At 35.8% G+C, this 72,089-nt stretch overlaps 1 pseudogene; it reads left to right on the top strand.

Moving 5' to 3' along the window:
- The first annotated feature begins 45,465 nt into the window (after positions 1-45,465).
- On the top strand, positions 45,466-46,304 carry LOC122470046 (annotated as a pseudogene).
- Positions 46,305-72,089: the final 25,785 nt, after the last annotated feature.

Consider the following 72,089-nt stretch of genomic DNA (forward strand, 5'->3'; position numbering starts at 1 on the left):
TTTCAAACTGTTATGTATGACTATGACAAATTAAAATAAATAATTACAATATGAAAAGTACTTGAATTTTACATATATACAAGGGTGTATATGAGCACATGAAAAGGGTGATAGTTAATTCCAATTATTCTCTATTTCCATTTTAATAAACCATTTAAAATGCGAGGTCATGGATTTGGGTTTTTAGGTTTGGGAAGATCTTGCTAATGCACTTGCTAAAATGCATTACATCTAGGTATGCATTTACACCTTGATCAATGAAAGTTAACAAGGCTCAATGTTCATTTACTTCTCTTGTGGGAATATCTCTATTTATCCTACTATTGATTAACTATTATCAATTATCATTGACCAACGCTTGGGCAATTTTAATTTCTGACTGGCTTTAATTTCCCTCCTAGTAACAATTTTCTTCCATTTGATTACTCTCAACAATGTACACAGAAAGATAACATTATTTTCCTAGATAAATTAAGCAAAGCTTCAGATTTTAATGCACCGTTCTCATCCTGCATGCCATTTTAAATGTGCTGGTCATGCCCTGTTCCTAGGATAATGTTCTATTATTTTATTGCTAAAGGTACTAATGCACTGAAGTTGAGTAAATAAAGAGCCACTGCAGGAGCACTGTATATAGAAGAAACACACATCTGGAGTTTGTAGACAAGATTTCCAAATGTTGTTTCCCTGATCACTGAATGTAGCAATGCTTAGTCATACCTCAGCAATCCACCTTTCAAGCACGTTGTCTGTAAGTGTAATATCTACCTTCTATTCATGTTATAAGCACTAATAAAAACTTTTAGGAGTCATATATTTTGTAACTGGTTGAGAATCATACATGTGAGCATTATTTCTTGGTAAGCTGGAGATTAACGATAAAGGAGAGGTCCCTATAGAATAATTGCATGTAATAGCTTCTTCTAGTGCTTGGCCTGAGTCTGGTGTCTAGAGAAATTACTTTGCAGTGTCTTTCCTTAAATGATCATCAATTATACTATTTAATTCCATGTGTTTTAAATTTAGGGAACTTGTTTTTTAAGATTCATTATAAGCTGGTAAAACCCTGCAAAAGAGATCTAATTTGAACTAGAACCTATTTTTAGATTCGAGTGCATGAGAATAAAGATGTTTTAAGATAGTTGGCAGATTTGGCATCCTCACTGGTAAAAATGTGTTTTTATTTCTATATAATTACAAAAATATGTAATTTATCCTTTCAAGCAGAGACTAGAGCTGGAGATTGGAGTGTAGCCAAAGTGTTGAGCATCTTGCAGAAGGGAGTGAAGGGTAATCCAAAAATTATACACTGGCAACTCTCACCTCTGCACCTGGAAAACTAGTTTAAAAGATCTTGGAAGGTGGAACACAAATCATCTGGGTGAGCAAAATTTGTTAGGAATAAATCAGCCTGGGCTTTGCAAATGTAAATCATTCCCTCTCTGCCTTGAAAGGATACTTTATGATGCTTAACAAAGAGTAAATAAAGGAGGGTTGCCAGATGTACTCAATTTAGATTTTCAATGCCTCTTAAAAGAGATATTTTTATCCTGAGTATCACCTGACAGTGGAAATCTGTGCCTGCTTTAAAAGAACACACAAGAAGCTTTCTTGCCATCTGGCCTTCAAAGGTCCAGCTTTGCCAGAGCTCCCAGGGTAAGCTGTCACCCCTGGACAAAGCCCTATCTTGTTGCAAATCGATTCCCTAGAACATATAAGTTCTTGGCAACAGAGGGAGAAAAGGGAAAGTTCTGTCAGTAATGAAAAACTGGACAGATGACAAAAAGCAGGATTCTGAATGTCTTGCTGCTATAAGGAAAGAGCTGTCTGCTTGTTGGAAGAGGGTCAGATATTTAATTCATTATTTGGAGTAAGAGGAGGCAAACTGATTGTGTCGAACTGCTGAGGACAAACACTTAGAGGAAATGAGAATCCTGAGAAAGTAATGAACAAAAAGTAGACACATATATACATGCACACACACACATTCTCGTCTGTCAGAAATACTAAAAAAATGAGAATTATGTTCTGTCTTTAACCAATTTATGATCTAATTAAGATGACTCCACATAAAATGGTAATTAGCCTTAAATTCAAAGATGGAAGGCAAATGATTGACACAGAGGAAGTGTGAACAGATTTCAAAGCAAAGAGCCAACACTCTCCATTAAGGTGGTTGGTGAAGGTGTCATGGAGCAGGTGAGATTTGGCCCTAAAAAGGGGTGCAAGTTAATGATAAGGAAAGATATTTGGCCAAGATGGAAAATGAGCAAAAATAACATCTTGAAATGTTTTGTGCAGCATTTAAAAGCACATTTTTCTGGTGAGAAGTACTGCAAAAGGCAAATGTCTCCACTGCTGACTGCTGACCAGGGGAATAACCATGATCAAACCAATCTTTTGAATACATTTGCTATGCATACTATAGTATATGAAGAATGGGTCACATCTGTGGGTGAGAGGCCAGAGATGCGATGGATTTGGAATTGGCTGGGTTTCAACAGTGACTCTATTGCATAAAGTCACTTATTTTCTTAATTAACTTATATGAATATTAAATATGAATCAAATGAAAATACGATTAGCATTCTCCTTTTTTGAGAAGAAGAGGGCACTGGACAAACTAAATTAGTCTACACTCTTATGGAAAAATAAACAAGAAAGAACAGCAAGAAAACTTTAGAAGAAAAGCTCAGAAGAAAAACTTGCAGTTCAAGATGTTAAAATCTGTCAATAATTTAAACAGTGTGCTACTAGCACATGAAGAGGAAGGTAGTCCAGTGGGACATAATAGAACATCCAGGACTGGACATAATTTAGAAATGACAGGAGGTGGATTAGGCAATAAATGATGGGGGGACAAATTAATAATGATCTGATAAGAATATTAAGTAAAATTCATAGGTCATACCACATACCAAGATACATTGCAATTAGCTACAACATTCAAATCTATAAAAGCATAAATGCATCTGAAGAAAATACAGAATTCTTTTATCATGGACTCAAAAAGACTTTGCTTACTCTATTTCAAATTCCAACATGTATAATAATTTTCTTTTTAATGTTGAATCAAGGGGCACCTGGGTGGCTCAGTCAGTTGAGCAACTGACTCTTGATTTCGATTCAGGTTATGATCTCTCTGTTCATGGGATTGAGCCCCACATCAGGCTCTGTGCTGTGAGTGTGGAGTCTACTTGGGATTCTCTATTTCTCCCTCTCTCTCTCTGTTCCTCCCCCCACTTGTGCTCTCACTCTCTCTCAAAATAAAGAAATTAACATTAAAAATGTTAATTCAATTCCACAAAATAACAACAAAAAAACATTCTATACAGCAAAGTCACAAAATAATAATCCAGGAAAAAAGCTATTACCCATATCATAGACACATAGCTAATATTCCTAATACATATGAGTTCCTACAAATAGATAAGGAAAAGACCAACACATTAATAGAGAAATGGGCAAAACAAAGGAAAGAGGAAGAAAGGCGGGGAGGGGATGGGAGGGAGATGGAGAATGAAAGAGAAAAGAGAAGAGAAGAGGAGAAGAGAAGAGAAGAGAAGAGAAGAGAAGAGAAGAGAAGAGAAAAAAGAGAAGAGAAGAGAAGAGGCGAGGAGAGGCGAGGCGAGGCGAGGCGAGGAGAGGAGAGAAGAGAAGAGAAGAGAAGAGAAGAGAAGAGAAGAGAGGAGAAAAAGAGAAGAGAAGACAAGAGAAGGGAAGAGAAGACAAGAGAAGGGAAGAGAAGAGAAAATGGCCCTTTAACATTAACAAAATATTTAATTTCACTCATAATTAGAAAAATGGAAACAAAGACTTCACTGATGTACCATTCTTTCAACTTCCTATCTGACAAAAATTTAAGTTTCCTAACTTGCTGAATTGCAAAAGTGTGGGTGGGGGTATAATAAGATCCCATCCTATGGATAGGATTTGGCAACATATTAAAATTTTAAATGCATATTGTCTTCAATCCAATGATTCTACTTATGGGGTTTTACCAGGTTTTCACCCTGTTGAAAGTCTGTAAGAGTCTTCAGGTAGCATTTCTGATAGAAAATAAAGGTAACTTTTATGTTATTCTCATTGATAATTGACAAAGTTCAAAATATATTCTATTTAAAAAAAAAAACTTTTCTAGCATATGAAGGGCCAACTGATTTCTTCTATGAGCCACAAAGAGTTTTATCAAATATTTTAACCAACTCATTCACCAAATAAAATTCAACATCGTTATTTTCCCATGAACTGAAAATAAGAAAAGGAGAAAAAACATAAGTGGATATGCAAAATTGTTCAGGGAATCAAGATCCCTTCAAGATTAATATGTGTTGTTAACCATTTTATAATTTTAGTAAATACTACAATAATAATTATTATTATAACAACGACTAATGACCTGTCATGGTACAAAATGTATTGTTCCTTTAGTGAACACCTATTTCAGTGTTGTTAGGCCCAGAATGTGTAGCTGTCAGGCAAACAACAGCAACAAAAGAAACACTCTTCACTGTGAATCAAATAAAATACTTTCTGCTACCGAAAGAAAGTAGTTTTCCCACTTTTGAGAATGATTTTCAGTTTTAAATATGTGTGACTTCTCTTTTAAAAATAGAATTTGACTCTACATTTCAAATTAATTGAAGGGATATCCATGCAGCAATTATTCTCAGTGACTTGATCTTCATTAATAAGCAGCACTCAAAAAAAAAATACAGACAGAAGTTAGAACTGTTATAGGATAAGGGCAAGAAACCACAATGTTATAAATACTCAGTGCCCACACAGGGATCCTCAGCTCAATCTCCTTTCAGAAACAGTGTATGCAGTGGTGAATAGAAGAGAAAGTAAAAAGCAGTGACCTTCAAAGCTGGAGTCATTGGTGACTGATACAAAACTTAACATTTTGTCTGCCTTCCACCCTGGGAATCAGAAACCCAGCAGCCATTATTGAAGGCTGGTAAATGCCCAACTTGTGATATATCTTTCCCATTAGGTGACCTTTCCTACTTCTGAATAGTCATCAACCCTTCTATCATCATACATCTTTCAATCCATCTTTCAACCCATCTTTCAACATCCAGGTTTTTGTTTTTATGCTCTTTCCTAGATAATAATAATGTGCCATTGAATGGTGCCAAAGAACCATTGAATGGTCTCCCATAACCTCCAGAAAAATAAGTTGTTTACTGTGAGTTTAAGAAATGTATGCCAGTCGGGGTGCCTGGGTAGCTCAGTTGGTTAAATGTCCAACTCTTGATTTCGGTTCAGGTCATGATCTTGTAGTTTGTGGGATCGAGACCCATGTCGGGCTCTGCGTGTTGACAGCATGGAGCCTGCTTAGAATTTTCTCTCTCTCTGCCTCTTTCCAACTTACACTTCCTCTGTCTCTCTCTCTCTCTCTCAAAATAAATAACTAAACATTAAGAGAATGTATGCCAATCATTCAGGTGACATATTACCCTTTCCCTCTTCGTTTTCAGAGGTAATTGAGAAATAAGAACAGGAGTCAGAAGGAGAATCAAAAAATCAACTTTTGTAGACTGTTAACAACTGGATTGGAAAATGAAGCTTCACCCTGAACTGGAACCATGCTTCTACTCCTTCCTCATCACTCATTCTCAATATCCTTATGCAGACAGGATTTCAGGTCTGAGTTCTGTAGGAGAGAGGGTGCCTACTGGGTGACCTTATAATGGAATGGTAAATGTAGATTATGGGCCCAGAAAGAGAAGAGGCACCAGAGCATACAATTTCATTCATCAGAAAAGCTTATATCCTTTTGGGAAGGAATGAGTCAGAGAAGCCAGAGGAAAGGATCCAGCATCCTGAGTCACTCTTTCAAGTGCCTCAAGACATCAGCAGAACACTATCAAAATGCAAATATGATCCTTCTGAAGTGTGAGACAGAAACCACTTTTTATTCATCAGCACCTTCTCTTAGGTAACATCAGATAACCTAGCTGATATGAACTCCTGTCAAAACTATAACACCCAGAATTGAAGTTCTCAGATGGAAGGAGTGAATTATACAGAGTATGGTAAGGCAACAGGAGAAACAGATCCAGTTGAGGGTCATGGTTCAGGGTTCTGAGTGGCCAGTCTGCGACATGATGATTCTGGATTGAGCACAAATTTCAGTTATGATTTTGCTTTTAGCTGGCCAATTTTCTAAGAGAGGTAGCAACATCTAACATCTACATTATGCTATTACCTAGAATTAGCAAGGATATATGATCTCTCTTCCATTTCTATTTTCTTTTGGGCTCACTTTAACTAGTGAGGTGCTACTGAGTAGCAAACTGAACAGAATATCTTGATTTTTACCTTCAGTAGCATTATGAGCGACCTCACCTGCAATGAATATTAATAATAATGAAAATGAACATTTACTGAACATTTCCAATTGTACTAGAAATCATGCCTTCGCTACTTGTAGGCATTATTCCATTTAATATTCAAATGTTAACAGGTATTATTAAACAATTTTATAATTAGATTGTATTTCTATCTGAGAGCAAAGTACTTTCTCTAGGGTGTAATCCTTTAAACAGCCAAAGAAACACCTAGGAAACTAGACAAATAAATTTATTCAAAGATTCTTATTAGTGAATACTGTATTTATTAAAAAGGTACCCTACCCTTTTCCCCAAGTGGTATCTTTTTGTTAATTCAGCCATCACTTATGTTCCCAGGGCTGGTAGTCACTTCAGGGGAATGACAATGAGCAAGACAGGCACTTAACTTCTGGTCAAGCCATCATCTGGGTGGTATTGGGTTGATTAGACACAGCTGATGCTCTCCTATTTTTTCCCAGAAGGCTGATAGGCCTATCAAGAAATCATGGAATTTGGGGAATCTAAGAAGCTGTGGTTTAATAGAGCAAATCATTTCCTCTAGGGAAGTATTATTTACTCACATTGATATTACCCTGAAATAATAGATAAGAACCCTAGGGAAGATTGCTATGGATTACTACGTAATCTGCTCAACAGTCTCTGCGAATGAATTTCATTCTTATTGGGCCTTATTAAATAGTCTGAATTCCAAGGCTCTGAGCTACATTTTATATATTCCAAACACAGTGGGATACTGGTAGATTAATAAATCATTAGAACAGGAGAAGCCAAAATGAACAAAAATAAAGGTCTGTAAATTTTGTGTAAAGGCCCCAACATTGCTGAATTGGCTTCTATTTTTGAATATATATATATATATATATATATATATATATATATATATATATGTCACTACAGGTGAAAGTGCTATGGCCCTTTCAAGTTATTTATTACCTTGACCTCATCCAGTTAATTTAGTGGATAATGTGGACAGAACTGTACAATGAGACAATTCAAAATTAAAAGAATAAGAGTACCAGACTTGATTACAATTGATGATATTTGGGAAAATGTTTTACACTGACCTGGAAAGTGTTTTTATTGAAATAACACATATTGACTAAGGCAAAAGTGTTTCACCTGCCTTAGTTCAGCTCTTTGTCGAGCTTAAGATGGTGAAAATGGAAGAACTTGCCTTGTTTCACTTTGGTCAGTTGAACTCTCGTTAATGTGTTTGCCTGATCAGTTTGTTGACAGGGCATAGAAAGTTAGGGAACCAAGAAGAGCAGCATTAGCTTCCTTTATCCTTGACATTGAGGCTATTCGTGCCTCTTAAATATCAGTGTTTTCAAAGAAAATTGTGTACCTCTTACATTGGGTGTCTTAGAAGAAGTCACTGCTGTGTCGTCTCTGCCTCTTTACTGCCAATGAACCAAAGGGCGCCAACTAAATACATAATATTGGAAAATCAGGTCAAAATTGAAGAACAAACCTTCAATTAGGCATTGTAGAAATAAATATGAAAGTCATACTCAATGTGATAATTTAAGATATTCCTAGGCTACCATATATCCTAGTGGATATTTTGATTTACTACATTGTATTCAGACAAATGCCAAGTTATAAATTTTAAAACAATGGGCCTTTCACAGTGTGGGGATGAGATAGTGAATGGACGTTACAGTCAGCAGAGCTCTTTACTGGGTACCATGTGTGGGGAGGAGAAGTAGTGAAAGGAAGTGGTTGATAGAAGATGCTGGGATGTCATAAGTTTAACATGTTTTCTTTAGTGAATATTACATGTCAGTCCTTGTGTTAAATGCTGGGATGTTTATATTGTAATTTTCTCTCATATTTAGTAGTACTTTTTGGTTATAATTTTCATAGTGACAGAAAATTCAAATCCTATAGTTAATCATTTATCACTGTATAGTGAACTTAAATATTAGCGTCTTATTATTAAGCTTAAACAAATGATAATGTAGGCCATTACTTTTTGATAAAGTCATTTAATTAATGGTCTAACATACCATATTCACATGTAAGTGGTTTTAAATACTTCAATCATATAAGAAAATAATGCAATACCGTCTGCAAAATATTTTTAAATAAATTTCCATTTTGTCAACATTCTGAGACACACTAGAACTGAAGTAAAATCTCTATCTCAAAGAAAGGATTACATAAGATTTCTACTGTTATGGGCCCAAACCTTTTGTCAGAATGCTTTCAATATGCTTTATGATACTACCATATTTTTTTACGTTACAGAAGAAAATGCCTTTTGTATTAGTAGGAGAAGCAATGTTTCTTGACTGATGTGATGTAAAAATTCTAATATATCAGACCTTTCTAAATTAGAATAGCTAAACAAAATGTTTTCAGTTATAAGCAAGAGTGTCGCAGGCAAAAATTTGGTATTTAGAGTGCATCAGGATTTATATTTCTATGTTAGATACCATAAGTGACTCATTCTCATATGAAAGGTTATTATCTGCAAACAGAATATAGTTATCCCCAGACTTTCATTGTTTTCCCATTTATGATTAAATATTTGTATTCCATCTTTATCTCCAAGTTTTCATTTTTACTGCTCCATCTGGTGATCAATCATGTCTTGTGTTTTTAAATAGTAGTTTATAGAGGGTTTAAAACATGTCCATTTTTTACAGTGTCAGTAATAAAAAAAATATTGCTTATAATGTCTCCTGGGGTACATATTCATGTCATGCACAGAGGAGTCATTGAAAGATTTCTGAAAAGGGAAAGGTTAAAGGGCAGACATTTTTAATGCCAAAAGTCTGATCAATATAATAAGGAATTGCATTGCTAGGCCTATTTATTTTTCCTTGCTTCACAGAAAAAGAAAAAAAGAGGAATGCAATTTCACAGGATGGAAATAACTTGTGGTGAATTGCTGCCTTCCAGATCAACCTTAAGTCCAAATGGTTCATTCATCTTAGACTAGACCCTGGTGCAGCCCAGTGAACTGATGTTCTAGAAATCATGCACAGAGATTCTGAAGCAATGCATCACATTTGCATCTATGATTTGCTTAAAATATTCCATTTTGCCTTTCCTCCCAGGAAACAAAGCCAGTAGTACTTGATTACTGAATAGTCCTTCTTGGATGCTTAGTTTGAGGCGATTTTATTAAGATTATGGGAAACTTGGATTTTACAGAATGAATCATGGGTTTTATTTCAGTTTTGATTTGTCTCCAAGGGATGAAAGAGATAGGAGGCTAGGATACATTATATATTAGCTCTATTTTAGCATGCTCTTGCTGCAATCTCAGGCAGAGTCAAATGCTTTGGAGAAAAAAGATTAAATTGTTAGAGTAAGAGTTACGAGAAAGGACAAGTCCATATATGCAAAAGTGGAGTAATGACCTGCAGTATTTTCTATGTAGGTATGTATATTTGGATTGCATATTTCTATGGCAACATTCACATAATCAGTTTAAATGATGGCTTGAGGGAAATATCTGACCATTATCTTCAGGAAGAGAACTCTAGCTAACTCCTTTATGTGGAAAATAAAGTTTGGGGTATGCACATACACACAAACACACACATCCCATATAAACTGACATTTAAGGAAGGCCTATGTATGCAGAAAAGCATTGCTACAAAGCATACAAAGAGATAAGAATACATTCTCTCCCCAAACCGCCCCCCCTCCAAAAAAAAGGAATAGGAAGCAATGGAATAAACCTTTTCTTGGATTCTAAGAGGTCTGGATTGCTTTGGTATAACCTTCAGAACAACCCCAGCATTTCTACATTTCCTCTGTCTCTGTCTTGTTTTTAGGATGCTGAAGATGCGTTACCTCCCACTCAGCCTTACACAGTCTAACCCCAATCTTAGCCCCATGTCCTCTGTTCTTCTGGAGACTTCAGGCTTCCCGCAGCCAACCACAGTGCCCAGTACATGATAATTTCTTACAAAGGCTTAAGCTGACCTGATTCTCAATATTGAAATATAAGAACAAATAATGCTTTGGAAGAGGACAGTTTTTGTTCTTATTCATTTCTCAGAGAGGCTTTATCTGACCTATTTATCTCAAATAGTAATTTCCATCTTTTTCTATCCTCTTTCTAAATTACACTGGTTCCTTTTTGTCATAGCATTTTTACCCTGATTTTAACACAAATCATATTATAGACCCATTCATTCATTTATTTTCTCACTTTTCTCAATAAAACAGAAGATGCATAGAAAGGGATTTTGTTTTGTTTCTCTTTCTAATGAATGAGAACCATGCTGGCAGTTAGGAGATGTTCAATAAACATTTGTTGAATTAATGAAAAAAGAATTTGATGGGTTTCTTAGGTTGGCTTCTTCCAGAAGCAGACCATAAGTCAAGGACTGAGATGTAGTGATTTATTAAGGACATGCTCCTGGGAGAAATCAGTAAGGGGTAGGAGGTGTGAAATAGGACAGAAAGGGGAAGGAGCCAAATGAGGGTGTGATTTCAGGGGAAGTCCAGGCACAGATAGTTTCCACAAAGAGCTCAACTCCACACTTCCTGACCTGGAAGCAAAGGAGCTGGTCTTCCCACCAGTCAGTCCATTGGCTACTGACAGCCACCCCAGTGGGCATAGGGACACTCTGCTCCTAGCTTGTTGTCACAGACCCTAATTACCTGTCTTAAGTCACCTCCTCTTTTAGATGGTCACAATTAACAAAACTGAACAACTAATTGTGTGGCAAAAGAAGGCTAGAGGGCCTTCTGCTTTCCAATTAGGTAACATATATATTTTAAAGTGGTTTGATTTTTGTGCGATGTCATTAAGTTTGTAAAGTCTATCAATATGTAGTGTTGATATCATTTGACCCTCAAAGCAACCCTTTAAGCTAGAAGATTCCTCTCTCTCTCTTTCTCTCTCTCTCTCAATCTCTCTCTCTCGTCACATTTTGAAAAATAATGAGGTACAGATAAGTTAACTTTTAGGAGTTGAATCAAGATCCAAAAAGGGACTGACTGCAGAAATTATTTATGTTCTTACTGTTGTACCAAGCTGTCACATAAAGAGATTAATCTGCCTTTATTTTCCTAATCACTAAGAATCTAAAAATAAAAATTTCAAGCCAAGTAAGTGGGAAAGAAGGAATCAAAAAAGATTAAGGAGGGAAATGTTAAAGACAGAAAGAGCTTAGAGGCTGTGGAATCACACAGTCAGTAGGGCTTCCTATCCCACCTGTGCTAGAGGATATGTGACTCTGAATCACCCTATACCACCCTTCCTTCTGTTGAACCCCTTCTATTTGCCATCACAGTTGTCTTTGTTCAACAGAAGCCCACGCTAAACTCTACATTGTAAGATGCCCAAGATTTCACTGATGGAAAACAATTTAAGAAATAACATTTGAAGAAACGTAATGGGATTTAATGGTCAGTGATGAGTGAAAAGAAGTATTTTTTGGGGAAAGAAACAACAACAATCCAGAACCAGAAAACTGCTGACCTATATACCAGCTAGAATGACTTTTCCTTCAGGTTATAAAAGCACTTTGTGTCTATTTATTTGTTTGGCTACTGTGGAAATAAAACACTTCTATGCAATCAAAACCCGAACGTCTGGGGAAAAAAGTCTTTTAACACCTAATTGTGTTGGCACTTTACAACTATGATATTGGTGTTGTTCTGAACTCTTCTTCCATATTCAAATATTAGAGGTCAGTGCAAAATTTTAATCTATTCCTTACAAGTAAACCAAGCATAAAGATGTTGATATTTAACTTAGTCATACATTTAAATGGTTTTGTACTAAAGTTCACAAAATATAAAAAATACCTATTTGATTGGATAGTTAGAAAAGGAATAAGGTTTTAGATTATTCTTGCAACATTGTACTACTATATTTTTTGTAAAGTAACATATTTTTTGAATCTGTTTTTGTATGCCTGATCTCTTTTTATCCTAATGAACAGTTTTTAACTTCAATTTTTATTAAAAATTTGCCATTTATTAGAATTATAGAATCGTAGGAATTTAGAGCTGGCAGGGAAAGAACTTAATCTTATTTTAAACAAAGATGTGGCGCAGAGAGGCTTCTCATGTTACCGGACTGTTAAGTAACCAGATAGATGCAAGAACCACATCACAGAGCTGGGATACGGAGCTGAGGCCCCTCCAGGCTGTTTCTCATTCCTACCATAACATTTGAGGCAACATTTAATCCTTGATTAAAATGTCCTTGATTATTTACTTTGGCCCCTGCATAGAGCTCTTTGAGAACATGGATCCAGATTTCCTGGCTCCATGCTGGACTGTCCCAAGTCTCCTCCTCATCTTCTATTTTCTTTCCTTATTGACTGAGTTTTGGCCTAGCTGAAGCTCTGGACCTTGTTTCTGTCAAGTTCCATTTGTTAAGACATCCACGGCAGCCCAGGGCTTGGGAACAGGAGTGGGTGAGAAATAGGACAAAAGGTCTCTGCAGCACCCACCACAGAGTGTTCAAAAAAAGTTAAAAGCCATCTCCTGGACTAAATTTTAACGTGCACATTTTTCCATATCATCAAGGATACCTTGAAAAGATCATTGTAATGGCTAAAATCATCCATTATTTGAATATGCTCTCAGTGAACCACTTTTCTATTTATGGGCATGTATTCCATTTAAAAAATAATTTTACATTGTCTATAATGAATGAAGATCAAATGAAAATTTGTATACATGTATCTTTCTGCAAATAAGGCTATTTATTAGGCTAAATTTGCAGGTGTTTAATTACTGGATCAAAAGGTGTACTTAGGCCTCTTTAGACATATTACCCACTGCTTTCCAGAAAGTCTCAGTCATTTACACTTCCACTAACAAGTAAAACTAAGTCATAATATCTTTGATGAATTTGAACGTTTTGAAAACTCTTTGACTAATCAACACGTCGAAAGTTATATCTTTTTGTTTTAATTTGCATTATTGAGTGTGTTACTTATTCACCATGTACATTTCTATTATGAAAGGATTTTATTTTTATTCCAAAAATATAACATCTCTTGCTTTTTTTGGTGTTGCATAGTAAATTTATCCAGGTGGAAATGTTATTTCTTGGAGTTTCATTAGGCAGATAATCACACATAGAAGTTATATTCAAGGTAATAGCCTCAGATAAAAATTGTTAATATAAAAATAATACAAGAGCTGCATAATGTCATTATGCACCATTTATACATTATGCATTGTTGTACATTTTTCACTGTAGTTCATTAATCTACTTAGAAATGAGTTAAAATATAACTATAAATTTCCAAGGTGGAATCCAAAGTGATCTTGCTGCCCTCTGATTTCACAGGCATTGATTATGTACTTCTTTGTGACACTTGAAGTATAGTGTTGATTTTCTTTTTCCCCATTTGCTATTTAACCTGGTTGTATTTTTCTTCTGCACTGGATTCTAAGCAACTCAGGCTAGAGGCATTGATACAAGCCTCTATTAATTCTGTTAGTTTCAATTGTAGCAGGTGGCCTGTCTGTGTTGCAGAATCCTCAACATACATTTGCTGACAGATTTGGTGAAGGGACAGATACAATCTCTGTATGTTGGAAAGTGTAATCCTCTTCATCATCTGTGGGTCATGAGAACAGAGCTGGGTTCACAAAGATTTGAATATCATCTATTGTCAGAGGTCACAAAGATTTTCCCTGGAAACAGAGCAGAACACAGAGCATAAGGAGCAAATGCGCGTAAAGGCACGCACAGGAGACCATCTTGACTGGTATTATCCTGTTTGCTTTCTGGAAGACTGCACTTCCATCTCTTTAATCTTGATCTTTCTCTGACCCAAACCCATCAAGCCTACCCAATTTCAGTTTGTATAACCACTCTTCCTCTTTCCTTCATCTGGACTCCTTCAGCTTTTTAACCCTGGTTAGTGCCCTACACTCTTTTTCAGAGTTAAAATGTACATCTCCTTCCATACGAATGCTGGCTAGCACTGACCCATTCTCACCCATTCATTTTTATTATGAGACCTCATCCTTAGAAGTGTTTTCTCCCTACTGCTGAAACTGCCCAAGAATGGAGTGAGTGTCTCACTTTACTTTCTTTAGCTTTTTCAGCATGGTTCAGGTGTTGATAACAATGTTCCTAAAATAAGCATCTACACTTCAGCATAGAGCTACTCCAGCTAGTACTAACCGTGACCCTAGTCTGCCTTCAGATGGCACTAGGCATATTTTATATAATATGTGACAACAGAAGTAACTTGACACCATCTCTAAGATGAAAAGAGAATCTTGTAGAGTGAGAAACTGCATGTTTATTTGTGTTTGTTACCATGTGTTGACCCGTGAATATTCTCCCCTCTCCTGCTCCCTGCATATTCCTTAGACAGCATAAAAAAGTAGCTGGCCACCAGAAGTGCACCTCTCTATAAGGAGAGCTCCAAAATGAGGAAAGTCCGGGCTGGGTTAATGCATCAAATTATAATTCCAGTTCTCCATTAAGCTAAATCATGCATGGACTTCATTGCTTCTAAATCACAGTGATTAAATTTTCCTCTCCAAAAAGCTTTCTGGAAAAGGCAAGCATTGGAATAATAAAGTATTTTCAGGCTTTCAAAGTTTTCTTGTATTTGTTTGATTTGTGCATATGTGTGCACATGTGTATGCATGTTATTTATAAACTCCTTAAGCCAAAGGAATGATCTTTTATGATTTGAGCCTTCTTACTTCCTGTTTTATCTTCTAATCTTTTCCCTTTATTTTTTTTCTAATAAATATAAAATTCTTTATTGTTCTTTGAATACATTATGTTGTCTTTCTGCTTAACAGCCTTCATACATATTTTACTTTCTTCTGCATAGTTCCTACAAATCTGGCAAAGCTCAGCATAACCATCCTCTTTGATGAGTGTTTGCTGCGCCTCTAAACTGGGCTGTCTCTCTTCTGTGCACCCGTTGCCCTATGAATATCAGTATCATGATGCTTATCACACTATATGAGAAATTGTCTCTATTTCACATGAATGTTTACTCCAAAAACAAGGTTCAATGAAAAAAAACATCTTATTTATCTTTGATTCCACAATGTTCTGAAGAGTGTCTGGCATGCAATACACATGTGCCACATGGAATCTGAGCCTTTGAAATAGATGCTATTATTAACCACATTTTTTAGGCATGGGAAATAGATTTAGAACAATTGCCAAGATTTACTCAGGCAGTAAGTAATAGAGAATTTGAATTCAGAACTTTCCCTAACCTATTGGAATTTCAATAGACCGTATTGCCTCCAGGACACTGGTTTGTACCAGTATGAAGTCTCCTATGTCTTAGGAGCATAGACACAAATAAGTATTTTCCTATAGCACTTGCTTAGCTGGTTACCAGAAGAAGGAAGTCCACTCCAATCATGTTTTATTCCAAGCCCAAAACAAGGAAAACTTATCTAGATTGATCAGATTCAAGGTCACTCATAGGATTTTATATCATAGATGTTATAAATAAGTTCGTTTAGTCCAAACACATAGTAGTCTTTTTCTGGGCCTGAGAGTTCTGGTCCCTTAAACCTTTGCCCCATTAAAGGGGAAAATTCAAAGACCAGGATTTGGCTTTAGGAATCAGAAAACAGATCTTATACTTCTCTGGTTGTAAATAGCATACAAATATATCTATCTTTAAAATAAAGTAGTCTTTCATGTTTTAGTTTCATTTGTTGGAATCCCACTTCAAGGTTTATGGCCAAAGCAAAGCATAAAATGCTTCTTTGTTACATTTTGCTTGTATGCACACATCCCTTGGGAACCTTGCAGAAAAGAATGATAGACTCTAGATAAGAATTGGATATTCGAAAGTTTCCTGGGCAAAATACTATTATAATATTATGCCTTACTAAAACCCCATCATTTTTATTATTCAAACAGTGTGGTTCTTCTAGGTGACCCAGAGAGGTTCACTTATCTATTGAGGAGGAAGGATGTACCCCTGCTCAATGAATGACCTTGTCATGATGCCTGCATACTCACTGAAGGGGCAGGTACAGCTTCCCCTGTCTCTTATCATGGAGTCTTATCAGGACTCCATGGTGTTGGCCAAAGAAAAGAACAAGAGTAGCATGCATACGTAGGTCTGACTTCATACATTCCACAGCCGAAAGAAAATAGAGCATCTTTGGCCAAAATTAGCTTTCACTAAGAAAAAACCATGTGAGGATTCTTTGTCACTTTTGTGGACATTCAGGAAAATTGCACAGTGCTTAACCCACATTCAGAGAGCTACTGATATTGCAAAGTGAAAAGTAAGCGATTTTAAGTTGAGCTGTTTATCATAAAACATGCAGCTTATGTTGGCGGTGCCTTACTCTTAACTAGTTTTAGTCAATAGGAATCAAGACTTGGCTAGCCTTTTCAAGCACGAAGTCATTGCCTTGCCGAAGCACCCATTTATCTGCAGACAATTCAGTTTGTGTCAAAGTCAACTAACATTTGGAAATGACTTCCAACCAGGATTTGATGTATTAGCCTCAGGCATGCAATGAAAAGAATTCTGAGGGTACCATAGTCCCTGGCTCAATACTAATTCTTTGAAGACCTTTTTTGCAAGAAGCTTGGATGAGAATCTATTTTTGAAATTTGCTAGAAATCTAGTAAAAGAGTGAAAAATTCATCAGTATTTCTGGAAAAAAACAAAACAAAACAACCCCCCCCCCCCGAAAACCACCTTACTAATTTTTCCTGTATATTTTAAATTTAATTCTCTCCAAAGAATGAGAGTGAGAAAGAAAGAGAGAAAAACAGAAAAAGAAAACTTTTTCAATAAATATCAATGATTATATACAGGAAACATCTTATACAGCTTTCATCATGTGTAAACCTTACAATTCTCCTTCTCTTTTGTAAGTAAGTTAGGTATGATTCTTGAATATGTATGTAGTAGGATAAGATTTATGTCATTGAATTAAAGGACATTTTAGGTTTTGTTTAGATACTTTTTTTAGACAAGCACCACTGCATAATTTCAAATACACTAAAAAAAAAACAAAAACAAACCTTTTTCATGTGTAACTAATTAAAAATTTTTTTTAATGTTTATTGATTTTTTTTGAGAGACTGACAAGAGTGCCAGTGGGGGAAGGCAGAGAGAGAGAGAGACACAGAATCTGAAGTAGGCTCCAGGTTCCCAGCTGTCAGCATAGAGCCCCTACGTGGGGCTTGAACTCACAAGCCATGAGATCACGAGCTGAGCTGAAGTCCGATGCTTAATCGACTGAGCCACCCTGATGCCCCTCATGTGGACATAATTTTAAAGGCACAAATATGTGCAAGAGTAATAATAGCACAAATAGTACCGGGTTCAACTATTGTTAACATTTTACCCCATTTGCTTCCTTAGTTGCTCTTTTTCTCTTTGCATACACATCTACACACACAAACATACACATAATATTTTTGTGAATCATTAGAGAGGACATTACATTCATCAAGCCCCTTTCTGTCATTTATTTTTTAAAAGTAAGAATTTCTCTTACATGACTTAAGTATAATTATAAAATTCAATAAATTTAAAATTGAACAAACTCGTTTTAGCTAACTTACCATTCATATTTCAGTTTTGCCAATTGACTTAATAATGCTTTAAATTGTATTCCCTCCCCAAACCCCCACCTTATTCAGGATCTGATGTTGGATCAAATAGTGTGTTTACTTGTCAGAGTTAGTCTCTTTAGTCTCCATTTATATGGAACATTTCTACAGTCTTTCTTTGTTTTTCAAGATTGAGCTTTTAAAGAATGCTTTTCAAAATATGAAAACACTTATTATGGATATGTCTGATGTGTATTCATATTGGGTTCAGGTTCTGAATTCCCAGGCAAAATATGTAATATGCATCATTCTTAGGTTATCACATCTGAAGACAGCAGATATCTATATGTCCCTCATGGATGATTTTAATTTGAATCATTGAGTCAAATAGTTGTTGATCTCTCCACTGATAGTTACATTTTATTTTTTCCAGCAATTAAAACTAGTCTGGTATTGGCACTTTCAGGTAATATTAACTTCCTGCTCCTCATCAAATACAATTGATTGATTCTTGCTTGAATCAGTCTATTATGATAGTTGCAAAATGCTGGTTTTCCATCTCCAAAACTCCTACCATTTTCATTACTTGGTACTCTATTATAGGCAAAATCTCTCTAATCTCCCCCATTTACTTGCCTATTTATTATCAGCAAGGACATGTGGATTTTTTCCCCAATGGTTAATAGTTCATCACTATACTTAATTATCTTAGTATTCAAATTATCATACAAGCTGACTCTTGAATTCTTGGGTCATGCCCCATTAGTTTGGGGGGCATTGTTTTGCTTTCTGGCATAGCAAGATGTTCCAGGATCCTCTTGTGTCTACTTAATCCCAGCTCTGGAATCAACTAGTTATTTATCTTAGTGGTACTTGTTCCATTTAGTGAGGAATGGTACTAGTGACTATGACCTGGCCTTTAGATGAATTAACTTAGATTTTTTCCCCAAGCTCTTTCAGCAGACAGAGGAGACATATGCATATGCGCATACCCAAGCATACATATATATGAATATATATATATACACATACACACTCCCATTTTAAAAATCATAATTTTATACCAATATCTCCAGTTGCAATACATCTCAACAGAGTACTTTTTTGCCCTCCTCCTTTCCATATATTTAAGATTCCTTCCATGTGAAAAGCCAACTCTTAGAATTTGTCAAGGCTGTAAAACATCTAAAATATATTCATAATAGATTTGCCCATATTTCCTCTCAAAAAACAAGTCTGCTAAGATTTCTCCCATACTAGCCAAAGACTGAGAATGTACATCCGATTCTATGTTTATAAATTTCTTGGATTATTGGTTTCTTTCTTTTTCTTTCCCTCCAGTTTAATTATAATTTTAATTTGAAACATAATTGGCTATATTTGCTTCAGGTTGCTTTCAACTTTAGTTTTACTCTTCACATCACTGTTGATTTATTTTAGTATTTTAAATACATAGACTATTTCCATGCTTCCATTATGAAAGCTGCACCGAAAGATGTATTCAGAACAGTATCTCTCTTTCCTGATTCCTTCAGCCTCATTCTCTTACATGTCATACATGTAACTCTATCAGTATATTTGATCAAAGAAGCAGAACCAATATATTTTGGGGATTTGACCTTATGTAATGTAAGAGCTGGTTAAACAGTCCATAACAAGCTATTTCTGCCCACTGCAGTCTGCAGGGCAGACTGAGAAAGGCAGCCGATCTTGCAGAAGTGGATGCCTAGTTACTACTTCCAAGTCAATCAGGAGCAGCAGATAAATGCCAACGTGCATGATGAACAGCACTGTTTTCAATTTCCCCTCATACAAGTTTTGCTCATTTTTGTTGAAAATTTTGGAGTATTTATCTTGTTTTGTTCCTGTTTTAACCTTTTAACTGAACAAACGATGGTCGTCTACGTATCAGTGGGATATAGACAGATTAGATTTATTATCTTTTTGTTTAACTTCAATTGCACCTCCTTATAAACAGAAAAATACCAAATGTGTTTTAGTGTGGAAAAAAATAAGGGAATAGTTCTATGGTGAGAGTGCAAGTTTCCTTAAAAACTCATGATGCATTAGAACGTCTGCTACTACAGACTGTGGTCGACACCATCTGCATCTACCATGGGACTGAGCACTTTCCAAATCCTACTGTCCTCCTGTGTAGAGTGGATATAACACATTTCCAGGACATTTTAAGAGTTAGTTATTCTAAGCAAATGACTAAACTATGGGAAGCATTTAGTAAATGTTTGCGATTTGGATTATTCAGGTATGTATGTTTGATAGGAGAGACAGAATTGCCTTCTAGCAAACACCTATTTTACCTACGCATCAGGCAACACCACACCATATTTATAAAAAAGGTTATCTGTGGAGATATTAAAAGATGTATATCCTATGCTTTTTTCCCTCACACCTGTTCTTTATGGGGGAGATAACAGAGCAATGAGAAAGAAGCTGACAAAATGGGGTAGCTTATATACCTCTTCTTTTAGGAGAGATTCCCACATTTAAAAGCCATAATCTTGAGTGACCAAACAGCCTTAAAATTCCTCTCAGCTTCACTATGTTTTAGACAGGTTTCTTTCCTTTTAGATTATAGGCCCCAGACTTCCCTTCCCTTAGAGCATTTACTTCAGAAAATTTGCAATTGTAAATTCTGTCTCTGCCCTTTTGAGATGTAAATCTTCTCCCAACCTCCTGCCAGATTTAATACCCAGGAATGTCTTTCTCAAGGACCTGGGAGCCATCCCTTTTGAAATGTAATCATTAAGAAAGATTGCATGCTCTATGCCAGTCTTCGTGGGAGGATAGGAGCCTAACTTTGATAAGTGCCAATTAGCAAACACAGATGGCCTAATATCTTTGACCAATCCCTCCCTTAATGCCCTCCATAAATTTTCCACCAGCTCACCTCAAGCTTAGTAAGTCTTTTGCCTTTTGTTTCAAGGGAGTTGAGTTTAAGCTCTCTCCTTTATTGCCATAGTCTTAATAAATAAAATCCTCCTTGCCTCTTTAACTCTGTCCAGCACAAATTTTCTTTGACAGAGATCTTTCAAAATCATCTTGCAAAGTATATTTACAATTTAACTTTATGATGCTAGGTTAAGGTCTATGATCCTCTCTGAGAACAATTAGGCATTTATGAATGGCCCTTGGGGTAGCTTAAATACTGTGGGTATGGAAAAAGCATCTGTGTTAAACTGATGTGTAATAACTGATACAGTGTGCATGCTCATAAACAAAACACACTTACTATTTGGATATAAATATTTTTATATTTTTCTGACAAAAGAGAAGAGTTTGACAAAAATATTTGATTATACATAGTAGGACCCTATCATTCATAGCTACATGTCTTCAGAATTTATTGTAATTTCCTTTTTTTAAAGTTTAATTATTTTGAGAGAGAGAGAGAGAGGGAGAGAGAGAGAGCATAAGAGGGGTGGGGCAGAGAGAGAGGGAGAGAGAGAGAATCCCAAGTTCCCCACTGTCAGCGGGAAGCCCAATGTGGAACTCAAACTCATGAACCATGAGATCATGACCTGAGCCAAAACCAAGAGTTGGATGGTTAACTGCCTGCGTCACCCAGGCACCCCTGTAATTTCTTTCTTGATTGTTATCTTAAATTTCAGTAACGTCGTTATCACTATGCCTAAGAAATAGATCTTAAACTTGGCTTCAATATAAATTTCCCTTTTGTTTTTGTCTTGGAATTTCTTCTTTTGTTAATTTTTTTAATTTAGCCAATTTTCATATTTACTACAAATGATTTTACTTTTCTTGTCAATGCCTAGTTTTTCACATGCTAATATATTTCATTTACTTGTCAGGTATTAGATATAAAGGTGATTAAGAAACAATTTCTGTGCTGAAATGGCATAAAGTCTAGTGAGGAGAAAGGTGGGTAGACAGACAACAATAGTGAATTATAGTAGACTTTTTAGAGTTATTTTATACTAACTATAGAAAAGCATGCAATGGGGGTACCTGGGTGGCTTAGTTGGTTGAGCATCCTACTCTCCATTACATGGGATCAAGCCCTGTTGAGCATGGAGCCTGCTTGGGATTCTTTCTCTCTTCTCTCTCTCTCCCTCTGCCCCTCCCCCACTGGCACTCTCTCTCTCTCTCTCTCTCTCTCTCTCTCTCTCCCTTGGTGGGGGGGGGGGTGGGAGAAGAAAAGAAAAGAAAAGCATATAATGGACAAATAATTCCAATCCAGCCTTGATATTGATTATGAGAGAAATTGATGACCATATGTGTCTTGGGAGGAAACATGTTTCAAATGGGTTTCATATGTCAAGCATGAGGATGTTGGCAGAAGGTATGGGAGAGAGAGGGAGAACTAGAAAGGTAAGCAAGAGGTATCATGTCAGGGAGTTTGAACTTGATTTTGGACATGAAAGAAAGCATTTTGTAGTTGGAAACTACTAATATATTCCTATTTGAGATTTAGAAAAATAAAGTCTGGTTTTAATATGGAGAATAGTTTGAAGTTTATGATAGAGTTTGTATAAAATTCTCGAATTACTTCCTTAATAATCATCATATAATTTAATTATTAAACAAATTTATTACTGTGGTTACATAACACTAACATCACCCCCAGAAAAGAAAAATGTTTGACCAAGCTAATTATTATATTGCTGTCTTGTTATTGTTATGTTTATATTATTATATTGTTATTTTTAGGTAATACTCTCAAAAAATTATAAAGCTCTTATAGCCAACTAATTATTATAGATGAAGTAATTAATAGATAGCTGTTAGTGACATGCCCAAAGTTACATTTATAATAACAATACACTATATTTGAATTGTTTGAGCTAAATTTATCCCTCACTTTGAAAGTGAAGCCTATTTTACTCAAAAATCTCTTTCCAAATGGGATTTTATTTTGTAATGAAGACTGGAAAGATATTTTGTTTTACAGTGTAATACAGAAAAAATTAATGTTGGTCAATGAGACAATTCATAACCTGGGTCTAGAGTTTGGGCTAAAAGGGGATATGCATGTAAGAACATAACCCTTGTATGTACACAGCAACCTTGGAGAGAGCTTTGGACTTTTCACAGTTTAGATAAAGTATTAGACTATATCCTTTCTAATCTTAAGGGTCCCTACCCCAAACTGGCATCTATCATATAGTACTGTCTAGTTTTTAAGTAGTGACATGTTGACTCTTCCATTTCACTACTTTTCATTCAATACTTCTCAAGTGGTGAAAGATTGACTCTTAGAAAAATCCTGTTATATAGTTGGAGCAATACTTTTGTTGCTTTGTAAAATTAACTTTTAACATATACCAAAAAAAAGAGATTTTACTGAGCTGTGGATCTGAGTCCAAAATTTATACATTATTTTTCAGCCTATTGTTTTAAGCTATTGTTACACTATATATATTGCCTCACCTTTAAGAAAAAGTTCCTTTGGAATTTCAGCTGGGGACTTTTTTTCTCACACCAGTCAGAGTGGCTAAAATGAACAAATCAGGAGACTATAGATGCTGGAGAAGATGTGGAGAAACGGGAACCCTCTTGCACTGTTGGTGGGGATGCAAACTGGTGCAGCCACTCTGGAAAACAGTGTGGAGGTTCCTCAAAAAATTAAAAATAGATCTACCCTATGACCCAGCGATAGCACTGCTAGGAATTTACCCAAGGGATACAGGAGTGCTGATGCATAGGGGTACTTGTACCCCAATGTTTATAGCAGCACTTTCAACAATAGCCAAATTATGGAAAGAGCCTAAATGTCCATTGACTGACGAATGGATAAAGATGTGGTTTATATATACAATGGAATACTACTTGGCAATGAGAAAGAATGAAATCTGGCCATTTGTGGCAGTGTGGATGGAACTGAAGAGCATTAGGCTAAGTGAAATAAGTCAGGCAGAGAAAAGACAGATACCATATGTCTCATATGTGGATCCTGAGAAACTTAACAGAAGACCATGGGGGGGCGGGGGGAAGTTACAGAGAGGGAGGGAGGCAAACTATAAGAGACTCTTAAAAACTGAGAATAAACTGAACGTTGATGGAGGGTGAGAGGGAGGGGAAAGTGGGTGATGGGCATTGAGGAGGGCACCTGTTGGGATGACCACTGGGTGTTGTATGGAAGCCAATGCAACAATAAATTTCATAAAAAAATAAAATAAAATAAAATAAAATTGCAAAGATTAAAAAAAAAGTTCCATTTGAGTGTACACCAAATTTAGATGCAATAACATTTCTGATTATCTTTTATTGCTTTGAAAGTACATCTATCTAACATAGAAGATTATGGTTAGAAATAAGCTCATAATCCATTTGAGTGCTAGATATTTCATTTGTCTGCTTGGATCTACCCTTCACTATCTTTGCACCATCTTCTGTAGTCTGCAAATCCGATCCATATGGCTTACTTAATGGTGCTCTTGTCCTGTGGCTTCCTGTTGGTCTTCATCAGTGGGAAACACAAGGGGAAGATCAGAGGGCAGGAGGAGAGTGACATCTGGGTATCTATTCTCCTGAAACCCTTTTTCACTGAGTAACCCTGAGTTTAGGTGTGGTCCTCTGGATGACTTCTCTAGATTCAGGAAACTACTCTGCTCTTGTAACACTGCAGGAGGTTGGGGGAGTTTCAGGTAATTGATGTTGTTATTCTAAGTGTATTACATTTTTCCTTATTCATTTTCTCAAAGTCTGTCCTTTATTGAAGTCTTTTCAACTGTTCCAGTTTAACATCCTTGTTTAGAATTGTCTAAACAATTATGCACACACACACACACACACACACAAACACCCACACATTACAACACTGACCATATAGGATATGATGAGAACTGTAAATGTGAGCCACATGTAATTTATTATTTTTTAGTAGTCACTTTATTTATTTTTTATTTTTTTAACATTTATTCATTTTTGAGAGACAGAGACAGAGTGTGAGCGTAGGGGGGCAGAAAGAAGAAGGAGACACAGAACCTGAAGCAGGCTCCCGGCTCCAAGCTATCAGCACAGAGCCCAACGACGTGGGGCTCCGAACTCGTGAACCATGAGATCATGACCTGAAACAAAGTTACACACTTAACCAACTGAGAGACCCAGGCACCCCTGTAGTCGTCACTTTAAAATGAGCAAAAGAAACAGGTAAAATTAATTTCAAAAGTATGTTTCCTTTATTCAATATATTCAAAATATTATTATTTCAACATATAATAGGTAAAAAAGTTAATGTGGCATTTTACATTTTTATGCTCAAAAATGTACCCCAAATATCTCATATGTTTTTTGCATTCACAGCGCATTTGAGTTTGAACTAGCCACACTTCTAAAGTTCAAGTGCTACACGAGGATGGAGACTCCCTTATTAAACAACTTCAGTAGTTCTTCTAACCTACATCTATTTAAACAACTTACTGGGTGGTTCACTTCATTCTTTTTGTTGTTTTGTTTTGTAACATGTGTTAACTAACTAACATGTGCTAATTGAATGTGCAGCACTCACCAGCAATGTTCTTTTATTTTTTTAAAGTTAATTTGTTTATTTTGAGAGAGAGTGCAAGAGGGATAGGGAGAGAGAATCCGAAGGAGGCTCTGCACTGTCAGTGCGACGTGTGATACTGGGCTCAAACTCACAACAAACTGTGAGGCCATGACCTGAGCCCAAATCAAGAGTCGGACACCTAACCAACTGAGCCACCCAGATGCCCTATCACTGGCAGTGTTCTTTTTTTTTTTGTAATGTTTATTTTTGAGAGAGAAAGGGAGAGAGGGAACATGAGTGGGGGAAGGGTAAAGAGAGAGGGAGACACAGAATCCCAAGCAGGGTCCAAGCGCTGTGCTATCAGCACAGAGCTGGAAGCGGGGCTCAAACCCACGAGCTGTGAGATCATGACCTGAGCTAAAGTTGGACGCTTAACCGACTGAGCCACCCAGGAACCTCACTGGCAATGTTTGTAAATGTCCATGAACATCTGTGTCTGCCAGTTGAATTGTTTATGAAGAATCCATTGTATTGTCTATTGTTCTTTTCCAGAACTCTATTATTGTTTTCCAGAACTGTCAGGTATATTTTTTATTATAATAATTTATTTGTTTATAAGGCCATTAAATATCAGTGTAAAATAAATAGAGTTTTTTTTAAGAATATTAGTTTAAATGTTTTGGAAAGGATTAATAAAGAAACCAAAATTTTTCTTTTTGAATTAGATGTGCAAGAGACAATTGAATGACTAAAGAAAAACCATCAAAAGCCAGGCAGATTTTTCATTCAGCCCACTTTGAGAGTTTTGTGAGGTTCCTGCTCTACTTAAAGAAAATGAATCTGGATATCATAAATAATCTTATGGCTGTGCTTAATGAAAAAAAAATATAGAACTCCAACACATGGATATATAATAAAAGATCTGAATATTATGTTCACAATTGTTAAAATATGTCTTACTTTTATGTGCACAAAAAATAAAATAAAATACTTAGATGTGTCTGTGTTCAGAATGATTCTTCATTACAACCAATATTTTTTATTAACTGGCCGTATTTCCTCTACTGTGAGCCCCATGAGGGCAGGCGTCACATTTGTTTTGTTTGTCACTGTATTCTCACTGCTAGAATGAGTTGACTCAAAGTGGATGCTCAACAAATGTCTGTTGACAGATTGACTGACTCATTCTTTCCATATGGCACCTCCCACTATGCAAGCCTGTTGTTTTTTCAGTTTATAGTTTGCTGTCACATTTTTAAAAACATGATTTTTTTTTATTTACAACAGACGTAGTTTTATGGACTTTTTTCTAAGCAAAACATTTTTCTAGTCATCTAACAGAAGAAAATTCATACAAAATTCAACTCAGTAAATTTAGACTTGATGTTCTATTAGAACAATGCTTTGCTGAGGAAAATAGAAAAGAGTAAATAAAATCAAGCCTATTTTATCCTGAGAAAGAAAAAAAAAGTTTTTTAGTTTTTATATGCTTCTGGGGAATCCATGAATACATATCCATTGAGCTTTATCTGAATTCAAAATGTGGTCATCAAAACACCCACGTTTATCTTCTTCCATAAGCATCCCTATTAACAGACAGTGACTATGGTTATGCCCATAAACCAATATGGAAAATTTCCTGAAATTAGGCATATGAATTGCCTAATTGTATGTCAGCAGTTACTGAGATTACTCAACCAACCCCACACTGATGGTGAAGATTTAGTCACAGTGTAGCCAAAGAGGTAGAAAATAATCTAGAAATAGGATCCTTCCTAAGGGACTTACCAATATACCTTTTTCCCCACAGTTCCCCAAATATATTATGTTAATGTAAACTTTTTATTAAAGTATTACATAAAGATGCATACATCATAAGTGTAGAGCTTGATGAATTTTCACAAACTGAACACATTGTAAACAGCACCCAGATCAAGATACAGAATATTACCAGTAGTCCAGAAGCTCCTCCATGTGTCTTCCTCCAGTTACCACTTCCTTAAGAGTAATTAATATTCTGACTAGTGATTACTATAAATTACTTTTATTTATATGTAAACTTTATATAGATGGAATAAACCAGTATGTACTCGGTCGTGTTTGGCTTCTTTCACTCAACAAATGTTTTTGTTGGTACAAACTTCCAGTTATAAAATTAATGTCGTGGAGATGTAATGTACCACATGGTGGCTATAGTTAGTAATGCAATAATGTATATGAAATATACATATTTCAATTGTGTATTGAAGGTAACTAGAAGAATAGATCCTGAAAGTTCTCATAACAAAATGAAGAAAACATTTGTAACTATGTATGGCAATGGATGTTAACTGAGTTATTATAGTAATAATCTGCAATATATACAAATGTCAAATCATTACACTGTATACTTGAATCTAATATAATGTTTTGGCAGTTATACCTCAGTTAAAAAAAACAAAGCAAACAAAAAAAAAGTTAAAAAACGTGACTACCTTCGTAATGGCCAGCAAACCCCCCCTCCCCAACCAATAAGATGATTCAGAATCTAGCTCTCTACACACATCCTTAAATCCTGTTATTACTTAAAACAATGAAATTAGGGGAGCCTGGGTGGCTCAGTCAGTTAGGCATCTGGTATCTGCTCAGGTTGTGATCTTGTGGTAGTGAGATCAAGCCCCATGTCAGGCTCTGCACTGAGCAGAGCCTGCTTGGATTCTTTCTCTCCTTCCCTCTCTCTCTCTCTCTCTCCCTGTGTCCCTCCCCAACTTGTTCACATGCATACATTCTGTCTCTCAAAATAAATAAATGAACTTTAAAAATTAAATTTAAATAAATGTTTTTCAGATTCATTCATATGTATTGTTACAGTTTGTTTATTCTCACTGATTTATGGTATTCCATTATGCAAATATGTCATAATTTTTCTCTACTATTGATACATATTTGAATTGTTCTATGGTTTGGGCTATTGTGAATAGCACTGCTCTCAACATTCTTATACAAGTCTTTTGGTAACACAAGAACACATGTCTACTTAATATAAACCTAGGAGTGAAAATTTTGTATCATAAGGTGTGTTGATGTTAAGCTGTAATAGATACAGCACTATATCTCTTGTCGGTTGAGTTATTTTACAAAAAAAATATTTTGAGTATTAGAAATTTCAACAGGTTGGTTATATTCGAGGATATTATATACACAGGTATTTGTTAACATCTAAGTATTTTCCTTTGAATATTTCTTCTCTTGAAATGAGAAAACTCTGTTACTAATAAACAGTTATCATCATTATGTCAGTTTTTTTGTTTTCTGTTTTTGTGGTTTTAATGCTATTTTAATTATCCACAATTGTAGTGACATATTTGCTAATAAAAGTTCTAGTTAATCAGAACATATTATATTCATAAATATGATTTACTTTCTAAGTGTATCAGAACTTACTTTCATCTGTGGAAATGATATTAGAAATTATGTTTTTCTGTTTGCATATACGAAGTAAAATACACAGTTTTGTAAAATTTATATTATACTGTTTAGAAATGAAACTTTTAACTTTAGAAAACCCCATGACATATTTGTTCAGCTTTGTTTCTTTGTATATATAGAAATTTACTCTCAATAATGTTTAAAAAATTATATAGATTATTGTATAAATAGAGGAGGAGAAAATACTTCCAAACTCATTTTACAAAGCCAACATTACCTTGAAAACAAAATTAGGCAAGGGAAATATTAAAAAAAAAAGTAAATTACAGGATAATATTTCTGATGAACATAGATGCAAAAATCCTCAACAGATGTGTTAACAAACTAAATTCAACAATACATTACGTGAATCATAAACTTATAATCAAAAAATTATAATCAAATGGGGTTTATTTCAGGGATACAAGGATGGTCCAACATCTATGAATTATATGTGATTCACCACATCAACAAAATGAAGGATAAAAATCATATGATCATCTCAATACACACAGAGAAAGCATTTGACAATATTCAACTTGCATTCATAATAAAAACTCTCAACAAAGTGGAATAGAGGTATCATATCTCAACCTAATAAAAGACATGTATGACAAATCCACAGCTAACATCATACTCAGTGTTGAAAGACTGAAAACTTTTCTTCTAAGATTAGGAATAACACAAGGGTGCCTACTTGCACCATTTTTTTTTCAACCTGGTTTGGAAGTCCTAGCCATAGAAGTTAGGCAAGAGAAAGAAATAAAAGTTATCCAAATTGGAAATGAAGAAATTGTATGTCATTTCTTCTTGCAGATGACATATATTGTATATAGATAACCCTAAAGACTTCACTGAAAAATCTGTTAGAATTAATAAATAAATTCATTGACTTTCTGGATACAAAATCAATATTATAAAAATATCTTGAATTTCTATACACTAAAAAACTATCAACAAGAAAAATTAAGAAAGTAATCCTATTTAATATTGCATCAAAAAGAATTAAAAACCTAGGAATAAGTTTAAGCAAGAGAGTGAAAGATCTACACATTGACAACTGTAAGTAACAAATGAAAAAAAAATTGAAGAAACACAAATGGAACAATATTTAATGCTCATTGATTGGAAAAATTAATATTATTAAAATGTCCATAGTACTATAGATTCAATGCAATTTCTATCAAAATTCCAATAGTACCTTTCATAGAAATAGAACAAACAATTCTAAGCTTTGTATCCTTAATAACAAAGAGAAAAGACCCCAAATGACCAAGATAAACTTGAGAAAAAGAACAAAACTGGAGACCTCACACTTCCTGGCTGTAAACTACATTACAAAGCTATAATAATCAAAACAACATGGTATTGGCATAAAAACAGACACGCAGATTGATGAAACAGAATAGAGAGCCCAGAAATAAACCCATATATATATAGTCACTTAATTTATGATAAAAAAAAAGCAAAAAAAATATACAATGTGGAAGGGATAATCTCTGTAATAAATGGTGTTGGGAAAACTGGACAGCCACACTAAAAAGAATAAAACGAGACCTTTACCTTACTCCATACATAAAAAAAATTAACTCAAAATGAATTAAAGACTTAAATGTAAGATCTGAAACCATAAAACTTCTAGAAGAAAACAGGTGGTAGACTTCTACACATCAATCTTGGCAATAATGTTTTGGATTTGACATGAAAAACAAAGGCAACAAAAGTACAAATAAACTAGTAAAACTGCATCAAACTAAAAAATCCTGCACAGCAAAGAAACCTATCAACAAAGTGAAAAAGCAACCAACTCAATGAAAGAAAATATTTTCAAGTCATATATCTAATAAGTGGTTACTATCCAAATTATATAAAAAGTTCATACAACTCAATAACAAAAGAAAAAACCACAAAAATCCAATTGAAAAATGGGCAGAGGGATTGAATAGACATTTTTTCCAAACAATACATCTAAATAGCCAAAAAGTACATGGAAGAAAAAATGTTCAACATTACTAATCAACAGGGAAACATAAATTTAAACCACAGTGAAATATCATCTCACATCAATTAAAACTAATGTCATAAGAAAGAAAGAATGAAAGAAAGAAAGAAAGAAAGAAAGAAAGAAAGAAAGAAAGGGATAGCAAGTGTTGACAAGGATGTGAAGAAAAAAGAACTTTATGCACTGTTGGTGGGAATATAAATTGGTACAATCACAAAAGAAGTATAGATTTTCTTTAAAAAAATTAAACATAGAACTTCCATATGATTCAGCAATCCTACTTTTGGGTATATATCCATAGGAAATGAAAACAGGATATTAAAGAGATATATGCACTCCTGTGTTCATTGAGGCATTATTCACAATAGTCAAGATATAGAAACAACCTTAGTACTTGTCAATATATGAATCAATGAAAAAAGAAATTCTGCCAATTGTGATAATATACATGAACTTTGAGGGCATTATACTAAGTGAAGCAAGCCAGACAGAGAAAGACCAATACTGCATGGTATTACTTATATGAGGAGTCTAAAAAAAGCAAAAAGACAAACAAAAAGCCAGAAACAGAGAATAGAAAAGTGGTTGCTAGGGTCTAGAGAGTGAGAGAAATGGGAAAGGTTTAAGGGTATAAACTTTTAGTTACAAGATGAGCAATTTCTGAGAGTCTAATGTAAAACATGGTGACTATAGTTGATAATATTGTATTATATAATTTAAAGGGGCGCCTGGGTGGCGCAGTCGGTTGAGCGTCCGACTTCAGCCAGGTCACGATCTCGCGGTCCGTGAGTTCGAGCCCCGCGTCGGGCTCTGGGCTGATGGCTCGGAGCCTGGAGCCTGTTTCGGATTCTGTGTCTCCCTCTCTCTCTGCCCCTCCCCCATTCATGCTCTGTCTCTCTCTGTCCCAAAAATAAATAAACGTTGAAAAAAAAATTTAAAAAAAATACAATAAAATAGAAAAATATTATGCATATAGTAGTTTCCATATATTTATGTGAATTATAAATTCTCAAGAATATGAAAAAGTGTTGTGTAGATAATTTTGTCTTAATACAAACTCTTAGATTGTAAAGTTTATTTGAAACAGGCTTTATTTTACAAATTAAATCAGAAACAACCATTCTTAAATGTGTAATATCTCTCAGTATATTACAAATCTATCTTTCAGAGGATAAAGTTCAAATGATTACTCCAAATTGCTTTCCCTATATTCTTCACACACACTTTCTACATAGTCCAGCTTTGCTCACACTTAATGCCTCCAGGACAAGAATGGTATTTTATTTCCTTTTGTGTTTACAGATGCTAACATGGCCCTTGAAACAATGAAAACATGACTAAACTGAATTAAAGTTTTTCTCTCTGCTTTCTAAGGCTTAGTCATCAAAATTATCTACTTGTGAAATACAGTCAACTAGTTTCTTTGGCTTTGCTGACAACTCTTCCTTCCTTGAAACTAATTTCTTACAGTGTTTTTCACTGTTCCATTTCTTGCATTAATTGTATAATTCTCAGTATTTAAAATTGCATATTGCATTATTCTGCCACCACACTCCCTTTATTCAAGTATTTTCTGGTAATTTATCCTTAGCCTTCTTACTCTTTATGCTTTGCTGTGTGGCATCAACTATTATTTCTTGAAACCATATAATCATACTCAGTTTGCTTTCCTGAGAAATACATTTAGACTCCATTTTTCCAATTGACCATGTATATAATTACCTGAATATCCCATCTCTACTTCAAATTCAATTATTGTCATTAGTTTCTGCTGCAAACTAGATTTTACTCTTGCATTTTCTTTTTTGGCTAATAGCACCCATGTTGACTATGTTATAAAATTGAAATTGTCCTAAATATTTATTAATGAATTCTCCCTGATTTATCTATATCCAATCAAACACTAAAAGAACCATAAACGATTCCCTTCTCTTGTCCCCTTTTTTGTTGCTAATATATTTCAGGCACACATCATTTTTTCCATGTACCATTGTAATTATATTTTTATTGCTCTGAGACTCCAATTTCTAGTTCCTCAAATCCATCCTGTGCATGTTCTGCTTCCCTAATAAGCAAGTAGGACTGTGTACTTAACAAACATGGATCATGCACATACATATTTTTCTGATTAATTACTCTATGAAAGTGAATCAAGCACGCTGTCTGTGTCCTCGAGAAACCCACACTTACAAGAAAGACAAATTTGTAAATAATTTTTAGACTATTATGAACTGATATAAGTACTGTGGGGAATTAAAAGGAGTATTCATTTTTTCAACCAACTATTGAAGAAGTCTTCTGGGTATTGTTGTAAGTACTTGGATACAGAACTGAACTGGAAGATTTCTGTGCTCATGGATTTTGTCTTCAATGACAGAAGATAGAGGGGTCAAGGAAGGCTTTATGGAGAGCTGACAAACGAAGTGAGATTTAAAATCATTATTTCTGATGGTGAGGCTTAAATACCCTCATTTTGATAAAAGATGCAAAGATGACTGTGGTATATATAGCTAGAAATCACTGATACTATTTGCTGTTGCTTAGATAAACTTCCAGCAAACCAGAGCTTACACATCCACATATGGACATATGCTGATCCCAGTGGATTCAATGAGATTTCCCATTCTGAAGTCTTCTCCATCAAAAAGCTTTGAGCTCTCAAGCTGCTTTCATTTGTTGTTCTAATCAATCACACAGGAAATCAACAAATGCTTATTCCTATCTATGACCTAGACCAGAAAATAGTTGGCTCTTAGGAGGTGATATTTTAGGTTGAATTTCAAGGAACAGTAGGTATTACTTGGGTGAGGGGGAGTGGGAGTGGGGTGACTATCACATGCATTCATTAGGGAGTATGGCTTTAGGGAGACGGCACGCTTAAGGAATTGAAGCAAGACTAGTAGAACTGGAATGCAAACAATAGTCTTTCTCCTTAACCTATTTAATTTTCTTAAGTACAGATTCCAGGGACAAAACTATTTTTATTTACATGGTTTCAGAACATGCCAAAATGCCTGATATAGAGTAGGATCTTAGTGTATATTTGTTAACTAAACTAATACACATAATAATAAATCAAAACCTGTCCTTCAGTAATAGTAGTTTGGGCTATGGTTTGAGATATCAAATCATAATATTTCTCAAAAATATGTTATCAAAGTTTTATTTTCAGAGCCATTATTAAGAAGTGCATGCCCTTGGGGCACCTGGATGACTCAGTTGGTACAACGGCCAATTCTTTTTTAAAAAAAAATTTTTTTTTCAACGTTTATTTATTTTTGGGACAGAGAGAGACAGAGCATGAATGGGGGAGGGGCAGAGAGAGAGGGAGACACAGAATCAGAAACAGGCTCCAGGCTCTGAGCCATCAGCCCAGAGCCTGACGCGGGGCTCGAACTCCCGGACCGCGAGATCGTGACCTGGCTGAAGTCGGACGCTTAACCGACTGCGCCACCCAGGCGCCCCATCAATGGCCAATTCTTGATTTCAGCTCAGGTCATGATCTCACAGTCGTGAGATCAAGCCCTGTGTCGGGTTCTGTGCTGGGTGTGGAAGCTGCCTAAGATTCTTTCTCTCTGTCTATTTCTCTCTCTCTCTCTCTCCCCATCTGCCCCTCCCCTGCTTGAGCTCTTCTCTATCTCTCTCTCAAAAAAAGTGCATATCCTTGAAATATTTACACTTTAGAAAACTGTCACTGTACTCACTGAACACCTGTCTCCAGGAAATAATGGAAATAAATGGAATAGGCCCCTAGGTCTTTTTCTCAGCCATTCCCTTAGGTGACCTGGATTCCTAAGGCATTCAGTGCCCGAGGAATTACTGTGATGACTATTTCATCTGAAAATATTTGTACTGTGTCTGAGGCCTTCAACTCTAAATACATATGCAAGCAGAAGAAATTTCCAAAAGTGTCTGATACAGGGAGAGCCTATTTTGTGTTTCATAAATAACTGTTAACTTGACCCCCCCACCATAAAGTCAGTGAGGCAAAGCCCAGCAGGTTTGTTCACACTTTGGGTTCTAGTGAGGTAGAACAGAGTAGTGTGAGGGAAAAGGAGTGTCTCAAATAGGTGTGCTTTCAACTTTTTGCTCCAGCACTTAACTGACCTCTAGCAATTTCTTAATCTTTGTAGTTCTCAGAATGCATGCATGTAAGGTATAGTTAAAATACTAAGCACTTACGGGAAATAGATCATATACCTAGAATAAGCATATGTTCTTTGAACATATTACACACTCAGAGAGTCATTTCCGTCTCCCCATTCTGATTGGTCTGTTATTCTTATCTTGGGACTTATCCGATTGAAACTCTAGGAATTAGGGGCAAACTAATATTCCTAAAATTCAAATCACGTTAATTTTATTTCATAATGTGAAATAAACAATCTTTATTTGAGTACTTCAATGGGTCATGAGAAAAATAACCTTTCACTCAATGAGAAATTCATTTTATTGTCTCTCAACTGACACTTAAGATCTCTAAGCTTGACTGTACATCTTAACCATAAATTGAGGGTTATGGTGAAAATTTACCTGGTTTGTACTTATTTTCCTCTCAGGGAAAATAAGGGACTCTAAAAATAATATTCACACAGGGTGATCAGGCAATATACCAGGATTTTCTTTTCTGCAAATGATAGTGTAAGTTATAATCCATTATATCTCCATTTTGATATTGACATCTCTGAGCTGTGCCTGGTACTTCCCACTTCGTCCTCCATGTCTTTAGTATCCGCCTCTTGCGACATTACTCCTTATGGAGTTTTTGTAGAAATTGCTTAGATTCCCTTTTATCACTTCCTATAGGACCCTTTGCTACTTGACTGTCCTACTGAAAATATAACTATTTCTTCAAAGTAACAAATAATTATCTTGTTTACTTAGACCTTGTGTTAAATATATGCATTTTCTCAATTTGCGAAAGCTTCTTTGGTTTGACTCTACTTTTCCTGCATTATTTTTTCTTAAATTAATCCTTTGGACTTCTTGAATTCACAACCTGTTAATAACTGCCAAATACATTACTTGGAATTTATTAATCATATTTCTCGCATGGCTCCCATCTTCCTCTAAAAAAACTTTTTTTTTTTACATTTATTTATTTTTGATAGAGACACAGCACAAGTGGGGGAGGGGCAGACAGAGAAGAAGACACAGAATCCGAAGCAGGCTCCAGGCTCCAGGCTCCAGGCTCCGAGCTATCAGCACAGACCCCGATGCGGGGCTCGAACTTATAAACCACGAGATCATGACCTGAGCCGAAGTCGGAGCTTAACCAACTGAGTCACCCAGGTACCCCTCTCGTCTTCCTTTTTAAAGGAAGTAGAAATACCCTGTTGTCTCAAGGTATTTCTACACATTTTAGGAGCCACCTTTTAACTCTGAACTATTTCAGTACCAGTACTGATGTATCATATTTATGCCTTTTCCTAGTTTTTGTATTTAGAAATAGTTTTGAGGGGCGCCTGGGTGGCTTGGTTGGTTAAGCGTCCGACTTCGGCTCAGGTCATGATCTCACAGTCCGTGAGTTCAAGCCCCGCGTCGGGCTCTGTGCTGACAGCTCAGAGCCTGGAGCCTGTTTCAGATTCTGTGTCTCCCTCTCTCTCTGCTCCTCCCCTGTTCATGCTCTGTCTCTCTCTGTCTCAAAAATAAATAAACGTTAAAAAAAATTAAAAAAAAAGAAATAGTTTTGAGGGCCAGAAGTAATATTCATTTTTGCTTATCTTTTAAAGTTTTTAATGCGTCTACCTAGGTATCAGAAGTCATTCACAATTCTGTAAAAGGAAGATCTTTCCTTATACTCTAACAGAAACAAGGTTGAACTTACCTTTCAACCATTTCAAAATATGCATATCGAATGAAAATTCAAGCAATATCATATACTGCTTTTAAGTTTAAATGATTTAATTCATAACATCTTCAGTATGAATATTTATTCTATAGACACTAACAGCTCATTCTACCATTGCTTTAAATATCTTATATTAGTAATTGGTTGCAAGCTATTTGAAGCATTATTAGCTCAATCAGATCGGTGTTGGATGTTCATACATTTCTAGAGTCTGAAGTAAATTGATCACCTCTGCTGAACTGTGACAAAATCACATCTAACACAGATTTGCATTATTCTGAAATGAATTAATGAGAAAAGAAATTTTTTTACTGTATAGATTAGGTTTTGTCATTCTAATGTTGCCCCCTTTTCAAAAGAAATGTAACATGCAATATATAAAAATAAAAGGCATAAACCATAAATATAGGGCTCAATGAAGTATTACAAAATGAAAATCCAAGTAAACACCACTAGGTCCAGAAAGAGAGTATTACTTCATCTCAAAAGCCATGGTCATGCTCCTCACAAATACTACTCACTTTGTTTTTTAAGGTATCCACTATCTTGACTTTGAGACTATGGTACAATTTGCATGCCTTTGTTCTTTTTCTAATGGAATAACGAAGTGCGCATCTGTGTCTGATGTTTTTGCTCAGCATTGTTTCATACAAATTATTCCATATAGCAACAATTCATTTTCATTTCCTCATAGGATTTTATTATATAAATACACCATAATTTATTGATCTAATCTATGGTTAGTGGGTATTTTGATTGTTTCTAATTTTGGCAATTACAGATAAAGCTGCCATAAACACTTTTGTGCATGTCTCTGGAAGCTGCATTTATAACTAGTGATGTTATTATCAGTACATATCTACAATTTTGATAGTTAATTCTAAAGATTTTTCTAGAAGAGTTATCCGATTTAGAGTAACCAGGGTATGAGAGTTCTAATTGCCCTATATCACTGCCAGCAAAATAAGCCCTATCAACCAATCTGTGAATTGCTTTTTGGACTCTCATCTAATCAATAGAAACTTGATTTTAATGTAATCCATTTACTGATATTTTTCTTTAAAATTATTACTTTTGAATACATCTTATTTAAGAAATAATCTAGGTATTCTTTTTTTTTAAAAAAGGTATTCTTTTAAATGATCTTTTAGAGATCCAAGATTTTTCAAAAAAAAAAAAAGACAAATAGTCAGAGGGACACCTTGCTCACATGCACATATATATATATACAAAGGAATTGCAGAAATTAGAATTTATAGTTTGGATTAAGCTTTAATTCTCATTTATTTGAAATCATTTGATGTTGACCTACTTCCCACCCAATAAATGTCTTTGAAATATATCTGTTTTAAAATTAAGTTTTTGTTTTTGTTTTGAGAGAGAGAGTGCAAGTGAGGGAGGGGCGAAAAGAGAGAGAGACAGACAGACAGACAGACAGAATCTGAAGCAGGCTCCAGGTTCTGAGCTGTCAGCACGGAGTCTGACACGGGGATCAAACTCACAAGCCAAGTCGTGATATCATGACCTGAGCTGAAGTCAGACACTTCACCAACTGAGCCACCCAGGCAATCCTGAAATTAACCTGTTTTAAACAAATACACTTCTGTTCGCTGGGAATAGACTGGGTAGTTGGTAGGGAACGCTTCAATCTGGGAGTTTAATAATGATTTTATGCTTAAAATTTTCTGTGGATTGTAGTTCATGAGAAAAGAATAAAAAAGGATCCAGTTTTAGGAAACAGTAGTATCACACACTAGGTGAGAGTACCGGGCTGGATGCCAGTTTAGTAGGCAATAGATTGGTTGAAAAATTAATTGAACTAGTTATTTAAATAATCTTTAATAAACCTACACTGTGAAGTAAAGAGGCACACTTCCATCTCTACTTTCAATATAGTCTTAACATACTAATTAAGAAAGTTCATTTTCCTCTTGGCTATGTGTTTTTTTGTGTGTGAAGAGGGGAAAGGTGATTCTACTGTCTTTATTAAAACCAGATATGGTCTTTCCCACAGTCCTATTTAGTCTATTGTTATTCCTGGCTAAAAGCGCTAAAGCTATATAATGTTCATATTTTTTTGAGAGTTTAAACATTATTTCTTAAATATGCCTTTCTGTCATATATCTGTGAAAATTTCAACCACTGTCTTAATTATTGTTGTGGTATAATAGGATATAATGTCTAATCAATTTTCACCATTATTCCTACCTAAACAATCCTCCCTTCATATACAAAAAGGAGGAAATAATAGACCCGATTTGCATAATGCTTTAATGTAGTCATGCTGAGCAACATGATTCACAGATAATCAACTTTGTTAAGGATAATGGTGTACCAATTTATAATACAGTGCTGTGATACATTGTTTGAGGGATGAGGAGAAAGGGAAGAAAAGCAGATGTTTCCAAGGAATTTAGAATGGTTTAAGTTACAAAACAAAGAGAAATAATAATTGTTAAAACCGTGTTTAAAAAACAATTTTAAGTGGAAATACTTCTACAGACTAAATGTAACACAAAGGCCTAATACACAATATCTGCAAAGTACCACAGACATGCTGTTCACCCTCGGTACCCTGCTCATTTTCAGTGGCCTCTGAGGTATCTTTGTGAGCCTCTTGGCTGTTAGGAATGAAGTTTGATAACATCTGAATTACTTATAAAAGTGATGTCATTGTGGGATAGACCAGAAGTAGCTACAGCCTCTACTTAGAAAAAAAAAAATCCCAAGCAGACCATTGGAGAGAAATAGAGTATATGAATGGGGTGTGAAAAAAGGGGAAATATTCTAGTATCTTTAGAAGATGATCATTACATGAACTGGGACAAGTATGTTAAGACGTCTGAACCACAGTTTTCAATAAGTTCAAATAAGAGTATAATATCTACCTCAGAGGGATGTCATGAGAGAAACTGAATAATGTATGTTAAAAATGCTGTGTTCAAAAAAAATCCCGGGGCATCAGTGGGGTTCAGTTGGTTAAGCATCTGACTTTGGCTCAGGTAATGATCTCACGGTCCGAGCTTGAGCTCTGCGTCCGGCTCTGTGCTGACAGCTCAGAGCCTAGAGCCTGCTTCAGATTCTGTGTCTCTGTCTCTCTCTGCCCCTTCCCTGCTCGTTCTCTCTCTCTCTCTCTCTCTCTCTCGGATAAATAAACAAAAAAAATTCCAAAATTCTAACTGTAAGGCAATAATTTACTAAGTTTTGGGAAACTATTTGCTTAACATGCTATTACTGATCCCATGGGCTCTAATATTGTCTACTAGGACATTGATGGAATATCCTTTTTTTATGAAGGACCAGGGAGCAAATATTTTAGGTTTTGATGGCCATATCATCTCTATTAGCCACAGGTACTCAACCCATGGTATAGCACAAAAACAGCCATGCATAATATATAAACAAGTAGATGTGACTATGTTACAAAAAAAAATGTTATTTGCAAAAAGAAGCTGTTGGTGAATTCACCCAGTGAACCATGGTTTGCAAACCTCTATACTAGACCTTTCAACTCATAGTGCGGTCTATAGACCAGCAGGGGCAGCAATCAGTGGGAGCAGGACGTGCTGCTACACAGATTGTGAGGCCCAGAGCAAAACTGCAATGCAGAGCCTTTTGTTCATAAATTACTAAGAGTATTAGTATGCTGACAGCAGAGTATTAAATCAAGTGCTTTTGTGTACGCGCACAGGGAAATGCCTGTGAATCCAGCTAGCCTGAGTTTGTTAAAAATGCAGAACTTCAGGCCCTACCCTTGATTTATTGAGTCACAATCTGCTTATCAATAAGATCCTTAGATGATACTCATGTACATATGTTTTAAGAAGCACTGATAGACTAAAATGATTGTAAGGCTGTATTTCCTGCTAGAAACCCTCTATGAAAATGTAAGTAATTACTTTCTTCTATGAGGAACCTACTTTGAAACTGGTAGAAAAGTGCTTACGAAATAATTGAAAAAATTAACATAGTGAGCAAACATTCTCCTGTATTCTCTAATATCCCGGTGAAATGATTTACAAATTTTTTAAAGTTTACTAATTTATTTTGAGACAGAGAGAAGGGTGGGGGAAAGGCAGAGAGAGAGGAGAGAGAGAGAATCCCAAGCAGGCTCCACACTGTGAGTGCAGAGTCCCACATGGGGCTCAAACTCACAAACTGTGAGATCATGACCTTAGCCAAGATCAAGAGTCTCACACTTAATTGAGTGAGCCACCCAGGCGCCCCTAAATGACTTGCAATTTATCCTCACTTTCTTCTGCCACTCTCACGGCATCTAACTGGTTTCTCAATGTTGATTGTTCCCTCAGAATTCTGTCATTCTGCAGCACCTCTCAGGAGAGCGTAGTGGTTAAGAATGTTGGTTCTGGAGGGGCGCCTGGGTGGCACAGTCGGTTGGGCGTCCGACTTCAGCCAGGTCACGATCTCGCGGTCCATGAGTTCGAGCCCCGTGTCAGGCTCTGGGCTGATGGCTCAGAGCCTGGAGCCTGTTTCCGATTCTGTGTCTCCCTCTCTCTCTGCCCCTCCCCCGTTCATGCTCTGTCTCTCTCTGTCCCAAAGATAAATAAACGTTGAAAAAAAAAATTAAAAAAAAAAAGAATGTTGGTTCTGGAGCTGAACTGCCTGGATTTGTGTGCTGGCCGCACCTCTTACCAGCTGTTTGGTCTTGGACAGGTTACTTACCTGTTTCAGTTCCTTCTTCTGTTAAGTAGAGAGGATAGTAATGCATAGGATTACTGTGAGGATTAAATCAGTTTTTATATGTAAACAGTGTCTGACACATGATACACATTTATAAGTATGAAATAATATTATTATCTGTCAATTACCATCACCTTTAATTCTCTTGGCCTATATTCAGTTTCCAAAGCTCCTACAATATTAACTGTTCCCAGTGTCACATGGTAATTAGGATTAACTGCACAGAATTTAGGGACCAAATTTAGCCATGATGCTGTGGTATAAGAATACCAAGAAGGATTTTTTTGTATGTGAGCATAATATAATGGAAGCCAGGTAATTGTCCCAAGGATGAAATCAACATACAGGGATCAAGTCCAAGAAGTCAAGTGTAATAAATCCAGTTGAGTTTAAGCAGGCTTTGAGATTCAAGGTAAGGAAGGCCTAGACCAGCAATCAAAAATTATAGCTTCTGGCCAAATCTAGCTTATTGCTTGTTTTTATAAATAAAGTTTTAATGGGACACAGTCAGGCTCATTCTATTTCTTATTGTCAATGGCTGCTTTTACACTACGATGGTACAGTTTACTAGTTGTGACAGAAAACATATTAGCCCACAAAACCTAAAATGTTTAGTATCTGGCCCTTTACAGAAACAAACAAACAAATGCACTGCTCCTGAGTATTACAGAATGCAATAAAGAACTGGTGAGATTTTCAGACACAACTTGATCATTGAAAGAATCTTCCAAAATAGGACTCAGAAGAATAAAGTTTGAAAGAAATCCAAGTCATCTGGCTGAGAATCAGGTCCTGGAGTGTGAGAGGGCACTAAGCCTAAATATTCAGGGCATTTACTGTTTATCTTCATTGCTGAACCACTTTGGGACTCAACCCTCTTTAAAGAAAGAACTGACACCACCTCTAAAGCACAGTTTTTATTGAGGTGAGTACTGTGATCAGTCTGAGTGAATTCTCTTGATTCTGGGGACACATACGGAAGTTAGCAGAAGACTTGGTGATTAAGCCAATGATTAAGGTGCCATAATTATCATTCTAAACCTAATCATGTAACCTTGTTTGGCACCATCATACTATAAGATAAAAACTATTTGACATGGCATGTAAATTCTTCTTTTGAAAGTCATAAAAACTCAGAATTCCAGAGATGCCATTGCATACTTGGCTTTGAATACGAAAAATATCCAGTTCTGAATCCAGCTTTTGCAGTTGTTTTTCTACAACCTAAAATATCCTTCCCTTGCCCTTCACCATAAAGCAGGTTTCAATTCATCCTCTAAATAGCCAACTCAAATACCATCTGTTCTGGAAATCCTTTCACTAGTCTTGTAGGCATAATTAGTTATTCCTTTCACTGTAAGTGGAGAAGATCATGTTATAACCCAGGCAGTCAGTGGACACATAAAGCAGAAATCCAACATAGCAGCATGGTTTCCTCCAGGAGTGATGTCTTCCACATGTAGCAAGCCAAAGTGACAGACTCCTCCCAGCATCGGTAGCAACAAAAAGCAGAAACCCACCACTCTTGGGCTTCATCCCAAGAGTAACACCATAGTAGGATAAGCTCATATAGTAGCTGTTCTTCCCTGAGTGGAAATGTTCAACAAACAGGTACTTTCCAGAATATATTCACAGATAAAACCACCTGGCAGTCTTTGCAGTGGTATTGTAAGTTAGTAAATACTGCCCTCTCAGAATAATATGGAGAAATGCCACTCCGTGAAGTAGACACTTAGGAAGAAAGATGAAAAGAATTAAATTTGAAGTAGTTTTCCTATCACCATAAAACATACAGAAGAAGTTCAATAGTTTCCATCCTCCGTGAACACTAGGGAGGACATTTCGCTCTTGTGAATAGGATTTCTGGCTCAGATCAAGGATAAACTACGGGGCAATGGCCCTGGATGATGTAATCACTGGAAAAAGCAAAATGTTGGCCTTTTTTTAATATATGCAGAACCCTTATATCACATTCTTTCCTTGTATCTGTTTTGTTCCATCTCTTTGGTTGGCTTTGCCTTCTTTTTTCTGTGATCATATTCAGTTGTGTGGTAAAGGGAATTTCTTCCTTCCTTCCTGCCTTCTTTCCTTCCTTCCTTCCTTCCTTCCTTCCTTCCTTCCTTCCTTTAATTGGGAAGAGGTTTCTATTTGTTTGGAAGAATTGTTTCCCATTCCTCCATGCCCTTTCTCCATTTGTTAAAGTCAAAATGAATCCAAGAAGGAGACCCAGAAAATAATGAGCATAGAAGAGAGAACATAAGGACTGTTCTAGTAAGTATAGAAATACTTTTCATAAATAACATGAATAACAGAAAAAATTTCCTGGAGATAAAAGATCTGAGTTAAAAATAAGTAGGACTCATGTTCCTATTGTGTCTCTTCTGGTCATTAGCTTATAAACCTGAAACAATAGTGGATATCTGATGGAAATTATATTAATTGGACTTAGATCACCTATGGCTAACAGGATGTTTGCATAATATAACAGACAAGACTGACACAAGAACCATACCTATGAAATTATATAAACACATCTATGAATTTGTAGTAAAAATTGTTAATAAAAAATATAAAAAAACACAACTATTTGGGAATGTTTAAACATTATTTTACATAAATGGACTGAGGAAATAAGAATAAAATTACTTGTGATGTGAAAAGAAGAGATGTCCTGAAAATTACATGTGAATGTATTTTAAATTTGTCTGAAATTTTAATAGTTTCAAGTGTGTAGCTTTACAGACATATACTAGTGTTTCCACATCCACATCTACATGCACATAAATATACATATGAGGATGAATAAATGAATAAGACATCCAACACAAAAAGTTAGGGAAAAATGCAATAAAATTAGGAAAGTAGTTTGAAGAGCATAAATATAATTTTGAGAATAGCTAAAATTCTTGAAGATTTAGTCAGGGTGAGGGTAGAGGGAAATTATACAAGTTTAACCAGGTAAAATATAAAGTAGTTTAGGAACAACAAATGAGATAGGACTATGTATATAGAAACAGATGATACAGTAGATGAAAATTGGTTGCACAAATTCGAATGTATCAATGAAAAGGAAAAGTTTATGAGTTAACATATAATCAATACAAGAAGGAGAAATTACATACAAACAAATAAATATATAACAAAAAGTATGTGTTATTAAAGAAATGCCTCCACAAAAGCCATTGTGTGCCAATGAGTTTAAAATGATTTCTTAAAAATTCCTCAGTAACAAGTAATTCCTCCTCAAGGAAAATATTCTACAGAAAGAAGACATGTCTAAGAAATGCAGACAATTATTCACAAGACATCCATTGAGGTGTTATTTATTATAGATAATTTGGAAATCTTAGCATATATTACATATATTATTATATACATATATTACAAATAAGTCAGACAAGGGCTACAGATCAGCCTTAACTTTTTCTCTTATACTTGATATGCAATCCATCAGGAAGTCATATTGGCTCTACCTTCAAAGTATATCCTAAATAATCAAACCATCTATATGTTACCACTTAGTAAACCACTATCATTCTGCTCTGAGCCACCGTATTCTCTTGCCTGAACTCTGGAGTAAACTCTAACTGGTTTTCCTGCATTTTTGATCCTCCACCATAGAAGGTGCATAGAGCAACTAGAGAAATCCTGTTAAAATACATATCTAGTCATATCATTTTTATGATCAAAATAATTCAATTACTTCCCTATAGACTTAAGGTGAAATTCAGGAACCACTATGATTTATAAGATCTGGCTCCATACTGCTTCTCTATTTAATCCCTATCAGATCTCCTTACCCACTGGGTTCCTCCAGACATCTTGACTCCTTGGTGCTCCTGTAGCATGCCAGGCAACTGCCTCAGAACTTTACTTTGCACTTGCTGTCCCATCTGCCTGGCATTCTTTTCCCTCAAATAACCAGATGATTTTATTTCTCACCTAATTCTACCCTCTCCTCAAATATTATCATTTCAACAAAAATAATTATGTTTTATCCATATGACTAAGTTTTACTTAGCCATAGAAGAGACATTTGGAGCATGGAGTACTTGCTTTCCCTGGTGTGATTCCATTCTGGAGTTTATCTCCATCCGCCTTCTTTCCCTCCTATGCATGCATCACCATCCCATGGAAGATTTGATGGACATGGACATGAGCCCTTTGAAGTCCCAGATATATCTTTTTAGCTGTAACTAAAGTCTGGCAAAGATTACAGTTTTAAGGTGGATAATCATGAAAATGAGCACAAGTTATCTTTAAGAATAGTTCAGGGGTTGGTGTAAAGGATGAATTGCACACTGATGAAGCAAAGGCAACGGAAACTTCGAAAATGTCTGTACAGCCAAGGTTTCCCTTGGAGGCTTTGAAATAACACTACTGTGGTCTTATGACTGACATGTTGTTTAAGGCCTATGCACAGTGGTGGACAATATTTAGTAGCTGTGGGGGAAGACACAGAGTGAGAAGATGCAGAGGAAGAGGATGGGAAACTCCTTAGTATATCTGGAAAGTGTTCTAACCTTGGAAGTGGTAGCACATTTCCACAGGAAAAAAACAAAACTTATTGCTGGTGAAAATGATAAGGAAGATGAGGAGGAAGATGATGATGATGGTGATGATGATGATGGTGAACATGATAATGATGAGGGAGCTGAAGAAAGGGCTCCAGTAAAAAATCTGTATGAGCTACTCCAGCCAAAAATGAAAGCCAGAATGAAAGAGACTCAAAACCATTAACACCAAAATCAAAAGGCCCCATGTCCTTCAAAAAAACAGGAAGAAGCTCCCCAAACACCCAAAGGACCTAGTTCTGTAGAGGACATTAAAGTAAAAATGCAAGTAAGTATAGAAAAGGGTGGTTCTCTTCCCAAAGTGGAAGCCAACTTCATCAATTATGTAAAGAATTCCCTCAGAATGACTGACCTGGAGGTTATTCAAGATCTCTGACATGGAGGAAATCTCTTTAAGAAAACAGTTTACTAAGCATCCGACTTTGGCTCAGGTCATGATCTTACAATTAGTGTGTTCAAGCCCACATTGAGCTGTGCTAACAGCTCAGAGCCTGGAGCCTGCTTTGGATTCTGTGTCTCCCTGTCTTTGCCTCTATCTCCTGCTCATGCTCAGTCTCTCAATCAAAAATAGATTTAAAAAAATATTTTTTTAAAAAATAGTTTAAACCGTTTGTTAAGATTTTCCATTTTTTTCATATCTATAATAGTTGATACCTAGCTATTCTTTTTATAACACAGAGTGATAATTTTCCCTACCATGTCTGATAAATGTTCAGGTTCCACTGCCAAGAATACGTTGTACAAAATACCTGTGTAGTGTTTTAAAGATGGAACTCTGCCCTTTGTTTGTTTTTAGGTATGTACAGAATGTTACAATAGGACATAGTAGTCATGACAGACAAATGGAAATGGTGGGAAGACAAAGATATACATGTAAAATAAGCTAAGTGTTTTAACAGTAACAAAAAAAGAGCATGGAGTGCTTAATATTTGAATTTAAGTATAAAATTCAATCTACAAATTTACACACAGAATACTGTGTCAACAGTCTGCATATTACACATGCACAGAAAAGGTGGAAAGAAATAAACTGAAAATCCCTATTAAAACTTTCTTAGAGTGGTAAAACAGTATTTGTTGTCTTATCATTTATATTTTCTTTCATTTTTTCAGTGTATTTTTTATTTTTTATTTTATTTTTTTAAATTTTTTTTCAATGTTTTTATTTTATTTTTGAGACAGAGAGAGGCAGAGCATGAGCAAGGGAGGGACAGAGAAAGAGGGAGACACAGAATCTGAAGCAGACTCCAGGCTCTGAGCTGTCTGCACAGACGCGGGGCTCGAACTCACAGACCGTGAGATCATGACCTGAGCCAAAGTCGGATGCCTAACCGACTGAGCCACCCAGGCGCCCCTCAGTGTATTTTTTAAATTAGAAAAGGATATATTTTAAGAATTGAGCACCTGCTGTGTGCATCTCACTGTCTGGGACTGGTAGATATGAAATTAAAGAGGTGTTTTAATTTTAACTGGGAAAATACATGAATAAATCACTAATTGTAATTTCAGTCAAATATGACAAAGTTATATGAGCAATATGTACACTTCTTAATTTCTTAAAGATTTATTTTCTCACTTGTAAAATAGAAATAGCGATACATTGGGGCGCCTGGGTGGCTCACTCGGTTAAGCGTCCGACTCGGGCTCAGGTCATTGATCTCACAGTTTGTGAGTTCGAGCCCCGTTTTGGGCTCTGTGCTGACAACTCAGAGCATGGAGCCTGCTTTGGATTCTGTGTCTCCCTCTCTCTGTGCCCCTCCCCCACTTGTGCTCTCTCTTTCTCTGTCTCTCAAAAATGAATAAATGTAAAAACATTTTTTTTAAAAAGAAATAATGATACATCTTCATAATTCTGCAGTGATATTACATGAACTAATGTGAGTAAAAGACTGAACACAACAACTCACTAACAGCCTACTCAATTAGTCACTTTTAGTGTTATTCTTATCAGTATAACAGAGGTAGGAGTGATTTTTTTTAAACAATATCAGAGAAGACATAATAAAGTAGTGGGCATTGAATTGAGCTTAAAAAGTAATAGTAGTTGACAGCTTAGCAAATAGCATGGGCTAAGATATGCTATGGTAACAAGAACTCCACCAAATTTCAGTGGCTCAGGATAACAAAACCTAGTTTCTTATACAGCAATGGGGACAGACTGTCTCTGGTCATCAGAATCCCTCAGAGGGACCTGAATGAACAAGCTGAAATTGTGATCTATGCTTAACCTGTGCAGCAGGAGGAGTGGTATGCATTCAATCACTCACTGTCTCTAAAATTTTCTGGGCCGAAGAGACACATTTCACTTTCATTCACATTTCAACAGCCAAACAAAGCTACATGGCTAAATCTAACTTTAAACTGATGGCAAGAGATCCTACTCTGTGCATGAAAGCTAAAAAGCTGGAAATATTGGGTGAAAGCACAAATGATCACTGACTTTAGTGATCAACTGACGATGAAAGTTGGTAGATCTGTTTCCTCAATAGGATAATTTGGACAATGATACAGTGTTAGGCCCTGACTTTTTCCTCTATCTCTGGATAGCAACAAGATGAAAGTGTATCACCTCCAGCAATATGGCAGAATGGATATCCCCAAATCATCCTGTTCAAAAAATGCCAGAAAAAGTTGAATAATTTTTAAAAGAATAAAGAACATGTCTGAGTTGGTAATAAAGCCAGAGTAATCCCTAGAGGCAGAGAGCAAATAGAAAACATAAATCCCTAGTAATAAGTGAAATAAAGTCCATGGTTTCCCTGGGAAAAGCTGTACATTTCTTAATATAGAGCTTTGATTTTAATAACCTATGTGTGCCCACAGCCCACACAAAGTGAAAGATCAAATCAGAGATCACACATAGACCTGAGATTCAAGTGTAACAATCTCAATAAAGAGTGAACCTGGAAAAATAAATAAAACAGAAAAGCAATCATTTGCAAAGATAGAACGTTTGAAAGCTTGTCTATTTCAGCCTTGGATTTCAGGATTCTTAACCACAAGCTGGTGTTCATGTGGTTTGGTGGTGGAAGCTCACCCCACCTAGGTGGTCTGACAACCCAGGGGAAAGAATAAAGTTTAAAGCATTTCATGAAATGATCATGTGCTATGACTGTTCCAGGTACTAAGCCGAAATAAATGCAAATATTCTCTGAAGGAATAAAACTTCAGTGTAGGTCACAAGGATTCCCAACAAACACAGTTGTTTTCAACATGAATGCTCAACAAAAATAATGATAAAGCAAATGATAGAGCATAACATTGTTATACACAGTTGAAAAAAATTCAAATTTAAATTTTAGAGATAATACAATAATTAAAATGTAAATATCTAAGATGATTTTAAAATTGTAGTAAAATGAGCTTCACATAGAGCTTACCATTTCAAACAACTTAAAGTGTACTTAACCAGTGACATCAAGTGCATTTACAATTATGTGCAAACATCACCACTAACTAGTTCCAGATACCATATTTGTTCATCATGCCAAAAAGAAACCCTGTACTCATTAAGTCAGGAAGTATTCCTTACTCTTTTATTTTTATTTTTTATAAGAATTTGAGAAGGATTGGTGTTAATTTTTCTTTAGATGTTTAGTAGAATTGACTAGTAAGCCATCTGGTCATGGATTTTCCTTCGTTAAAAGGTGTTTGATCACTGATTGCAGTGTCTTCTCATAGCTCTATTCTGACTTTTTATTTCTTCTTGAGTCAACTTTGTGAGTTTGCACATTTCAAAAAATTTGTGCATTTTCCTCATAGTATTCTCTCAGAATCTTTGATATTTTGTAAGATTTGTAATACTGTCTCAACTTTCATTTCTGATTAAGTTTAATTTTCTCTCTTTTTTCTTTATCAATCTGGAAAAAAATTATCAATTTTTGGCATCTTTTCAAAGAAGCAATTTTTGTTTTCATTATTTTTTTTGTTTTTCTAATTTCTACTTTATTTTTCATCACACTTATATTTATTTCCTTCCTTTATCTAGCTTTGCATTTTGCTTGCATTCCTTCTACATTTGCCTTAAATTATTTTCTAATTTCTCTTGAGACTTATTTTTGGCATATTGATTAAGTGCATGTTATTTAATTTGTGGATTTTTCCAATTTTCTTCTGCTATTGATTTCTAGTTTCATCCCAGTGTCATCAGAAAAAAAATATTTTGTATGATTTCAGACTTCTTAACTTTATTGACACTTATTTTGTGGCCTAAAATGTGGCCTATCCTGGAAAATGTTCCGTGTGCACTTGAGAAAAATGTGTATTCAGCTGTTGTTGGGTGGAAAATTCTGCACATGTCTCTTACGCCCAATTGTTCTATAGTCTTGCTCAAGTCCTCTGTTTCCTTATTGATTTTCCTTCTGCTTGTTCTACCCATTACTGATAACAGGGAATTGAAATCTCGTATTATTATTGTGCTGCTGTTTATTTTTTCCTTCAATTCTTAAATATTTGATTCATACATTTGAGAGCTCTTATCAGAGAGCTATAGATATAATAGCTCTTATTATATATATATATATATATATAAAATATATCATATTATATCTTTCTACTGAATTGATGTTACTAACAGTATGCAATGTCTTTCTTTGATTCTTGTGATGATTTTTCCTTGAAATCATTTTTTCCTCTGATATAGTATGACTACCCTTGCTTTCCTTCAGTTGCTAGTCACACTCAGTATCTTTTGGCTTTCTTTCACTTTCAACCTAGGTGTGTCTTTTGATATAAAGTGAGTCTGTTATAAATAGCATATAGATGAATCACTTTTTAAAAAATCCATTCTGCAGGGGCTCCTGGGTGGCTCATTGGCTAAGCGTCCGACTTCGGCTCAGGTCATGATCTCACGCTTCATGGGTTCAAGCCCCACATCGGGCTCTGTGCTGACAGCTCGGAGCCTGGAGTTTGCTTGCTTCAGATTCAATCCCCCTCTCTTTCTGCCCCTCCCCCACTCATGCTCTGTCTCTCTCTCTCTGTCTCTCTGTCTCTCTCTCTAAAAAATAAACATTAAAAAATTAAAAAAAAAACATTCTGCTAATATCTGCCCTTAAATTAAAGAGATTAATTTACCCTCAAAATAATTACTGATACAGAACTTACTTCTGTCATTCTACCATGTTTTCCCCTATCTCTTAACTCTCTTTTGTTCTCAGTTCTCCCATTATAGCTTTATTATTTATTTAACGGATTGTTTTTTGTAGTGTACCATTCTAATTTCCTTCTCATTTCCTTTTATGGGTATCTTTAGGTATTTTATTAGTGGTTATCCTAAGGATTACGATTAACCTCTTAGGTTCATAACAATATTTTGAGTTAATACCAAATAAATTTGAATGGTATGCAAAAAATCTTCTCCCATGCAGGCTTTTCCCTACCCTTTTATGTTGTCATTTTTGTTTTACATTGTATAGCTACTAATATAGATATATAATTATAGATTTATCCATTTGTCTTTTAAGATACACAGGGGAAGAAGAGGATACAAACCAAAATACAAATATACTGACTTTTATATTTATCTATGTAGTCACTTTTACTAGAAATTTTATTTAATCAGTTATCTTCGGTTACTGTCTGATATCCTTTTATTTTAGCTGGAAGGGCTCCCTTTAACATTTGTTGTAGGGCAGATTTACTAGTGACAAATTTCTTTACTTTTGTTTATCTGGGAATATCTTGATTTCTCCTCATTCTTGTGGATGATTTCCTGAATATAGAAATCTCAGCTGACAGCTTTTGTTTCTTTCAGCACTTTAAATATGTCATCCCATTTCCTTCTGGTCTCCATGGTTTCTGGAAACAAATCAGCTTAGAGATGTACAATATATCGATTTGATACTTTTACATATTACAATATGATTGCCTTTGTCTCATTAGCTAGCACCTCTGTCATGTCATGTAATTATTATTTCTTTTTTGTGTTGGGAATAATTAAGGTATAGTCTCTTAGCAAGTTTGAGGTATATAATACAGTATTGTCTATAGTCACTGCATGTTGCATTAGCTCTCCAGGACTTATATATCTATTAGTTACAAGTTTGTACCCTTAAACAACATATGTTCTATTTCCCCACCCCCCAGCCTGTTGATAATCCCCATTTTACTCTTTATTTTTATAAGTTCAGCTTTTCTTAGATTCCATATATAAGTGATACCATAAAGTATTTGTTTTTCTTTGTTTGACTTATCTCACTTAGCATAATGTCCTAAAAGTTCGTTCATGTTGTTGCAAATGGCAGGATATCCTTTCTTCTTATGGCCAAATAATATTCCATCATATATACATATACACACACATACGTGTAGCTATTCCATATCTTGGCCATTATGAATAATGCTGCAATAAACATGGGAGTATATTTATTTAATATCCTGATTTCATTCCCTTTGGGTGTATATTTAGAAGTGAGATTGCTAGATCATATAGTAATTCTATTTTTTTTATTTTTTGAGGAACCTCTATATTTTTTCAATATTAGCTGAACTAATCTATATTTTCAGCAACAGTATACAAGGGTTCCCTTTCTCCACATCCTTGCCAAAATTTATTAGTTCTTTTATCTTGATTATAGCTATTCTAGCAAGTGTGAAGTAATATCTCATTGTGGTTTTGATTTGCATTTTTCTGATTATTAGTGATTTTGAACATTCTTTCCGGTACATGTTGGCTATTTGGATGATGTAATCTTACATGCAGAAAAATCCAAATACGCCACAAAAAAAAAAAAAAAAAAAAAAAAACTTTTAAGAGTAACACACAAATTCAGTAGGTTGCAGGTTACAAAACAACATACAAAAATCAATTGCATTTCTCTTCACTAACAATGAACAATCCAGAAAATAATATGAAAACAATTCCATTATAATACCATTAAAAAGAATAAAATACTGAGGAATAAAATTAACCAAAGAGATGACTTACACACTGAAAACAACAGAACATTGCCAAAATAAATTAAAGAAGATGCAAATGAAAAGATAATTCATGTAATGGGTTGGACGATTTATATATTTTTTTTTTAATTTTTTTTTTCAATGTTTATTTATTTTTGGGACAGAGAGAGACAGAGCATGAACGGGGGAGGGGCAGAGAGAGAGGGAGACACAGAATCGGAAACAGGCTCCAGGCTCTGAGCCATCAGCCCAGAGCCTGACGCGGGGCTCGAACTCACGGACCGCGAGATCGTGACCTGGCTGAAGTCGGACGCTTAACCGACTGCGCCACCCAGGCGCCCCTATTTTTTTAACTTTTTAAATGTTTATTTATTTTTGAGAGGCAGAGAACGAGCAGAGGAGGGGCAGAGAGAGAGGGAGACACAGAATCTGAAGCAGGCTCCAGGCTCTGAGCTGTCAGCACAGAGCCCAATGCGGGGCTCAAACTCACTCTCAAGCTGTGATATCATGACCTGAGCCAAAGTCAGACACTTAACTGACCGAACCACCAAGACGCCCCTGGAAGACTTTATATTTTTAAGATGTCAATATTACTCAAAGAAATCTACAGATTCAATGCAATCCTTATGAAAATCCTAATGACATTTTCCCCCAGAAATGGAAAGATCCTTCCTAAAATTCATATAGAATCTCACGGGACCCCAAGTAGCTAAAACAATCTTGAAAAAGAACACATTTAGAGAACTCACACTTCCTGATTTTGTAACATTTCACAAAGCTATGGAAAGTGTGGGACTGGCATAAAGAAGACATATAGACCAATGAACAGAATAACCTAGAAATAAACCCATCCATATGGTCAAATAATTTTCAGAAGGGTTAGTTTTGTGAGGTTTTGTGAGGTTACTCAATGGAGAAGGGACTATCCCTTCAACAAATAATTCTGGGAAAATTGGAATGAAAAGTCAAAGGAATGAAGTTGGACCTGTATACCCAATACAAAAATTAATTCAAAATGAATTAAACACCTAAATGTTGGACCTAAAACTATAAAACTCCTAGAAGAAAACACAAGGGAAATCTTTATGACATTAGATTTGGCAGTGAGATTTAGTATATGATACTAAAAGCACAGGTAACAAACGCAAAAATAGACAATGGAACATCAAACTTTCCAACTTCTGTGCATCATAGGACAAAATCAACACACTGAAAGGCAACCCATGGAATGGGAGAAAATATTTGGAAATCACTTAAGGGATAAGGTTAATAATGTCCAGAATATGTAAAGAATTTCTTTTTTAAAAAATGTTATTATTTTTGAGAGAGAGAGAGTGGGAGCAGGGGAGGGGCAGAGAGAGGGAAACTGAGGATCTCAAGCAGGCTCCATGCTGTCAGCACAGAGTCCCTATGCTGGACTTGAACTTGCTGGGCTTGAACTCACGAACAATGAGATCATGACCCTGAGACAAGTGGGAGGCTTAATCAACTGAGCCACCCCGACACACCTGTAAAGAACTTCTACAACTTAACAACAAATCAAATAACACAATTTTAAAATGGGCAAAGGACTTGAACAAGTATGTCTCCAAAGATAACATACAAACACCCCACAAGCATTTAAAAAGATGCTCATATAACTAAATGTTTAACAAATACCAATCAAAACCACAGTGAAATATCACCTCACACTTATTAGGATGATTATCATCAAAACAAAAGAAAACAAAAACCAGAAAATAACAAGTGTCAGTAAGAAGGTGGAGAAATGTCAACTCCTGTGCTTTGCTGGTGAGAATGTAAAAGGGTACAACTCTAACGGAAAACAGTATGATATTTCCTCAAAGAATTAAAAATACCATTATCGTCTTATCAAGCAATTCTACTTCTGGGAATATCTCCAAAAGCATTGAAAGCAGGATCTCAAAGAGATATTTGCACAACCATGTTCATAGCAGTATTATTCACAATAGACAGGATGTAGAAGCCACTAAATATTATCAAGAGATGGATAAAAAAATGTGGTACATAAGTACAATGGAATATTACTCAGCTTTAAATAGGAAGGAAATTCTGACATATGCTACAACTTGGATGAACTTTGAGGACATTTTGTTAAGTGAAATAAGCTAGTCCAAAAAAGACAAACACCATACTATTTCACTTATATGATATACTAAGATAGTTTCATAAAAACAGAATACAAATGGGGGTTACTAGAGGCTGGGAGGAAAGGGAATAGTGAGGGGTAGTGAGGGGTTATTTAATGGGCATAGAATGTCAGTTCTGTAAGATGAATAGAATTCTGGAGACTGGTTTTACAGCAATATTTACCACTTAAAAATGGAAAGATGGTTTAAAAAAATCAACTAGAGATGAATGCTTAGGGTTTTTTCGTTTTTTTCTGAGCATATGTCCTGACGTGGACATGAACATAAGTCTGTATTCCCCAGGATACAAGGTAGCTTTTTAAAGCCCCTATTTCCTAAATTATCACATTTGCCAACTTTTCTTCTTAGACTTTCACTGTGTGCATTGTTTGAGTCATCTGTTATCTTTTGCCCTGGGTGGCAATGGCTTATTCAGTTGCCTTTCAACGTTTTCCTGAAATGCCTTCAGAATTGCTGATTCTCCAAGCTGATAGAGTTCAGAGTTACTAAAAATAAAGGCAAGCTCTTTGGGTTAGTTGTTCAGGGAGTCCCAGACAAGTCAAAAAAGACAGCCACAATTCCTTAAGAACAAAATCTGCTGTGCTATTCTGGATCCAGAAACCCACACGAAATCACCAATGAGCTGGGTAGAGTTGGTGAGACAAGAGTAAATTAAAACGCTCCACCTCTCTCCTATTGGGTTTCAGTCACCTTTTTATTGATTACTAGTTCACTTGGTTGCTGTTAACCTTTAAATTTTGACAAAATTGATTCCGATAATTTTTGCCAGTTTTCTCATTTCTGTGAAGGATTAAACCCCTAGAGTTACCTACTCTGCTATTTCTCAGAAATCTATGGGTAATTTTAAAAGAGGTTTGAAAATAACTGAAGGAAAAACATAGTGAAGTGGAAAGCAGATATGAATAACTTTCAGTACAGGGGAACAAGGAAATGGAAAACACAAAAGAAAGGTGAGTCAAGAGGGATGGAATGAGAACATCTATCAAGCTGAGTTCCAGAAAGAAAGAGTTTCAAAAAGTAATAGTTATGGATGCAGTGGCTGGTATTTTCCCCAGAATTTATGAGAGATATAAAACTTCAGAATCAAGAAGTCCAATTAAATTCACATCTTCAAATCTAAACAATGGAGGTAAACCTACTAACATAAAATACAGTTAACAACATCTTTTAAAATTATTTTTTAAATTTCAGAACATTAAATATACATATATTGGAGATACTTTGACTACCTTTCATGTCTATTATTCTTATTCCTTTTTTCTGGATTTTCTTATTTCTGTTGATTTCCCCATATTTTTCTTTCTACTGTCAATTTCTCTTAATATGCTTTTGATCATATATAATCTCCTTTGTACATCTCATAATAAAGTTCATTTATTAAATAATTTTTGTCATTTTTCCCCAACTTACTTTCTGCCTTTTCATTGTTATTTTATAATATTTACTGAGTTTTTCAATTTATTTTTCTTGATGCTTGTATCTGGTATTTATTGCAACAATACTACAATATAACAAATGATTCCAAAACATAGTGGTTTAAAACAGATCTATTAGTTACTCAGTTCTGCTATTTGGACCAGATTAAGTACATCTTAACTGCGCTCACTTTTGTGTCTTTGTTGAGCTGGGAGGTAGATTAGAGGCTAGCAGGTCTGTAATAACTCAGCTGAGATGTATTTTTTTTATTTTGTTTATGTTTATTTATTTTGAGAGAGAGAAAAGGAAAGAAAGAGCATGTTCCCACAAGCAGGGGAGGGTCAGAGAGAAGGAGAGATAGAATCCCAAGCATGCTCCACACCATCAGCATAGAGGCCAATGCAGGGCTCCAACTCAAGAACCGTTAGATCATGATCTGAGCCTAGATCAAGAGTCAGAAGCTCACCGTCTACACCACTCAGGCACCCTAGCTGAAATGTCTTAATATTTGCCCATGCAGCCTCTCATTGTTCAGTAGACCATCACAGGCTTGTTCTCAGAACACATGTGAAAGAAAAACAGAACAATCAGAAATGCATATAAGAGTTTTTTCAAGTTTCTGTAAATATCATTATAACATCTCATTGGTTAAAGCAAGTCATATGGCAAGGCTCAGATCCAGAATAGGCTAGGACTACAAAGTTGTAGGGCAAAGGTCATGGAAAGAGAGAGGCTATTATGTAGAGCCATTAAGGCAACAAATATACTACACCGAATAACACTGCTTTGTTACATTCCTTCTGCTTTGAGTTAGTATATTTCTGGTTATTTTTTCTGCCGTGTATTTCATTTCTCATTTTCCATTTTTAAGTTATTAACTTTCCCCCTTATATTATTGTGTTTAAAACTCCGTAGTTTTATTTCTCTTGTTCATATTTGAATATTCTAAATTTTTCCTAACCAGCTACTAACATAAAAACCTATGGGGGTGATCGTTTGGGTGGCTTTTTCAGTTTCTTAATTTTTTCTTTTATTGACATGTTTAAAAAAATAGTTTTGAAATATAAACCCCTCCTAAGTAGGATATAAAAAGCAGCTTCCATTTTCCTTACCAAATTTGGATAGAACAACTTTGAAAAATATTTTGCAATATTCAGTAAAAGTGAAGATGAACATACCCATGACACCTAATTGTATTCTTATGCATGGAACCCACAGAAATCCATGCTTATTTGTACCAGGGTGCAAGATCAAGAATGTCCATAGCAGAGGGGTGCCTGGGTGGATCAGTCGGTTGAGCGTCCCACCGTGGCTCAGGTCATGATCTTGCGGTTCATGGGTTTGAGCTGCACATCGGGCTCTGTGCTGACAGATCAGAGCCTGGAGCCTGCTTCAGATTCTGTGACTCCCTCTCTGCCCCTGACCCCCCACTTATGCTCTGTGTCTCCCTCTCTCTCAAGAATAAAAAAAACATTGGGGCGCCTGGGTGGCTTAGTCGGTTAAGCATCTGACTTCAGCTCAGGTCATGATCTTGTGGTTCATGAGTTCGAGCCCCACATCAGGCTCTGTGCTGACAGCTCAGAGCCTGGAGCCTGCTACAGATTCTGTGTCTACCTCCTTCTCTACCCCTCCCCTTCTCATGCTCTATGTCTTTCCATCTCTCAATAATAAATAAATGTTAAAAAAATTTAAATAATAAAAAATTAAAAAAAAAAAAAGAATGTTCATAGCAGCAATATTTATAATGGCCAAAATATGAAGATATCCCAAAAGTTTATTATAATATAATAGGTAAATGCTCTGTCTCAAAAATAAATAAACATTAAAAAAATTAAAAAAAAAAGGGGGCGCCTGGGTGGCTCAGTCGGTTGAGCATCCGACTTCAGTTCAGGTCACGATCTCGCGGTTCATGAGTTCGAGCCCTGCGTCAGGCTCTGGGCTGATGGCTCAGAGCCTGGAGCCTGCTTCTGATTCTGTGTCTCCCTCTCTCTCTGCCCCTCCCCCATTCATGCTCTGTCTCTCTCTGTCTCAAAAATAAATAAACATTAAAAAAATTTTTAAAAAAAATAATAGATAAATGAATCATGAGATAGCTTTGCTATGAAATACATTCGACAATGAATAAACAGAATGAAAAGCAACAACATGAGAAAAATCTGAACGATATAATTTTGAACAGAAGCAGCAAGACACAGCTGAATACGTCACGCATATTTTCAATTATATGCAATTCAAAAACGGGAATATTAGGCTGTAATGTTTAGAGATGCATAATTTAAAAGGCAAAGGTGTGAAAGCTATTAAAGTCAGGATATTAGTACTGGGAAAGTAAATGAGTAATGACTGGGCATGTTGGAGGTATGGGATGCTTGTTATGGTCTATGTTATCATCCTGGTTTGGGATTATATGAAAATTCATTTTATAAGACTGTTATGTTTGAGAGGCCTGTTATATATCGAAGTAGAAACATTGAAAATACATTTGGATATAAGAGTCTGGAAGTCAGAGAAGTCTAGTCTGCAGTATAAATTTAGGGAGTCTTTGGTGTATAGACATAATATAACGCCTAAATCTAGATGAGACATGCAACAATGTGTTTAAGAAGTGGTTTCTCTTGGATTGAATTATGTTCCCTCGAAACTTATATGTTGAAGTCCTAACTCCTAGAAGCTGAGGATGTGACCTTATTTGGAAAAAGGGTAAGTGCAGATATAATTAATTAAGATGAGGTCGTATTAGAGTAGAATGGGCCTTTAATCCAATATGACCTGTCCTTATAAAAATGGGACATTTGGACACGGGCAGGACAAAGGAAGAATGCCATATGAATATAAAGGCAGAAATGAGGTAACATGTCTACAAGCTGAGGGACACCAGATTTCCAGCAAACCACCAGAAGCCAGGACAGAGGCACAGGACACATGGTCCTTCTCAGCCTCCAGAAGGAACCAACCCTCTGATAACTTGATCTTGGACTTTTAACTTTTAGAACTGTTAGAAAATAAATGTTCGTTCTTTAAGCCACTCATTTCGGTGCTTTGTTGTAGCTACCCTCATAAACTAATACATATTTCAAGGCTAAGGCCCAATATTAAGAGGTTGAAAAAATGAGAAAGAACCAAAAAAGGAGGTCAGTGTGATAGGATGACGACCTTTAGAAGATGAAGCCCTGGAAACCAAGTGATAAGTTGTGGAAGGAAGAACTGGTCAAGTGTGTCAAAGTTGTATGGGAGGCAAAAATTAATCCCTGGATTTCACAAAGTAAAGGCATCGGTGACATGACAGAATAAGTTCTGATGGAAAGGCCAAAGGCAAACACTGCTGAAGGATGTTTAAAACATAATAAGAAGAGAGCACGTGAAAATGCCTGGCATTGTCATAGTTCTCATGAGCAGTTTATAGAGCAGCAGAGAAATGGCGCAGTAACTGCAGATTTCATTGGGATTGGAAGTGTTTTAACATGGAAGGAAAAAAAAAACACGTTTATATACTCATGTGAATGATCCAAATAGGGAAGGATAAATTGATTTTTTTTAGAGAGTTCCTGGTCTGCGGTCATCCAACAGGCCAAAGGAGATAGCATTTGGTAAAGAAACTGGGGAGGCTCCCTTAGAAATTTGGACAAGTCATTCATTTATGAATTCATTCATAAAAGAAAAAGGGGCAGGGAAAGTAGTCATTCAAAACCTGGAGACATGTATATATGGTGGGAGCTGCTGGAAATTCTCTTCATATTAAAAAAAAAAAACTAAGTTAAATAGAATCTAAGCTTTCTAGGATGAATAAAATGGTGCCAAACTTTCAAGAGAAAGGGAAAAGTTTGAAAAGACAATGAAGAGAGTAAATAGATTTGAGAAATGTAAAATAAAAGTTCAGCAACATCAAGGTCCTGTTTGCGATTAGCAGCCATAAATGTGTTGTGAGGCCATTTAATAGAATTATTAGTGTTCTTACCAGCCATTTTCAGCTGGTTTATTCAGCTAGCCTTTCCTTGAGGGCCAGGTGGAGAGAAATAAGAGACAGAGCGACAGCCATTGGTATCTTGCAGTGGCTATGGTGAGATGGGAAACAGCTGGGTGGCCAATTTACACTACATTTTCAGAAACTTCTTATTTGCCAACAGTGGTATTAGTTGAATTCTTTTAATAAGAGTCTTCCCAGAAAGAATGCTAAATAAATTTTCATTTTTCTTTTAATTGTGGCAGATTTATCGTGAAGAAATCGCCACATAATAAGGCACATCTGTTTAAATAATGATTAAAATGTTAGAAAGATATTATAAATCCACATTATAGTAGTAACAAAAACAGTAACTATCAATCGCACTGCAAATTACTGTTAACGGTGTGATTTGCACGTATATTCTTTTATTTATGTTTTATACCTTCTCTGTGAGGTATTATTATCTTCCTGTTACTTATAAGGAAACTGAGTTTCAGAAAGATTATTTTGAGTGCTTTGTGACAATCACTGCATATCTCCTAATTGCTGCCTAACCATTAAAATTTTAAAGAGTTTACAGCAGTTGCTCAAAAATACTGTTTCTTGCTTGATTACTTGCCTTAGTAACATTTCATTTAATCCCAGAAAGATGTGGAGTTAGCAAATTACATAGATCCTAAAAAGAGGAATAAGTTATTTGGAGACATTTCCAGTAAGGGAATGAATGATCGTGAATGATAAAAACAAACAAACAAACAAACAAAAACAAAAAAAAAACAAAAAAAAAACAAGTGAGTGCACGATACGTTTGGAAGTATGCACAAATGAGGTCACAACTAAATATCACAATCGTTAGGCCAAACTTTATTTTGTTCTTTCTTGGTTAATTAGAGTTCACTCTTTTCATCCATGTTGCTATATATTAACATAAGTCAAAGTTGAGTCAAGAATCTAGAGGTTTTGGTAGACAAGATGAAATACAAGGATTTAGAGTCTTACAAAACTATCGGAACGGCTGGATGAGTGACGGTCAGAAAGAACCACTGCTGGCTTTGGGGAAAACAGAAGGTGCAAACTGTCTATGAACTTGGCTGTCTGCTGAACTGAGGAAAGTGATTTGAAGACTGCCAGGGTGCCTCTGAAAGTTTCCTCTACTGCCTAGTTACATATATATCAGCCACTATTGGAAGAGAAAAATGACTTCTGCTTTCTACCTACATAATTTCATACAAATGCCTATAATAAAAATCTAAACTGGAATTCTGCTGTCAAGAACCTGGAAAGTATAGGTTTAGGCTCTAAAGCCTGTGTTACAAAGGGAGGTGTGGAATAATACAGATTCTAATAAATATCAAAAAACAACATGTGGCTCAGTTTTCCTCCTTGGATTCCTGGTATCTAAAAAATACTTCCATTAACATTTAAACTACTAAAAATAATTAAAAACAACAGCATGTATCCATCTAAGATGATGGTAGATAATTTGTTATATTTTTTCTTTCCTGGTCAGAAAATGAGAGAGGGGTGAGGGGAGAGAGAGAGAGAGAGAGAGAGAGAGAGAGAGAGAGAGAGAAAGTCCTACAGATTACTGTATCCATCTTTGTGTAATAATTGTTGCACTTCCTGTTTAGTCATAAACTCCCTTTACATTCTCTAACTTAAAAGAAAAAAATAAAAGCTAAATAAAAATACTATATACATACCTCATATAAATCTGTGGGAAGAAGAGCAGGATAAAATGTAAATTTAGTTTATATGTACAAATATAATAGGAATCTAGGGGTTGGTTCTTAAAGTGAAAATAGTTATTTGTGGAAGAGGGCATTGCTTTGCTTCATGTGAATGGTGACTGCATATCGCATCCTGATTGGTGATAGATATGTACTTTGATCATCTTGGCATCTTCTGCTTCACGACTGGTTGAGCATCCTGTGCTCATGTCTCTACTTCCTGCAGAGCATTTGCTTGCTCTGATCCTCACTCAGATGAGTAGCTTTGTAACGGTTGGGAGCAGCAGACTCAAATATTGTACCTGTTTGCAGAATCTCAAGAAACATAACAAGTCTTTTCTCTTTTAATGGCATGGGAGTAAAGCACAGTAATTTTTCTTTCATTTTGCAAGGACACTCTGGCAACCTTTAGATGACTAAAAACTTCATCAAGGTGGCATGCCTGTGAATTCTGTTCTTTTATGAAGACATCATGTTTCTTGCCAAGCCCATTAGGATATTTGTTATTTCTCCTTCCCTGATCCAATCAGCAGGATAACCTTTAATATGATGAACCAGAGGCATGTCATGTTCATCAACATTTTATTATATTTCTTCTTCTCTGGTATCTAGTCTCAAAATACATTCTTATACATACTCTCCAATTTTCTTTTCATATAAACTGACAAAATGATTACAATTATTTGGTTTATATGTTCTCTCATTCCAGAGTGGGACAAAGGAAAACTTATTTCTTTAAAATCAACTGGGATTTGACTTTTATAATGAGCATACAGGCTCCTAATTGGGTGAGGATGGATCTCGAGGAGAAACAGCAACCTTTTGCCAGAAGTTAATTGCCTTATTATAGTCTTCCAATAAGAGGAGACTCATTTCAGACAGATGAGAAGGAGCTGGCTCCTTTGGCAAGGAAGTCACAGTAGACTTTTGAGGACTAATGTATTCATAATTACAAGAATTCACCCAATATTCCTAGCTTATGTGTCACACTTCCCCCCATTCAATGTTTTGAGTTTCATACAAGAGCCCTACAGAGTCTGTGAATGACTCAGCATATATCAATTGACTATAATTTTGGACCATGAATGGCTAACATTGCTCTTATGTTTAACATGACCCTGAGGTTCTAGGGGATTAGAGATTCTTTGAAAGCTAGAATATTGTTGGATTTTTGGTCTTTCCTGGAGCCAAAATTTTAAAGCCCTGAATTTGTAATTTTTTTTTGTAAGCTACCCATACCATACATACAGTCAGTAGTAACCATCCCATAGTATTTATAGGCTTTACTTTCACTATTAAATTCTATTGCAATAATCATTGTGGTTTTCAGAGGCCATATATTGAAGAAACATTTCTTTCCAGAAAACTATAGGCGTTCCAGGGTCTACTAGATTTCATTTATCTTAGGAATGGTATCATTGTTTTCACATAAAACCAGGTCAGATAATCAATTACAGTTTCCCACCTCTGAGTCATTTATGTTAAAAAAATCTGCATCAGTCAAGGGTTTTATTAGAAAACACCTACAGTCACTCTAGGTATCTCACAGGGAACAGATTTAATACAGGGAATTCAATGCTTACATCTAAAGAGCTAGCTAAACACAGGCCAGGGAGAAACTCTGCTGGATGTAATGTGACTAGGAAACATTGCAGGAAATCACTGATAATGATCTCAGACCCCTGGAGTACCAAAGCTGGAGAATCAAAGGAGTTTCCCAAGAACCTTATGAGAGCTGTCTGTTCACTCACTTCCTTGAAGTCTCCACAGGAAGGGAAATATATATTCTTCTCTTTTGATTATTGAATCTGAAAACATTATTGTAACTGTTGCAATATAAAGTAAGACCCTGCTGGCAAGGGATTCTGGGAAATACAGTATTCCAGACTCTATGACACAGGGGGATAGTTTAAATGTCTGAAAATGGCAATGCATATATAAAACCTAGACAACTATTTTTTTTTAATTTTTTTTCAACGTTTATTTATTTTTTGGGACAGAGAGACACAGAGCATGAACGGGGGAGGGGCAGAGAGAGAGGGAGACACAGAATCGGAAACAGGCTCCAGGCTCTGAGCCATCAGCCCAGAGCCTGACGCGGGGCTCGAACTCACGGACCGCGAGATCGTGACCTGGCTGAAGTCGGACGCTTAACCGACTGCGCCACCCAGGCGTCCCAAGACAACTATTTTTAATACAACGTTGCGTCACTGTCATTTACATCAGTATTTTTCATATATCGTCTGACTACTCAGTGAATTTGACACGACAATCCTGTCAAGTAATCATCCTGAAGTATCTCTTATACTGACCCACTTTTCTCCATCCCACTCAGTGATTCTAAATCTATCCATCACAATCTTCCCCTTGGTTGGCTGTAATAGTTTCCTAATTGTTCTCCCTGTCTCAAGTATTATTTGCCCCCAATCTATTCTCACTGAAGTCAGAACAATATTTAAAATCACAAATCTGATTATGCCACTTTGTTGCTCAAAATGTTCAATTTCTCCCCAGTGTGCTCAGGTTAAAGAAAAACTTGTAAACATAGTCCAGCAAATATAGTTATTTGGACTTTGCTACCTTTCCCAAACCCTATCATTGCCATAATTCATATATCATGACTTGCCATTTATAGCTACATGTAAAATTCAGGTTCCTTGATCAACTTTCTTCTTCCCTAATATCATCTCTAAATTATTCATCATTTCCTCCCTCACTGATTTTCCATGTTTGACCCATCCTATAACTACAAGCTCACTCATCCAAATATTTTTTTCAACATTTGGACAATCTGACTCTCTCTTGTGTCCGCTAGTTTCTCCCACAGAAGATATCCTTCATTCATTCGGACTCCATCTACCATGTTGTCATAGGTGGAATCTACACTTCCAAGCATTACTGTTTACTTCACCTAAAACTTTCCTGTGTTTGAAGGTTTGTCTCTATCATTCTTTGATACTGTCGTCTGCTGAGGCCCTCCAGCACATGGGTCACAATATTTCTTTTAATTTCAAATCCCAACAGCCTCCATAATGACTTCAAAGAATACGTGGCTAGCTTACTGAGCACCTTATTTTCATAGACGTTTGACTTCCTGGATTCCAGTTCTCTCCACTTCTTACCCTACTTTACACAACCATTCAAATGGTTACAGCTGGATTATATCATCACTTACCATTTCATTACCTCCAATATAATAAACTCCAAAATACTAATCTCTAATCACAGCCTCCATCCATTTCAGCTTCTCACTTCATTACTTTCACCATATACAGTTTTATCTTTATCACGTCTTTGGATTTTTCATTCTCCCCTCATTTGTCTCCATTCCCATCACTTCTTTTATTTCCTATAGATCCCAGCTTCAGTGGTGGATCGTATCATTTTGTTTGTACACTGCTTGTTTGATTTGGTTGTTTGGGTTGTTTTTCTGGCTAGTTATATAATTTTTGGCATAAACTTCATAAAAATTCTTAAAAGTAGCTCAATCAAGCCATCGTACCTCCTTTCTTCAGGATACTGAAAATTGCTGGAGAAAATCCCATATCTTTGCAGATGGATACTTGTATACATTTTTTTAATGCTCAGTTGGACATTCAGTTCTATTAGAAATCATTTTACTTGTTCACATTTTTTCTTTTTGTAAACTGAGGTATAATTGTATACATTACATTAGCTTCAAGCATACAACATAACAATTTGGCGTTTGTATACATTGTGAAATAACGCGATAAGTCTACTTACCATCTTTATCAAAGTTACAAAATATTTTGTAATAAAACCTTTTAAGATTTACTTTCTTAGCAACTTTCAAATTTGTAATACAGTATTATTGACTATGCCTTCTTATCATTTCTTATAATACCCTTCCAAATAGTCATTATCGTACTCAAACATCTTTTCGTATCTCTTCCCATTTCTCAGTTATCAACGTACCCTGCCTCCTTTTCTGCAGAGAACTTTGAGGCTGTCGTGTATGGGTGCCCTAGATTCTGTGCCCCACAAACATAAGTGTTTCAGTGTATATCTATGGTCAGTTTTTAACTCCTTTCTGAGTGGAGAAGATAGTTCTTTTGTCTTTAAAGTTTCTCAGTCAATGTTCTAAATATCATTTTCCTTAGTAATTGCTCTAAAACTTATCCCTTTTTAATTTTTTTAATGTTTATTTATTTTTGAGAGAGAGAGATCGAGACAGAGAGAGTGCAAGCAAAGGAAAGGCAGAGAGAGACAGAGATACAGAATCCAAAGCAGGCTTCAGGCTCTGAGCTGTCAGCACAGAGCCCGATGCAGGGCTCAAATTCACCAGCTGTGAGATCATGACCTGAGATGAAGTCAGGTGTTTGACTGAGCCACACAGGCACCCCTATCTCTTTCTTTTTTAAATCACATGTCTGAAATCTTCCTTAGAACTCATGTCACTCTCTGGTTCCTAAATTATTTTTTTTTCTTCTCTTCCACGGATAGGCTATTGAAGAAAAACTTGACCAACTTCCCTAGTGTCTTTACCTCCTATTCTGTCATTGAAAGATAAATTCAGATTTCATCATCACCATTAGACTTCTGTAGTCCAATTCAATAAGAACTATAAGTTGTTGAACAAAATGGCCATTTTTTTTCTATTCTATCTAATTCAAGCTCTTACAAGTATTAGCTTTGGTGGCCATATACTTCATTAAATTCTTTTTTCTTCTTGGTTTTATGGATAACACTGTCTGGTTTCCACTTTTCCTTTTTTTATTTTTTTCTTAAGTTATTCTATGGATTCTTCTTTTTTCAGCTCCCCAAACATCAGAGTTCCCCAATGTTTCACCATCAAACTGCTTTCTACACCCCATTCTGTACACTCTTTGTGAGTGATTTTATCTTTTCCCATGGTTTCAGTTAGTACCTATATGTTGATGACTGTCAAATATATTTCTTCACTCCAGGCTTCTTCTGAGCTTCATTCAGGTTTATATGTTCTACTATGTACTGAGAATCTACATTTGAATGCTTCAATATACTTTCAATCAATATGTCCTTAGATAAACTTATTATTTCCCCTTACCCAACGTCATAGTTTCTCTTGTGTTCCTATCTTTTTGAATAGCACAACTATCCATAAAACTGCCAAGCCCTGAGCCCTACACATCACTGCTGATTCTTTTATTTTTTTACTAATGATTGTTTTCTTATATTTCTTGATTCTCTGTAAAAGATTATCCTTTTTATATTTCCTTTTCTTCTCCAACACCTGTTACTCCTGTATTTGGGATCTTATCATTTTCTGTGAATTTCTGAAGAAATTGTCTTCCTGCTATCCTATCTTTAAACTTGTCTAATGTCTACCCATTTTCTACAGTTACTGGAATTTATTTTTTCAGATACAATGCTGATGGTGTCATGCCCCTCTTCAAGTCCTTTAACTGGCCCTCAAGGCCTACACATCAACATCTCGCATAAAGGAAATATTTCTCCACTAACTGGATCCTTTCCAGTTACCTCATCTCATCTTTTGCCACATCAGCTCCTCTCACTTTGCCAGAAATTCCTTTGCAATTGTGTGTTCTTTTGTGACTCAGGGTTTTTGCACACATGTAATCGTATGTCTGAAACACCTTAACTGCTCCAAAAGTATGTTGTATTTTTCTCTCTCATAGCACATTTTATTATAATCATCTATTTACTTGCAGCTTCCCCTCAGATTCTAAACCTTTTGAAGGAACAACAAACTATTTCTTTCAAACAATTTGAATGTGTGTAAAATAGTATTTCAATAGTACACATTTATTGAATAAGTGAATCATAAAAAATTAAGTGAACAACTCCAAGATATAAGATAAGATTTAGTACAGTCTCATAAAGAAGAGCCCCTTCACTCTGCTTTTTGTTAACATGTTGATACCTCTATTGAAATGCTTATATTATATTAGCATTGCTTTGTAAATGGCCATGTTTTATTTTTGGCATGTATTTATTTATACCAAAGTATAAATTGAATGCTCAATAACGTAAGTGAGTTCCCCTATATCAACTTGCACATATTACATAATTTATCCTCTTTGATATAGATGAACTGATAAACCTGAATTATTCATGGAATTCCAGCTGATCCTGTGCTCAACTTACAGTATGTAATTTGGTGGTAGTGAGTTTTCTCAAGAAAGTGGGAATTTACCAGTTTATATAATATCGTCTACTCGCAGTAAGATTAAAAGCAATTATACATAAAAATCCATTTGAACTCCCTGATATTAAGGGTGAAAAATAGGCGATAGCAGAAACATGAAGTGCTTCCTATGCTTCCTGTCCTCTCTTGTCTAGTGATTTATAGATGACCAGGAGTCATGATATATCTCCTCCCAATAGCTCTGGAACAGTATCCTACAGGATTTATTATGATTTATGATGCTGATGGCTTAACATTTCTATCTCACTATAGCATCCAATTAATTATATAGGCTTAATTTGCATTTTGAGAATCTAGCACCCTGCCTCTGTGACGTAAAGAATAGCATGCACCCACCTGCTTTGTGGGGGGCTATCAACATTTGCTTTTCCAAATATTAATTCACGTGAATGGTGCTATGTTAGGTTTATGCCATAAATAAAATGTTTGTAAGTGTGTTTGTTTATAAGATTTCATATTTGATTACATTTTATTAAGTATTTTAGAGAAAATTGCCCTAAAAAGAGAAGGAAGGCTGAAGAACACTGCAAAAGGTCAACTGTTCCATTCTCGCCTTCTAAGAACTTCAGATGAGTTTAATCTTGGAAACTCTAAATACACTCACTGATGGCATGCCATTTATCACACCTAAACAAAGTCCTGGGTCTTCCAGTTTAACTGAATCCCATTTTAATAACACAACGAAGAGGTGTTTTGTCCCTCAGTACACACACCAAATACGTTATTGATTTTTTTCTGCTGATCCTGCAGGCACTGTTCCTACTTCATGTCTCCCTTTGTTTCTCCAGGCTTCTGCAAACCACATGGGTGATGCATTCACAATAGGTATTAGGTCATTCTCTTGTTCAGTTACTCTTTCTTTTGGCTACCAGGATATTTTTGCACTTTACATATTCAGCAGCTTTTATGTTTAGCTCAAAGGGCCAGAAACACAATCTTCCTTACTTGCTTCAGTGTCAACACCCTCTGGCACAAACTACATTTCCCATTCCAGGTGCTTCTGCTTACATAGTGAATTTTTACTAAGGGTGCTTCCATTGTTTTTACCTTACTCATTCTGATCAACTTACTAATACTCATTGACACATACATGTCTTCATTAAATAAATAGGAAAACTGCATATGGACTCAAAACATATTTCATCCATAAGGTTCTTTTTTTAAAAGTGTATTTATTTATTTTGAGGGGGGGGGGAGGGCAGAGAGAGAGGGAAAAAGAGAGAATTCCAAGCAGGCTTCATACTTTCAGCGCAGAGCCCGACGTGGGACTTGATCTAATGAACCATGAGGTCATGACCTGAGCTGAAATCAAGAGTCTGAGGCTTAACCACCTGAGCCACCCAGCTGCCCCCATTCATAAGGTTCTTACAGATGGCTTTCTAAATCAACTTGTTCATGTTGTTGTCCAATTAATAATTAAAAGACTGTCATGACAGGCAGTCTTTTATATTTCATCTTCAGACAGCAACAACTGTGTGACACCCCCTTTTTGTAGTCAGTTGAATTCCTTCTATTTTATGGCTGGGAAGTATGTAGTTCTAAAAGTCAGCAATAGTTTCAGTCAATTTTCGCCACTAAGGTTATATTTACGTCAAAGTTTTATACAATTTTGACAGTTGGGTTCTCAAATCTGTGTGGTATTATTGAATATATGCGAGTGAGAGTTTGCATTTATCTCCTCATAAAAGTGGACAAACTGTAGCAGTACCAGTACTAAAAGAAAACACAATTGTAGGACTAGGAGGATTGGAAATCCCATATCTAGCAGAGCTTCATTTCTGAGATAACTTGACTTCACATTACAAGCAGGAAGGTCAGGATTTATAGTCAAACACTTTGAAGAAAAACATATAATAGGTGGAAAAGGGAGAAGGCACTGTAGGAAGCATTTCACTTCTTTGACCTCTTTGCCTTCTGTAGAATTTCTTAGACGGGATGACCTATGACCCGGAAAGTACTACCACAGTCACCTTCCCTCCCTGAGTGATGATTATTGATTTCTTTTGCACTTATAGGAGACCAAAAAGTTGCTTCTAGTGAGTATTGAAGCTCTTCTTCCATAATCTCACCCCTTGTCTCCAATTTGTGCATCCAGATAGGCAACACCATAGTTGTCTATAATAGAGAGGGTCTGGTAGAAGTGTCCTGACTATCATACAGGCAGAGCCTACAGTCTATATATTATTACATACTGTTGTAACTGCCGGCACAAAAATGAATAAAATATAATCGCAATCCAAGATGCATTCAAAAACCCCAAGCGGTGCCATTTGGGGAGAGGTCACTCCAGGTGTTGTCTGAGTGTATTTGGTATAAGAGACAGTGTAGACAAACGATGAAGCTATTGTCACTTTTAATAGCTTTTAGTGTCATATAGTTATCCAGATATGTACTTTCCCAGTTTATTCTCTGCTCTCTTGTATTTATGTTTCTGTCAATCATTCTTTTTCATTTTCTTTGTGTTCATTTTCCGAGAAAGACTGTCATATGCATTATGCCCATTAAATCTCAGTGCCAGCAAGTTTCAGGTAAGAATAATTTTCTTAGAAAATTGAAGAAAGTGGAGGCATAATAGACTAAATTCCCTGAAAAATTCTCCTGAGTTCTTCTAAGTTATCTTTCATACTTTGAAACAGTTGTTCTTTCTAAGACCCTAAACTTAAAATTTTAGCTAAAAAATAGAAATTCTTTCTGAAAAATATTTTAAACTGAAAGAAAACCTAGGATACATAACATATATTATAGAAAAATCTATCAAAGCCATGGAAAATAAGTCTTCAACTTATTTTTTCACTTACTTACATACCATATGTTTATTGAGCATCTATTACATGCTACTTACAGGCTGAATGATAGAGATGTAAACATTTTAAAAAGGCATTTTAGCTAACTTCAAAGAGCACATTTCTAGTTAGAGAGACACACATATTAATAATAATCATAAATACAAATATGTCAGAGGAACTCATCAGTATTATTTTTTAAATGTACATAGGTTTTCTAAGGGACACAGAGCAGATCTAAGATACTCTGAAGGCTCAAAGTATGGTTTCCCTAAGGAAGTCAAGCCCAATTTGTTGTTTGAAGTGAAAATAGAGTTGTGATACAGAAAATGCTACATAGAGAGAGTAGCATGTACTGTCTCTGATATGAAGGAATGTGGGGAATAAGTTTAGGAATTCCCTGCGCTTGCACCAATGGGTTAACAACGCTTAAAGCAGAAAGCATCTGAGAACAGATAAACGGTGAAAGTGCCCCCCTGCACAGAACAAAAATGTAGAAGCAGAAAGCTGCTTCCACAGGACGAAAATGTCCAGAATAGGTAAACAAGTAAACAGGGCAATAGACCACTGCAGCAAGGTGAAATTACCTGGAGCTAATTAGCAAAAGACAGATGCCTTGTTGACCCTGAGGTAGCATGCTCTATCTGTCTTATCCCTTAGGCAAGTTAAGATCAACAGACACAGTGCCTGGTACCTGGTGCCTGGTGCTAGCTGTAAACAGCCATCTGCTTGGCCCCAGGATTTTGTTTTGTATTGACCCAAACCCCTATCACCACAAATCTTCAAAACCCTCTTTCTCTCACACACTTGAGTTAATGATCACTGTTTCATTGTCTCTTTCTGCACGTCCATCACTTTTGTAAGTCTCCTGATCCTAGTAAATATGGAGCAAGGACCCTTACTCAGGGTTCTTGTCTCCTCCTTGACATTAGCCTCTCTTGTAGTCAATTCTGCTTCTCCTCTCTTGTTGGACAAGAGAGACCTCCAGACTCAAAGTCTGCAACAAAGGAATTTGGAACTGAATGCAGGGAAATGTAGCTGGAGTGCAGAGATGAACAGAGACGGCATTATA

The sequence above is a fragment of the Prionailurus bengalensis genome, chromosome D3, assembly GCF_016509475.1.
Source record: "Prionailurus bengalensis isolate Pbe53 chromosome D3, Fcat_Pben_1.1_paternal_pri, whole genome shotgun sequence".
In the NCBI taxonomy this organism is placed as follows: domain Eukaryota; kingdom Metazoa; phylum Chordata; class Mammalia; order Carnivora; family Felidae; genus Prionailurus; species Prionailurus bengalensis.